We start from the raw sequence: 67,804 nt of genomic DNA on the forward strand, positions 1-67,804 counted from the left end.
CCCAGGAGCCCCAAATTGGGGTCAAACCCACAAAACGTGACGGGCTTTTGGGGTGGCAGCTGGCACGGATGGAGCCCCCCAGATTTGGGGACCGAGGGACATCCCCCAGCCCCCCCCCCCCAAAACCCCACAGGAGGGGACGAGACCCTTCCTGGGACCCACCGGGGTTCACCCCAACCCCAACGCTCCCGCCTCGGCTCGGGGGGTCTCGCAGACCCCCCCAGCGCAGCCCCAAATCCAGGGAAAAAAAACCAAAACCGCCACGAGCGGGATGGGAAGAACACCGAGAGAAAACCCCCCCGCGCTCCACGGGCCTGGCTCAGCCGGGCACGGAACCTCCCAGGACATTTTTCCATGCGGGAATGATGACAAAAAAATCCCCGACGGGCCCCCCCCTCCCCCCCAGAGCGTCTTCCCTCCCTCCCTCCCTGGCGGGGCTCAGCGACGCTTTGGCCATTTCACCGCAGGGAAACTGAGGCAGCGGCGGCGGCTGAAGCGTCCCGTGAGTCACGGCCCGGCCCGGCCCCGGCTCCCGGCTCCGCCGGTGCCTCGCCCCGCGGCGGGGCCGGGCCGGGCGCCGCTGCCCCCGGAGCACCGGGAGCCCCGATGTGGGGGGAACCGGGATCGGTTTTTTTGGGGAGGGGGATGCTCTGAGTCGCCCCGGGGTCCGGGGGGGCTCAGTGGGGTCGGGATTGTCCCCACAGCCCCGAGCGCTCCCCGAGTCACAGCGGAGCCCCCCAGGGCTTTTTTGGGGAGGGGAGAGGGGTCGTGGTTTTTGGCAGGGAGGGGGGTCCAGCCTGCGCAGCCCCTCGCAGGACTCGGCCCCACCTCGGGAGGGGTCTCAGACCCACGGGAAGAGTTTGGCTCCCCAGGGGACGAGGGTCGCGCTGGGAACCCGGGGACACCGATTCCCCAGCGATGTCCCGGGAGGAGGTGGCAGGACCGGCGGAGCTCCGGGACTCGCCGGGACCGCGGCCGCATCGCAACCACGGTCGGTTTCACATCCTCGGGACCATCCCGGGGGGTCCCACCCCTCCCCGGGGGTCCCACCCCGTCCCCGTTCTCCCGGTCCCACCGACGGGGGTGGAGGGGGGTGTCACCTACGGCTCTAGCGGCGGCGGCAGCGGGGTCCCGGCGGGTCCGTCCTCATCGGGGAGCGGGCGCTGCTTTTTCGGCCGGGGCGGGGGGGGAGGTGGGGGAGGACCCTGCAGGGACCCGAGCGGCTCCCCCAAAAATAAAAAAAGGGACGGGGCAAGCCACCGGGCCGGCCGGGCGAGCAGGAATGGCCGGGTCCCAGCCCGGCGGCCGGTTCTTCCCTCCGCCCCGGCTCCACCCCCGGTGGCCCCGGTGATTTTAACCCTTGGAGGCAGAGCCGAGGCCCCGCCGCTTTTTGACACGCGAGGAGCTCTGGTCTCCCCTCCCCACGGTCTGAGGGATCCGGCGGATGAAAGAGGAGGGAGGGGACGGGAAGTTCGCAGCAGACACCGCAAAAAAAAAACAAAACGAGGGGGGGGTAATTAAAGAAGGAGAAGAAAGCAACAACCGCCCTCCCCTCCCTCCCCTCCCTCCCCGCGCCCGTGGCCGCCTCCTCCTGTCACCAACCCCCCCCTGGCCCCGTCGGGGACCCCAGGGTGTCACTGATGTCGCCACCCCTCGTCCAGGCATGGCAGCTGTCCCCTCCTCGCGTGTTGGGGACACGCAGGTGGCGTGTCACCCCTTCCGGAGACCCCCGGAGATGGCCCCAAGTCTGTCGGTGACATTCAGGGGGTGGCCGCCCTCCTCCTGCCACCCCCGCGGGGTCTGTGTGCCCCCCTCCCCCCCCGGGGGTGGCACCTGCTGCTCCTGCCCCGCAGGGATGTCACCTGTCCCCCCCCACCCTCGTGAGGAGCTCGGTGCCCCCCAGCGCCCCTCGGTTCTGTGCCGTGGGATAAATGGGACAATTTTAGGGTCAGTTTTGGGGACGATTTTGGGGTCAATTTTAGGGTCGGTTTTGGGGACGATTTTGGGGTCAATTTCGGGGACAATTTTGGGGCCAGACCTGCACCCGCGGGCAGGAGAGGGTGACAGGACCCACAATGACCCCGATGAATTTGGGACAACCTCCAAAAATAATAATAATAATAATAATAAAAATAATCCCGGGAGGTGCTGGCCGAGCCTGTCCCCGCTCGGCCGGGGGTGTCCAACCCTCCCGTGTCCCGTGTCCCCCCCCCGAGGCCGCCGGGTGACAACACCACGGCCACTGGAGCCACTTAATCACCGCCGCGTCGTGTCCCCATTTCAAACCCTTGCGGCCACCACAACCCCGCGGGGACCTCGGTGGCAGCCCGGCTGTCCCCAAATCCCCCCCCAAAACCCCCCCAAACCCCCCCGAATCCCACGGGAAAAGACCGGCACGGGGGGCTGGCGGAGCCGGGATCGCGGCGGGCGCGCGTGGGAAGCCCGCATCGCCCCGGCGAGCCTGCCAAGCGCCCGGCCGGGCGGAGGGTGCAGGGAAACAACAACAACAAAAAAAAAAACTCCTCCTTGGCCTCGGGGAAAACTCTCCTTGGTTTTCATCATCCCGGCAGGGACGGCTCCGCCGCCGCCGCCGCCGCCGCCGCCGCCACCGAAACGCGGCTGCTGCCCCCGTGGGCTGAGCGCGGCCCCGCGAGGCCGGGAGCCCGCGGGGGACACCGGGGTGGGGACACGGGGGTGGGGGGCCTGGGATGGGGGGGAGGGGGTCTGGGATGGGGAGGGGGGGTCTGGGATGGGGAGAGGGGGTCTGGGATGGGGAGGGGGGGTCTGGGATGGGGAGAGGGGGTCTGGGATGGGGAGGGGGGGTCTGGGATGGGGAGAGGGGGTCTGGGATGGGGAGGGGGGGTCTGGGATGGGGAGAGGGGGTCTGGGATGGGAAGGGGGGGTCTGGGATGGGGAGAGGGGGTCTGGGATGGGGAGGGGGGGTCTGGGATGGGGAGAGGGGGTCTGGGATGGGGAGGGGGGGTCTGGGATGGGGAGAGGGGGTCTGGGATGGGGAGGGGGGGTCTGGGATGGGGAGAGGGGGTCTGGGATGGGAAGGGGGGGTCTGGGATGGGGAGAGGGGGTCTGGGATGGGGAGGGGGGGTCTGGGATGGGGAGAGGGGGTCTGGGATGGGGAGAGGGGCCTGGGATGGGGAGAGGGGGTCTGGGATGGGGAGAGGGGGCCTGGGATGGGGAGAGGGGGTCTGGGATGGGGAGGGGGGGTCTGAGATGGGGAGAGGGGGTCTGGGATGGGGAGGGGGGCCTGGGATGGGGAGAGGGGGTCTGGGATGGGGTGGGGGGCCTGGAATGGGGAGGGGGGTCCTGGGATGGGGAGAGGGGGTCTGGGATGGGGTGGGGGGTCTGGGATGGGGAGGGGGGGTCTGGGATGGGGTGGGGAGCCTGGGATGGGGAGAGGGGGTCTGGGATGGGGAGAGGGGGTCTGGGATGGGGAGGGGGGGTCTGGGATGGGGAGGGGGGGTCTGGGATGGGGAGGGGGGTCTGAAATGGGGTGGGGGGCCTGGGATGGGGAGAGGGGGTCTGGGATGGGGTGGGGGGCCTGGGATGGGGAGGGGGGTCCTGGGATGGGGAGGGGGGGTCTGGGATGGGGAGGGGGGGTCTGGGATGGGGTGGGGGGTCTGGGATGGGGGGGGGGGTCTGGGATGGGGAGGGGGATCCTGGGATGGGGAAGGGGGTTCTGGGATGGGGAGGGGTAGTGGAATGGCGAGGGGGGTTCTGGAATGGGGAGGGGGGTTCTGGGATGGGGTGGGGGGTTCTGGGATGGGGAGGGGGGTTCTGGGATGGGATGGGGGGTTCTGGGATGGGGTGGAGGGTCCTGGAATGGGGTGGGGGGTCCTAGGATGGGGAGCGGGGTCCTGAAATGGGAATGGGAGTTCTGAAGTGGGCAGGGGGGTTCTGCAATAAGGATGGGGGTCCTGAAATGAGGAGGGGGATTCTGAAATGGGGAGGGGGGTCCTGAAATGGGGATCCCGGGGTGGGAAGGGGCCGGACAAGCAGCTGACGGGAGTTGTTTGTGCAGAAATGGGGTGAGGTCACACGTGGGGCTCTGTAGGGCACATCTGGGGGATTTCGGTGCGCACCTGGGGGATTCGGGTGCACACGTGGGGGATTCGGATGCACATCTGGAGGATTTGGGTGCACACCTGGGGGATTTGGGTGCACACCTGGGGGATTCAGGTGCACACCTGGGGGATTCAGGTGCACACCTGGGGAATTCGGGTGCACACCTGGGGGTTCGGGTGCACACCTGGGGAATTCCGGTGCACACCTGGGGGTTCGGGTGCACACCTGGGGGATTCAGGTGCACACCTGGGGAATTCGGGTGCACACCTGGGGGTTCGGGTGCACACCTGGGGAATTCCGGTGCACACCTGGGGGTTCGGGTGCACACCTGGGGGATTCGGATGCACATCTGGAGGATTTGGGTGCACACCTGGGGGATTCAGGTGCACACCTGGGGGATTCGGGCTCACCCCAACCCAGGCTCTCGCTGCGTTTCCTCTCCTCTGCCTGGAGCAGGATCCAGGGCTGTTCCTGTGGCTGCTCCAGCCTGGGGACCCCCGGGTGTGGTTGGGGTCGGGGTGGTGGCCTTGGGCTCCCTGGCTGGCCCTGACGTGGCCACCAACAGCTCTGAGGGGCAGACGTGGCCTGGCAGCTCCGGCCATCCCAATCCCCATCCTCATCCCCATTCCCAATTCCCCTTCCCCTCCCCAGTCCCAATTCCCATCCCAGTCCCAGTTCCCGTCCCCTCCGTGCCACCACAGGGGACAGGGACCGTGTCTCCTGGTCCCCAAGTGCCACGCGTGGCCTATCCCACGTCCCTTGGCTCTGGGGGCTTCTCCCAGTGCCCCCAGTGCCCCCAGTGCCCCCAGTGCCCCCAGTGCTCCCAGTGCTCCCAGTGCTCCCAGTGCCCCCAGTGCCCCCAGTGCCCCCAGTGCCCCCAGTGCTCCCAGTGCTCCCAGTGCCCCCAGTGCCCCCAGTGCTCCCAGTGCCCCCAGTGCCCCCAGTGCTCCCAGTGCTCCCAGTGCTCCCAGTGCCCCCAGTGCTCCCAGTGCTCCCAGTGCCCCCAGTGCCCCCAGTGCTCCCAATGCCCCCAGTGCCCCCAGTGCCCCCAGTGCTCCCAGTGCCTCCAGTGCTCCCAGTGCCTCCAGTGCTCCCAGTGCCCCCAGTGCTCCCAACGCCCCCAGTGCTCCCAGTGCTCCCAGTGCCCCCAGTGCTCCCAGTGCCCCCAGTGCTCCCAATGCCCCCAGTGCTCCCAGTGCTCCCAGTGCTCCCAGTGTCCCCAGTGCCCCCAGTGCCCCCAGTGCTCCCAATGCCCCCAGTGCTCCCAGTGTTCCCAGTGCCCCCAGTGCAGGATGATCCCAGTGCTCCCAGTGCTCCCAGTGCTCCAGGAATGTGGGGGACACCGTGGGGACAGGGATGAGGATCCGGGAGGGCCGGGCCCACCTCACCCCCCCCCCCCAGCGCCGCACCCCAAAACCCGGCTGGGACCCTCTGGGCCCATCCCAAAACACAGACCCCGGCCCGGGGTGAGGCTGCGGCACGGGGCTGGGGGGAACTGGGAGAACTGGGGGGAACTGGGAGGAACTGGGAGCCGGATTTGGGATCTGGGGGCTCCTGGAGCCCCCTCAAGCAGCGCTGGGACCACCCACGGGCGCATTCCGGGGGGGATCCCTCCAAGTGTCTGAACCCCAACCCCCCCGCCTCGAGCCGTGCCTTGAAATTACAGCTAATTACACAGCTCATTTGCATAAATTATAAGGCAAGAGGCAAACGCCTCCGATCCCTGCGAGTGATCAGGGAGCGCCGGGGGGGGACCGGGGGGGACCGAAGGGGACCGAGGGGGACCGGGGGGGACCGGAGGGGACCGGAGGGGACCGGGGGGGTCCCGCCCGGAGCCGGCGTGGGGACAGGAGGGGTCGGTGCTCCCCAAAACTGCAGCGGGAACGACCCCGGAGTGTCCCCAGAGGTGTCCCCAGAGCCTGCGGTGGGGGGGACACGGCCCTGGCTGTGCCCCGGTGGGTGACAGGGAGGGGGACAAGGACAGGGTGGCACGGGGGGCAGCACTGGGGTGGGTTGGGGACAGCGCTGTCCCCAGGGGACGAAGGGTGGGAGGGACAGAGGGACAAAGGGACGGAGCGGGACTGTCACCTCCCGGTGTCCCCACGTGGGTGGAGGCACAGCGATGTCCCCCCCAGGCCCCTGGAGGATGTTGGGGGACAAAGGGACATCCCCAAGTCCCCTCTCCCAAACCTGGGACGGCGATTTTCCTCTTGGGCCATCAAAGAAATGGGCGAGGGGAGCGCGACAGCGGCGCGCCCCTGTCCCTGTCCCCTGTCACTGTCCCCTGTCCACGCATGTCACTCCGTGTCTCTGAGCTCACCCCGTCCCCCCACAGCACGTCGATCACGCAGCCCGGGTGTCCCGGGGGTGTCCCCGAGGGGGTGGCTGTGTCTCCGGTGCCACAGGGCTGCGCCGTCTGGGTCGCCCCATGCCCGAGGGGACACCCCGAGGGGACAGACGGGGACAGACGGGACTCCCCGGATCCTCCCTGCGGGTGGTTTATTTTTTTTGGGGGGGGGGAGCCCCACGCCCAGACGGTCCCCGGGGGGGTGACGCTGCGGTGACGTTGGAGCTGCTGCGGGGGGTGGCGGGAGCCTGGGGGGGGGGGGACACCGAGACTGCTGGAGGTGACACGGTGGGGACGGTGCCAGGTGAGGGAGGGACGGTGGTGGCATCGCGTGGCGCTGGGTGGTCACAGCTCTGGGGGGTGGTCGCAGTCCTATGGGGGGGATCACTGTCCCCACGGGGGTGTCACGGTCCCCACGAGGGTGTCACAGCCCCCACGAGGGTGTCAGAGCCACCGTGGGGGTGTCACAGCCACTGTGGGGGTGTCACGGTCCCCACGAGGGTGTCACAGTCCCCACGAGGGTGTCACAGCCACCCGTGGGGGTGCCACAGCCACTGTGGGGGTGTCACGGTCCCCACGAGGGTGTCACAGTCCCCACGAGGGTGTCACAGCCACCGTGGGGGTGTCACAGCCACTGTGGGGGTGTCACGGTCCCCACGAGGGTGTCACAGTCCCCACGGGGGTGTCACAGCCACCCGTGGGGGTGCCACAGCCACTGTGGGGGTGTCACGGTCCCCACGAGGGTGTCACAGTCCCCACGAGGGTGTCACAGCCACCCGTGGGGGTGTCACAGCCACTGTGGGGGTGTCACGGTCCCCACGAGGGTGTCACAGCCACCGTGGGGGTGTCACAGCCACTGTGGGGGTGTCACGGTCCCCACGAGGGTGTCACAGCCCCCATGGAGGTGTCACAGCCACTGTGGGGGTGTCACAGTCCCCAGGAGGGTGTCACAGCCCCCACGGGGGTGTCACAGTCCCCACGAGGGTGTCACAGCCCCCACGGGGGTGTCACAGCCCCCAAGGAGGTGTCACAGCCCCCATGGAGGTGTCACAGCCCCCACGAGGGTGTCACAGTCCCCACGAGGTGGCCACAGTCCCTTTGGGGGTGTCACAGCCACTGTGGGGGTGTCACAGACCCCACAGGGATGTCACGATAACCCGTAACACACCCCCCCCCCCGCCGTCCCCAAGCCGCGCCACCACCACGGCGACAAAGCACCGCGCCCCAGTGCCACGCGCCGCGCCCGGGGCGGGGGGACAGCTGGCACACGGGGCCGCTCCCCGAGGACAGGGCCACCTGGCAGGCTGGCAGAGAGAGATCTCTATCGCGATTATCGCGAGCGGGATTCCCCTGGCCGGGTCACGGCGTGCCCGGAGGCGGCGTTTCCTCGGCGGGAGTCACTGTCGGGACTCGATCTCGCTCTCCGCGACTCGGCGACGGAGTTGGCGGCTCGGCGGAGGGTGAAATGCCGAGTTTAATTGGGGGTTTAATTAGTCCCGTGCTAATCTCGCTGCCGGATCTGCGCCCAACCGGCCCCGGCTGTCAGTCACCGCCCCGGGAAACCGGCCCGGCACGGGGACAGCGGCGGCGGGGACGGGGATGGGGACAGGGACGGGGACAGGAACAGGGACAGCGGGAATGGGGACAGGGACAGGGATGGGGACAGGACAGGGATGGCGACAGGGACAGCGGGGACGGGGACAGGGACAGGGACAGGACAGGGACAGGGATGGGGACAGGGACAGCGGGGACGGGGACAGGGACAGGACAGGGACAGGGTTGGGGACAGGACAGGGACAGCGAGAATGGGGACAGGGACAGGGATGGGGATGGGGACAGGGACAGCGGGGACGGGGACAGGGATGGGGACAGGACAGGGACAGCAAGAATGGGGACAGGGACAGGGATGGGGACAGTGACAGCGACAGGGATAGAGACAGAGCCGGGGACAGGGACATCGGGCTGAACTGGGGTTGTGGGGACAGGCCGGGGATAAGGACAGGGACACACGATGGCAGTGGGGACAGGGCCGCGGGGCTGCACCAGGGATGGGACACACGGCGGTGGGGACACGGGGACGTGTCAGGGATGGGGACACGGGGCTGGCACCGGGCAGGGACCGGGCGGGGCAGGAGCCGCAGTTCCCGGAACCGAGCGCGGGTTTGGGCGCGTCCCGCTGGCACGGGGAGGGGACAGCGGGCTTGGGGACAGGGACAGCGGGCACAGGGACTGCGGGCGTGGCGTGTCCTCGCTCCGTGTCACTGCTCCGGGACCTCCCGGTGCGGCCCGAGCGTGCTGGGTGTCCCCGTGTCCCCATCCTGGCCTCGCTGTGCCAGTCTTGTGTCCCTGTCCCCTGTCACTGCACACTGTCCCCGTGTCCCCGTGTCCCCGTGTCCCCGTGTCCCCATCCCGGCCTCGCTGAGCCAGCCTGTGCGTCCCTGTCCCCTGTCACTGCACACTGTCCCCGTGTCCCCGTGTCCCCGTGTCCCCGTGTCCCCATCCCGGTCTCGCTGTGCCAGCCTTGTGTCCCTGTCCCCTGCCACTGCACACTGCCCCTGTGTCCCCGTGTCCCCGTGTCCCCGTGTCCCCGTGTCCCCGTGTCCCCATGTCCCCGTGTCCCCGTGTCCCCGTGTCCCCCTGTCAGCTCCGTGCCCCGTGTCCCCGTGGGCTGATGTCGCAGACTCCTCTCCCTGGGGGGGGGGGGGGGGTGTGACAATGCCATTGGGGGTGTCCCCTGGCAGCCCTGGCTGATGTCCCCACCCCGGGAGGTGACAATGCCATTGAGCACGTCCCCCGTGATCCCTCTCAACCCGGGGTCCTCCTCAGGTGTCCCCAAGCCACCACCACGACCCACACGCTGCTGTCCCCGTGTCCCCAGCACCGTCACCGCATCCGCGCTGCCTCTTCCGAGCTCCCACGTCCCCGGGGCTGTCCCCGAACGTCCCCAACCCCACCCTTCCCCTTCCACCTGCATCTCCCTTAGGGCGGGAGGATGAACTCGGGGGGACACCGGGGGCACCTGTGACCCCCCCCCTCCCCTCCCAGCCGGGCCGGGGGGACCCCCGGGTGTGTGTTTTGGGGTGTCGGTGCCAGGCGGGTGAGTAAGCGGGGCGGTAATTAAAGGGGAGGGCAGCTTTCCCACAAAGGGGAGGCCCCGCGGCCACAGACACGGCACAACAAAGCACCGAGCAATTATTTGGCTCCAGCGGGAGCGGCCGGGCCCGTGGGGGGCGGGGGGGACCGGAGACAGCTGGGAACCCCCCCCCGCCACCCTCGGCATGGCACCGCCAAAGGGGGGGGTCCCCGGGAGGGAGAGGGAGACCCCCGAGGTGGGGATGGGGTGGTGGGGGTGAGCCCCGCCGGGGGGATTGGATGTCCCACCCCGAGAACCCCGATTTTGGGGAGGGGTTGAGGGGTCCGCATCGCCTTGGGGTGCCCCGAAATCTGCGAGGGGATTGGGGACCCCCGGCCCTTCTCGGGCTTTCAACACCCTAAACCACTCCGAGCACCCTGAAACCCCCAAAACTTCCCAAAAACCCTGAGCCCCCAAACTTCTGTGAGGGGAATGAGGACCCCCGGCCCTTTTAGGGCTTTCAACACCCTAAAACCCGCCGAGCACCCTGAAACCCCCAAAACTTCCCCAAAACCCTAAGCCCCCAAACTTCTGTGAGGGGATTGGGGACCCCCGGCCCTTTTAGGGCTTTCAACATCCTAAACCACTCCGAGCACCCTGAAACCCCCAAAACTTCCCCAAAACCCTGAGCCCCCAAACTTCTGTGAGGAGAATGAGGACCCCCGGCCCTTTTAGGGCTTTCAACACCCTAAAACCCGCCGAGCACCCTGAAACCCCCAAAACTTCCCAAAAACCCTGAGCCCCCAAACTTCTGTGAGGGGACTGGGGACCCCCGGCCCTTCTGGCAGCTTGAAGACCCCAAAACTCTCTGAGCACCCTGAAACCCCCAAAACTTCCCAAAAACCCTGAGCCCCCAAACTTCTGTGAGGGGATTGGGGACCCCCGTCCCTTCTGGGGTCTTCAGCACCCCGAAACCCTCTGAGCGCCCTGAACCCCCAAAACTCTGCGAGGGGACTGGGGAGCCCCGGCCCTTTTAGGATCTTCAACACCCCAAAGCACCCTGAACCCCCCTCAAACTCTCCAAATTTCTGCAGAGGGATTGGGGACCCCCATCCTCTCAGGGAACCCCGATCCCCTCTGGGACACTGAACACCCCACCCCGATTTTGGGGAGGGATTGGGGGGTCCGCATCGCCTTTGGGTGCCCCGAAATCTGTGAGGGGATTGGGGACCCTCGTTCCTTCTGGCAGCCTGAACACCCCAAAACCTTCCGAGCACCCTGAACCCCCAAACTTCTGCAAATACCCTAAGCCCCCAAACTTCTGCGAGGGGATTGGGGACCCCAATTCTCTCAGATAACCCCGGCCCCCCCCTCAGCAGAGAACTGGGGACCCCCCAAGAATCCTGAACCCCCTGAACGCCCCGATCTTTGCGAACCCGAGCCCTCCTGAGCACTCCAAAGTCTGCACGGGGTCCCTAAATTCCCCCCCAGATCCCCCTGGACTCCCCAAACCTCTCTGAGGGACTGGGGAACCCCTTGAGGGCTGGGGGGAGATGGGGCACCCCAAACTCTGCAGGGGGAGGGGACACCCCAAATCCCGCTGCGTCCCCTCTCCAGAGGGGTTGGGGTCCCTCACACCCCCAAAATCCTCCTCGCTGAGCACCCCGGGGTGTCCCGAGGGGTCTTTGGGGGATGGGGGCGAGGGGGATCCCCGGGACTCCCCAACGGCGGGGGGACCCCGCTGACGTCATCCGGCCTCTGCCGCTCACGCTCCGCCTCCCATTAGTTCAGCAATCTGTCAATCAACTTATTACCACCAATCAGCGCTGTGCTTTGGGCGGGTCCCGCCCACGAGGGAGCCCGCCCTTTCCTCGGGCCTGTCAATCAAACAGCGGATGGCCGCTGGCTGGGCTGGCGCCCATTAGCTGGCCACGCTGTCAATCACTGATCTGCCCTGCCATTGGCTCTCCGCTGCCGTCAGTCACCTCAGAACTCCGCGCCCATTGGCGGAGCCGTCCCTCCATCACGAGCCTCATTGCTCCGCTCAGCTGCCCATCAACTCTTAGCCCGCCGCGGATTGGCCGTCTCTCCACCACCTCGCCTTCCATTGGCCAGATATCAGCCGAGCCGAGCCGCGATTGGTCCAAACCAGCTCAGAAGGCGGGCGTTCCAGGGCGGTGCCCCGCCGAGGAAGATGGCGCCGTGAGCGGGTCGCAGCCGCCGCCGCCCCCGGGGCCGGTCAGTGCGGGGGGAGCGGGGCCGGGCCGAGGCCGCTCCGGGGCCGCCGGGGCCGGGAAACGATCCGCGGCCATCCCGGCACCGCCGCCTCCCTCAGCGCACGGCGGGCCGCCCGCGCTTCCGCTGCTCGGGGAGGGGCGGGCCCGGCCTGTGGGACCCGCCTCCCCCGGGCTGTGGGGTCGGGCTGTGGGGTCGGGGTTTGGGGTCGGGGGTCTCCCCTCATCCCGCTCCGGGGTCCCGGGGATGTCCCCGGGGTCAGGGAGAGCCCCGGGTTTCCTCACACTGGGGCAGGGTCGGGGGATGTGTGAGGCCGCCCCCGGTTTTGGGGATTTTGGGGGGATTTTGGGGGGGTTGGAGGAGGATTCGGACTGGTTCTCCTTGGGGGATCGGGGTTGGGTGCTGGGGGATTAATTTCAGTGAGGTGGGTCCTGATTTTCCCGGCTGGGATTCGGGATGGATCCCGAATTTCCTCGATGGGATTAATTTCCTTGGTGGGATTCAGGATGGTTCCCGAATTTCCCTCCTGGGATTCATTCCTCTGGTGGGATTTGGGCTGTTTTCCCTGGTGGGATTCATTCCCCTGGTGGGATTCGGGATGGATCCCAAATTTCCCTGGCTGGATTCACTTCCCTGGTGGGATTTGGGATCTTTTCCCTCATGGAATTCATTTCCCTGATGGGATTTGGGTTTTTTTTTCCTGGCAGGATTCATTTCCTTGGCAGGATTTGGGATGTTTCCCAAATTCCCCTGCTGGGATTTGGGATGGTTCCCGAATTTCCCTGATAGGATTCACTTCCCTGCTGGGATTTGGGATCTTTTCCCTCATGGAATTCATTTCCTTGCTGGGATTTGGGCTGTTTTTCCTCCTAGGATCCATTCCCCTGGTGGAATCTGTGACAATTCCCAAATTTCCCTGATGGGATTCATTTCCCTGATGGGATTTGGGCACTTCCAGGTCCCATCCCTCCTCCAAAACCCCCAAAACATCCCAGGAATTCCCAAAAAAAACCCACCCCAAAGTCAAACCCAAACTGATCCTGCCCCATCCCGTGGCTTTAAGCCCTCCCCAAATCCTGGAAAATTTTCCCAATTTTTTACCCATTTCCTGCCGTTGATATGGAAATCCCCGGGTGCTCCAGCTCCTTTGGGTTTGGGATTTTTTTTTCCCTGGAAAAACGAAAGGAGCTGCTCCTCCCAGGGAGGGATTAAGGATCCTGAGAGGTTTGTGGTTTTTTTGGGAATCTGAGTTTTCCATGGATTTTACCGCAAGGGAAACACAGGGAGGGATCACACCGGGTGTCCCTGCTTTAATATCCTGATTTATTTTTCTGGGGAAAATGGGATTTCTCCAGGGAAAATGGGATCTCTCCCAGGAAAATAGGATTTTTTCCCAGGAAAATGGGATTTCTTCAGGGAAAATGGTTGGGGATGGGAAGATTTTGGGCTGGAAACTGGGAAGATTTTGGACTGGCAATGGGAATATTTTGGGTTGGAATGGGAAGATTTGGAGTTGTAACTGGGAGGATTTCAGGTTGGGAACGGGAAGATTTTGGGATGCTCATTGGGATTTCCCTCGGGAAATAAACAAAGTCCAAGCCATGGGACGGAGACGAGGTGGACACCCCATAGTGTGAGGTGGGATAATTCTGGGGGACACCAGGAAAATCCTTTGGGAAGATTTGGGGCTGGAAACAAGAAGATTTTAGGCAGGAATTGGGGGAAGATTTGGGGCTGGAACTGGGAAGATTTCAGGCTGGGAATGGGAAGATTTGGGGCTGGAACTGGGAAGATTTTGAGTCAGAACTGGGAAGATTTGGGGCTGGGAATGAGATTTTGGGTCGAGACTGCGGAGATTTCAGACTGGAAACGGGAAGATTTTGGGGATGGAACTGAGAAGTTTTTGGGCTGCTCACTGGGGTGTTTCCCTCGGGAAACAAACAAAGTGCAAGCCGTGGGACGGAGACAGGGTGGGATAATTCTGGGAAAACCCTTTGGGATCCGAGCGTGGGGCTGATGCCTGTGTGCTCTGTGTGTCCCCACAGCTGGAGGGACACAGCATGGCTGCCACTGCTGCCGTCAGCCCCAGCGAGTACCTGCAGCCCGCCGCTGCCTCGGCCGCACAGGTGAGTCCAAAACTCCTCTGGCCTTTACCGAGGAGCGCCAAAGCAGTGCGACAATATATATATATATATATTTTTAATATATATAAAAGAATTTTTTTATTTATTTTTATTTTGCGTTCTTAGTGTTATATCTGTGTTTATTCGTTTTCGAGAGAGGAGAATGCTGTTTGTTTCTATACTGATTTTTGTTTTTACGAAGAAAAGGATTTTATTTAGTTAGTTTATTATTTTTTTATTTTCGTTTTGCATGTATTTGTTTATTTTAGAGATAAAAGCGTTTTGTTTGTTTATTTTATTTATTTCTTATTTTTTATTTATATACGTATTTATTTTAGAAAGAAAAGAATTTTAATTTATTTATTATTATTTGTTATTTATTATTATTTTTATTTATTAAAGAAATGAACTTACTTGGTTTATTTATTTTTGTTTTATGAATAATTTTTTTGAAATTTATTTAATTTTTTTTTAAATTTTACAAATAAAATAATTTTTTATCGATGTATTTATATGTTAAGTATCTGTAGGCCAGTTACTGCCTTTAACCCCCCTCCCTCCCTGTCTGGAACTGGGAAGATTTAGGGCTGGAACTGGGAAGATTTGAGGCTGGAACTGGGAAGATTTAGGGCTGGAACTGGGAAGATTTGGGGCTGGAACTGGGAAGATTTAGGGCTGGAACTGGGAAGATTTAGGGCTGGAACTGGGAAGATTTAGGGCTGGAACTGGGAAGATTTAGGGCTGGAACTGGGAAGATTTGGGGCTGGAACTGGGAAGATTTGGGGCTGGAACTGGGAAGGTTTGAGGCTGGAACTGGGAAGATTTGGGGCTGGAACTGGGAAGATTTGAGGCTGGAACTGGGAAGATTTGGGGCTGGAACTGGGAAGGTTTGAGGCTGGAACTGGGAAGATTTGAGGCTGGAACTGGGAAGATTTGAGGCTGGAACTGGGAAGACTTGAGGCTGGAACTGGGAAGATTTGAGGCTGGAACTGGGAAGATTTGGGGCTGGAACTGGGAAGATTTAGGGCTGGAACTGGGAAGATTTGAGGCTGGAACTGGGAAGATTTGAGGCTGGAACTGGGAAGACTTGAGGCTGGAACTGGGAAGATTTAGGGCTGGAACTGGGAAGATTTGGGGCTGGGAATGGGAAAATTTGGGGCTGTAAACAAGATTTCGTACTGGGAATGGGAAGATTTCCTGCTGGAAATGCGAGCATTATTAAAAATTAATCCCTCCCTTAACCAGAGCTGCCTCATTAAGCCCTCAGGATGCTCAGCACTAATGACCCTGCTCTCCCCAGGACTCGCAGCCCTCTCCCCTGGCCCTGCTGGCGGCCACATGCAGCAAGATCGGTCCCCCGGCCGTGGAAGCCGCCGCCGCGCCCCCGGCCCCTCCCCAGCCCGCCCCGCGCAAACTGGTGCCCATCAAACCCGCGCCTCTGCCCCTGGGCTCGGCCAAGGGCGGCAGCATCGGCATCCTGTCCTCCAAAGGGAACCTCTTCCAGATCCAGGGGTCCCAAGTCGGAGCTTCCTACCCCGGCGGGCAGCTGGTGTTCGCCATCCAGAACGCGGCCGTGCTCAACAAAACCTCGCGCTCTTCTTCATCCTCCTCGTCTTCCTCCTCGTCCTCCTCGTCCTCCTCCAACATCCAGTACCAGGCCGTGCCTCAGCTGCAGCCCGCGGGGGCTCAGACCATCCAGGTGCAGCCCAACCAGATCCAGATCATCCCAGGCACCAACCAAGCCATCCTGGCTCCTTCCTCTTCTTCACACAACAAACCCGTGCCCATCAAACCGGCGCCGGCGCAGAAAACCTCGCCGGGCTCGGGCGGTGTGGTCAAACTCCCCGGGGCCGGCGGCAACGTCACCTTGACCTTACCCGTCAACAACTTGGTGACCCCTGAGGGGGCCGGCCAGACCCAGCTGCTCACGGACAGCCCGTCCAAACCGGGCAAAAAACCTCGGAAAAAAACCGTGTCGCCGTCCCAAGCGGCCGCCGTGGCCGTGGCCGAGCAGGTGGAGACGGTGCTGATCGAAACCACGGCCGAGAACATCATCCAGGCTGGGAACAACCTGCTGATCGTGCAGAGCCCCGGCTCGGGGCAGCCCGCCGTGGTGCAGCAGGTGCAGGTGGTGCAGCCCAAGCAGGAGTCGCAGGTGGTGCAGATCCCGCCGCAGGCGCTGCGCGTGGTGCAGGCGGCCTCGGCCACGCTGCCCACCGTGCCCCAGAAATCCTCGCACAGCTTCCAGATCCAGGCGGCCGCCGAGCCCACCCCCACGCAGGTGAGGCTAAAATGGGGGCATTTCCCTCCTCGGGGGGTTGGTTTTTTCTCCTCTTGGTCCTTTTGTCTGGGTTTGGAGAGATCAGGGATGTCCTTTTTTCCCCTCTTGATTCCCTTGTCTGCGTTTGGAAAGATCAGGGGTGTCCTTTCTCCCCTTGTCTGGGTTTGGAAAGATCAGGGGTGTCCTTTCTCCCCTTGTCTGCGTTTGGAAAGATCAGGGGTGTCCTTTCTCCCCTTGTCTGCATTTGGAAAGATCAGGAGTGTCTTTTTTTCCCCCTTGTCTGGGTTTGGAAGGAGCAAGTGTGTCCTTTTTTCCCCTCTTGATCTCCTTGTCTGGGTTTGGAAAGATATGGGGTGTCCTTTTTTCCCCTTGTCTGCGTTTGGAAAGATCAGGGGTGTCTTTTTTCCCCCTGTTGATCCCCTTGCCTGGGTTTGGAAAGATCAGGCGTGTCTTCTTTTATGAAATATATATATTTTTATTATTTATTCTAAAGACTTAAACTCTTAAGTTTTCCGCCCTGTGATGTCACACACTTCTATTCAAACCACACGTCCATAATCCCAGGGCTGTCACTCAGTTTTGGGAGCCTGTTCCAAGACCTCAGGTCGAATTCAGTCTTCTCTTCAGGGCCAGCACAGGAAAGCCTAAAATTCTCAGCTTCCAGGGTTCCAAATCCATCCCTCTCCCCTTCCTCCCCTCCAGATCTACTTCAGGACCCCTTCTGGCGACCTGCAGACCGTTCTGAAAAGTTTCCCTTGGGAAGAGCTCAGAAAATGTTGGATCCACATAATCCCAGTGTTCTCTTGAGGGTCACCCTAAAATCCTCAGGCTTCCAACCCCACCCATCCCTTTCCTCCCCTCCAGATCTACTTCAAGACCCCTTCTGGCGACCTGCAGACCATTCTGAAAAGTTTCCCTTGGGAAGAGCTCAGCAATTCTCAGGCTCAGGAAATACCGGGTCCACATAATCCCGGTGCTGTCACTCAATTTCCAAGACCTCAGGTCAAATTCACTCAATTCCAAGACCTCAGGTCAAATTCAGCGTTCTCTTGAGGGTCAGCACAAGAAACCCTAAAATCCTCAGGCTTCCAACCCCACCCCTTATCCCCTTCCTCCCCTCCAGATCGACTTCAAGATTGCTCTGCAGATTGCCCGAAGGGTTCTGAAAAGTTTCCCCTGGGAAGAGCTCAGAAATTGTTGGGTCCACGTAATCCCAGTGTTCTCTTGAGGGTCAGCACAAGAAACCCTGAAATCCTCAGGCTTCCAACCCCACCCCTTATCCCCTTCCTCCCCTCCAGATCTACTTCAAGACCCCCTCCGGCGACCTTCAGACCGTCCTGCTGCAGGAGACGCCGCCGTCGCTGCCGGTGGCTCCGTCCTCGGGGCCGGCAGGGGGAACACCGTGCGGCAGCCCGGCGTCCCGCAGCCCCGGCGGCCCCTCGCGCCGGCCGGCCCCGCCGCGCAAGGAGCGGCCGCTGCCCAAGATCGCCCCGGCCGGCGGCATCCTGGGCCTGAACGCGGCGCAGCTGGCGGCCGCCGCCCAGGCCGTGCAGACCATCAACATCAACGGCGTGCAGGTGCAGGGCGTGCCCGTCACCATCACCAACTCCGCAGGTGGGTGGTGGGGACTGGGGGGGATTGGGGGGTGTGGGAGGGGGAGCGTGCCAAGGAGGGGATGGTCCTGGAGCGGGTTAAATCGGATCTTTGGTGCTCCTGAGGGAGTGGGCAGCTCCCTGAGATTCCCCAGGATGGGAATGTGGAGTGAAATCCTCTCCTGAGCAGATCCCTCATACTCCTGAGAGAGTGGGCAGCTCCTTGAGCTTCCTGAGGAAGGGATGGCGCTGGAGCGGGTTAAATCGGATCTTTGGTGCTCCTGAGGGAATGGGCAGCTCGCTGAGATTCCCGAGGATGGGAATGTGGAATGAAATCCTCTCCTGGATCAGATTAAATCAGATCCTTCGTGCTTCTGAGAGAGTGGGGAGCTCCCTGAGCTTCCCAAAGATGGAATGTCCCTGGAGCAGATCCCTCGTGCTCCTGAGGGGGCACAGGGACAGTGGGCGGCTCCCTGAGCTTCCTGGGGATGGGAATGTGAAATGGAATCCTTTTCTGATCAGACTAAATCAGATCCCTCGTGCTCCTGAGAGAGTGGGCAGCTCCCTGAGGACGGGAATGTGGGCTGGAATCCTCCCCGGATCAGATCCCTGGTGGCCCCGAGGGGCTCTGCAGTGTCAGCACCACCCTCTGCAGTCACTCCAGCAATCCAGGAGTGTTTCCCAGAGTGTCCTTGGGGTGATTCCCAGCACATCCCGGGGAGCTGTGGATAACTGGCCTGGCTGCCTGTCCACCCAAGCTGCAGGGAGCACCTGAGCTCTCCTGGGAGCCCAGCCCAGCTCTGTCCACATCCTTGGGATGCCTTTTTTCCAGGGAACTGGAACCCAGCCAGGCACAGGGACACGACTGTCCCTCCTGCAGCCACCCTGGCCCGGATCCCATTCCAGATCCTCATCCCAGGGCTGAACATTTCCTTTGGATCCCGTTCCAGATCCTCATCCCGGGGCTGAACATTTCCTTTGGATCCCGTTCCAGATCCTCATCCCAGGGCTGAACATTTCCTTTGGATCCCGTTCCAGATCCTCATCCCAGGGCTGAACATTTCCTTTGGATCCCACTCCAGATCCTCATCCCAGGGCTGAACATTTCCTTTGGATCCCGTTCCAGATCCCCATCCTGGGGCTGGACACATTTCCTTCGGATCCCATTCCAGATCCTCATCCCAGGGCTGAACATTTCCTTTGGATCCCGTTCCAGATCCTCATCCCAGGGCTGAACATTTCCTTTGGATCCCATTCCAGATCCTCATTCTCTTGGATCCCATTCCAGATCCCCATCCTGGGGCTGGAACATTTCCTTTGGATCCCATTCCAGATCCTCATCCCAGGGCTGGAACATTTCCTTCGGATCCCATTCCAGATCCTCATCCCAGGGCTGAACATTTCCTTTGGATCCCATTCCAGATCCTCATTCTCTTGGATCCCATTCCAGATCCCCGTCCTGGGGCTGGAACATTTCCTTTGGATCCCATTCCAGATCCTCATCCCAGGGCTGGAACATTTCCTTTGGATCCCATTCCAGATCCTCATCCCAGGGCTGGAACATTTCCCTTGGATCCCATTCCAGATCCCCATCCTGGGGAACATCTCCTGCATCCTCTGGGAACGAGGAACTCTCCCAAATTCCCAGACCGAGGAGAGGCACATTCCCAGCTCCGTTTTCCCAGCTCCATGGCCAGGAATCACCATTCCATGGAGTGACCCCCTGACTCCGGGGATCTCCCTAAACCCCCAAACCAGCCCGCCACAGCCCTGCTTCTCCCAATCCCAGGAATGTCACGTCCCTGTGGTTGCCCTGTCCCCATTCCGTGGCCCAGCCCTTCCCGAGGAGCCGAGGGCAGGGAGCTGTGACTGTGGGGAGTTTTATCTCCCTCCGGAGCCAGCCAGACCTGCCGCCTGCCGCGGTTTCTGCTCCAGCGGCCGGGTTTGGCACCGGCAATTCCAGGTTTGGGGAGCCGCTCCTCCTTCGCCAGGCGCCGGCACAAATCCCACCGCGGTTTCCCCCTTTCTCCCGGGATTGGCTTTTGTGGAGGAAGGGGGGTTTAATTAGAGATTCTAATTAATGTTGTGGAGGGGACCGGCAGGAGCTGCTGCCCACAGGGCTCTGTGTGTGTGTGTGTGTGTGTGTGTGCCAGGGCTCAGCCACGACATTCCCACCTCCTCCCAAATCCCCTCGGCTTGGTGCTGCCGGCGGATCCCTCGCTCTGCCTGCGCTTCCCTCCCTCCCTGCTGGCCTCTGCTCCTCCGCTGCCAAATCCCATCGTTCTTCCCTTCCTCCTCCTCCTCCTCCTCCTGCTGCTGCTGCTGCCCTGGGAGCAGCGATCCCAATCCTAATCCCAACCCCGACCCCGCTTGCTGACGCTGACCCCGTCTTCTTCTTTCCAGCCCCCGTCACGGCTGCCAGGGACGCCCGAGCCTGGAGCGGCCCTTAGGCTGCGGGGTAAGTCCCTTTTTTTTTGCTCAATATATTGCACGTTTTTTCAAAGTTTCTTTTTTTTTTTTTTTTCCTTTTTTTTTTTTTTTTTTTTTCCCCCCCTCTCTTCGAGCCTCTTTTTTTTTTTTTTCCCCGCCCTCCCTTAAAAAAAGGGGTAAAAAAAAAAAAACCCAAAAAAAAAAAAAAAAACAAACCAAACCCACCCACAAATTTTTTGAAAACTTTGAAAAACCGCACAGTATATTCAGAAAAAAGGGACTTACCGGGAACGGCGCGTGGCGAAAGGGGGCCGTGCTGCATGCGGGGCTGGGCAAAGGGATAAATCCGGGATAATCCCTGCTCCGGAGGGCCCGGCAGGAGGAGCGTGGATGGATCCTGACCGCCCCTTTCCCCTCTCCCCCAGGCCAGCAGCAGCTGACGGTGCAGAACGTGTCCGGCAACAACGTGACCATCAGCGGGCTGAGCCCCACCCAGATCCAGCTGCAGATGGAGCAGGCGCTGTCCGGGGACGTCCAGCCCGGCGAGAAGAGGAGGAGGATGGCCTGCACCTGCCCCAACTGCAAGGACGGCGACAAGCGGTGAGTGCAGCACGTGGGAAGGGCCCGTCCCGCTTGGATCCGCCTCTCCTGGGGAGGTTTGTCCCGCTTGGATCCACCCATGCTGCTGGATCAGCCTCTCCCGGGGAGGTTTGTCCCGCTTGGATCCACCCATGCTGCTGGATCAGCCTCTCCCGGGGAGGTTTATCCAGCTTGGATCTGCCTCTCCCGGAATAACTCAGGGCGGTTCAATCCACTTGGATCCGCCTCTCCTGGAGAGGTTTATCCTGCTGGATCTGCCTCTCCCAGTGAGGTTTATCCCGCTTGGATCCGCCTCTCCTGGAGAGGTTTATCCTGCTGGATCTGCCTCTCCCAGTGAGGTTTATCCCGCTTGGATCCGCCTCTCCTGGAGAGGTTTATCCCGCTTGGATCCGCCTCTCCTGGGGAGGTTTATCCTGTTTGGATATGGCGCTCCCAGAGCGGCTCCGCCCATTTGAATCCGCCCATCCCTCTGGATCCGCCTCTCCCGGGTTAACTCAGAGTGGTTCATCCCTCTGGATCCTCCTCTCCCGGGATAACTCAGAGTGGTTCATCCCTCTGGATCCTCCTCTCCTGGGATAACTCAGAGTGGTTCATCCCTCTGGATCCACCTCTCCCGGGATAACTCAGAGTGGTTCATCCCTCTGGATCCTCCTCTCCCGGGATAACTCAGAGTGGTTCATCCCTCTGGATCCTCCTCTCCCGGGATAACTCAGAGTGGTTCATCCCTCTGGATCCACCTCTCCCGGGATAACTCAGAGTGGTTCATCCCTCTGGATCCGCCTCTGGCAGAGAGGTTTATCCCTGCCCGCCGGGCTAACCCCGCCACTCGCGGCAGGCCGGGCGATCCGGGCAAGAAGAAGCACATCTGCCACATCCCCGAGTGCGGGCGGACGTTCCGCAAGACGTCGCTGCTGCGGGCCCACGTGCGGCTGCACACGGGCGAGCGCCCCTTCGTCTGCAACTGGGTCTTCTGCGGGAAACGCTTCACCCGCTCCGACGAGCTGCAGCGGCACGCCCGCACCCACACAGGTCTGCGGGGCCACGGAGGGGTCTGCGGTGTCCCCGGAGGGTCCTTTATTCACAGGGCAGGGCTCCCAAATGGGTCTGGGGTGTCCCTGCAGGGTCCTTGTTCCCAGGGCTGAACCCCCAAAAGGGTCTGGGGTCCTTGTGTCTGGGGCAGGGCCCCCAAATGGGTCTGGGGTGTCCCTGCAGGGTCCTTGTTCCCAGGGCTGAACCCCCAAATGGGTCTGGGGTGTCCCTGGAGGGTCCTTGTCTCTGGGGCAGGGCCCCCAAATGAGTCTGGGGTGTCCTAGGGTATCCCTTGTTCAGAGGGCAGAACTCCCAAATGGGTCTGGGGTGTCCCTGGAGTGTCCCTGTTTCCAGGGCAGAACCCCCAAAAGGGTCTGGGGTCCTTGTCTCTGGGGCAGGGCCCCCAAATGGGTCTGGGGTGTCCTAGGGTATCCCTTGTTCACAGGCCAGGACCCCCAAATGGGTCTGGGATATCCTAAAATATCCCTCGTTCACAGGGCAGGGCTCCCAAACGGGTCTGGGGTATCCTAAATATCCCTCGTTCACAGGGCAGCCTTCCCCACACAGGTCTGCGGGACCACAAAGGGTCTGGGGTGTCCCAGGGTGTCCCTCATTCCCAGGGGAGAACTTCCAAATGGGTCTGAGGTGTCCCAGGGTGTCCCTCATTCACAGGGCAGCCTCCCCACACAGATCTGGGGTGTCCCTGGAGGGTCCTTGTCTCTGGGGCAGGGCCCCCAAATGGGTCTGGGGTATCCCAAGATATTCCCTGTTCCCTTGGTAGAACCCCCTAAGGGGTCTGGGGTGTCCCAGGGTGTCCCTCATTCCCAGGGGAGAACTTCCAAATGGGTCTGAGGTGTCCCTGGAGTGTCCCTATTCCCAGGGCAGAACCCCCAGACTGGAGGATTCTGGGGGGTCTCTGGTGCTTTTGGGTTGTCCCAGAGACAGAGGTCATGGGAAGGGGGATGAGGGGGATTAACAGGGACGTGTCCTGGGGGTGTCACCACCTTGGGATCCTGGGGACGCTGGAGGGTTTTTTGGGGGCATCTCTGGTGACAGAGCTGTCACGGGAATGGGATGGGGACATCAAGGGGACATGTCCCAGGGGTGTCACCACCTTGGGATCCTGGGGACGCTGGAGGGTTTTTTGGGGGGGGTCTCTGGTGACAGAGCTGTCACGGGAATGGGATGTGGGCGGTTAATGGGGACACATTCTGTGCAATTGTCACCACCTCCGTTCAAACTCCAGGCTGGCACTTCGGGGCTTGCTTTGGGCTGTCCCCAAACCCCCACAGGTGCCACCCCCTGAAGTGTCCCCTCTCCCCGTTCGCAGGTGACAAACGCTTCGAGTGCGCGCAGTGCCAGAAACGCTTCATGCGCTCCGACCACCTGACCAAGCACTACAAAACCCACCTGGTCACCAAGAACTTGTAGGGCTTGGGGGGAAACATCCTGCCCCCCCCCGACCTCCCACCCCCCAAAAAAATCCCAAATCCCCAAATCCTGGAGCACCTCAGCACTCCCAGGAGGGACCTTGGGGACGTCCCCAAGCCTCCCAGCAAAAGGGACAAGGGGGTTGTCCCTGTGACCCCACAGGGTTGGGGGGTGTCCCTGTGACCCCACAAGTTCAGGGGGTTGTCCCTGTGACCCCACAGGTTTTGAGGAGATGTCCATGTGACCCCACAGGTTTGGGGGGTGTTCCTTGTGACCCCACAAGTTCAGGGGGGTGTCCCTGTAACCCCACAGGGTTTGGGTGGTGTCCCTGTGACCCCACAAGTTCAGAGGGGTGACCCAGGTTTGGGGGATGTCCCTGTGACCCCACAGGTTTGGGGGGGTGTTCCTTGTGACTCCAAAAGTTCAGGGAGTTGTCCCTGTGACCCTACAGGTTTGAGAGGGTGTCCCTGTGACCCCACAAGTTCAGGGGGGTGTCCCTGTGAGCCCACAGGGTTTGGGTGGTGTCCCTGTGACCCCACAAGTTCAGAAGGGTGACCCAGGTTTGGGGGATGTCCCTGTGACCCCACAGGGTTGGGGGATGTCCCCGTGACCCCACAAGTTCAGAGGGGTGACCCAGGTTTGGGGGGGATGTCCCTGTGACCCCACAGGGTTTGGGTGGTGTCCCTGTGACCCCACAAGTTCAGAGGGGTGACCCAGGTTTGGGGGGGATGTCCCTGTGACCCCACAGGGTTTGGGTGGTGTCCCTGTGACCCCACAAGTTCAGAGGGGTGACCCAAGTTTGGGGGGATGTCCCTGTGACCCCACAAGTTCAGAGGGGTGACCCAGGTTTGGGGGATGTCCCCGTGACCCCACAAGTTCAGAGGGGTGACCCAGGTTTGGGGGATGTCCCCGTGACCCCACAGGGTTGGGTGGTGTCCCTGTGACCCCACAAGTTCAGAGGGGTGACCCAGGTTTGGGGGATGTCCCTGTGACCCCACAGGTTTGAAGAGATGTCCCTATGACCCCAAAAATCTCAATGGGGTGACCCCAAACCCCCCCCCCAAGCTATGGGGCAGGAGCCAGGCGCGACGGGAGAGGCTCCACAGCACATTCCTACTTTGTATTTAAAGTCTATAAATAGCTATAAATATCTATATGACCCCCCCCCCGACTTTGGAAAACCAGAAATTCCCTTTTTTTCTATGGAGATCGTTGCCTTACACTCCCACTCTCCTCCCGGATCCCTGTGGATCATGAGTGCTTTTTTATTCTATTTAATCCCTTGGATTTCTCTCCCAAAAACTCGATTTTCTTCCCCCCTCCCTCGTGGCCTCTCTCCCAGTTTTTATTTCTTAGCGACGTTGGCGTTTGCCCCTTTTTTGTTTCTTTTTTTGTTTGTTTGTTTGTTATTTTTATGTTTTGTTCTGTGTTTTGGGGGATTTTATTTGTTTGGGGGTTTTTTTGTTTCTTTTTTAATGTTTTGTTTTGTGTTTTGGGGTTTTTTGGGGTTTTATTTGTTTGGGTTTGGGTTTTGTTTTTTTTTCTTTGTTGTTGTTTTTTGGGGTTTTTTTGTTTGTTTTTTGGGGTTTTTTTGCTGGAATTTCAGGACTTCATCCCAGTATTTTATTTTGGTTTTATTTTATTTTGGTTTTATTTTATTTTATTTTATTTTATTTTACTTTACTTTATTTTCCCCCTTTTTCCCTGTGGATCCCCCCTCCCTTCCCCTTGTGTACAGTGTACATTGTATCATAGATTATATTGCTTTGGAGCTTTTAAATTAAAAAAAAAAAAAAAAAGACAAAAAAAAAATTTAAAAATCCACTTTATTTTTTAGTTGTTGTGCCCTAAACCCCGAGGGCGGTTTGTTTTTTTTTTTCCCCTGGATTATGTGATGGATTTGTTCCCGGTTTTTTTCCTGAGCTGTACCCGGAGGCAGCCGGGAGCTTTTCCTTGCTAAAAATAAATTTAGTCGCCAGAGGCAAATCCAGGCTCCCTTTTTTTTTTTGTTTTTGTTTTTTTTTTGTTTTGTTTATCCCTCTTTTTTTTTTTTTTCCCCCCTGGGAAAAGTGGGATTGGTGGATGGGAATGCCCGTAAAAAAAAAAAAAAATGGATGAAATTTGAGTTGTTTGCAGGAAATTTCGCTGCTGGTTCCGCTGTCCCTTGTCCTGAATGTCCCATTCCCAAATGTCCCATCCCAAATATTCCATTCCCCAATGTCCCATCCTAAATATCCTATCCTGAATATCCCATTCCCAAATGTCCCATCCCGAATATCCCATTCCCAAATGTCCCATCCCAAATATCCCATTCCCAAATGTCCCATCCTAAATATCCTATCCCGTATATCCCATTCCCAAATGTCCCATCCCAAATATCCCATCTTAAATGTCCCATCCCAAATATCCCATTCCCAGCTTCCCTATGATGTCCCCAAATCCCCGTCCCTTGTCACGGCATCCCAAATGTCCCATCCCCCAAAATCCCATTCCAAATATCCCGTTCCCAACTTCCCTGTGCCCTGTGTCCCCAAGTCCCTGTCCCTTGTCACATCGTCCCAAATCTCCCATCCACGCCTTCCTTGGGATGTCCCCAGATCCCTGTCCCTTGTCACAGCGTCCCGAACATCCCATTCACACATTCCCTGTCCCCAGTGTCCCCAAATCCCTGTCCCCACCGTGTCCCAGCCCTTTGTCACCATCTCCCCCAGGCCCAAATGTCCCGTCCCCAAATCCCTGTCCTGCCATGTCCCTGTCCCTTGTCACCACCTGGCCCAAAAATCCCATTAACATTGTCCCCACTGTCCCCAAATCCCTGTCCCCCACATGTCCCAGCCCCTGCCCCTTGTCACCAGCAGGTCCAAATGTCCCATCCCCACCTTCCCTGTCCCAAACGTCCCCAAGTCCCTGTCCCCACCATCCCCCCTGTCCCTTGTCACCTGCAAGTCCAAATACCCCATTGTCCCCACTGTCCCCGGATCCCTGTCCCCACATCTCCCTGTCCCTCTCCCTTGTCCCAAATGTCCCGCCCCCGCCTCCCCTGGCCCCGATGTCCCCAAACCCGTGTCCCCTTGTCCCAATCCCCCCACCCAGGCGCACCTACCCCATCCCCACCCTATGCCCCCTGTCCCCAAGCTCGGCTGTCCCTGCCTGTCCCCATTTACTGTCCCCGACGTCCCCAAGTCCCCGTGTCCCCGCCACGAGGTCGCTGCCCCTTTAACACCACCTGCTCAGCCTCGACACTCCTTCCGGGTCTTTCCACCACGCCCCTCCCTCCTCCACCAATGAACTGCCAGCTTTTCCCGCCCCGCCGCTCCCTATTGGCAGTCGAGGAGGAGGCGTGGCCATGCTTGGCCCCGCCCCCGGCGCGGTGAGGGTTCTGCGGGGCCGCCATGGAGCTCGGGGAGCTGCGGAAGGGCTACCGGGGGGACACCGAGGTGGGACCGCGGGGACACGGCGACACCGGGGGCTGCTGGCACCGGGGGGGACCCCCGGGCTGTCCCCAAGGCTCCGGGAACCCCCCAGTCCTGCCCCCGGCCAGGGGAACCTCCCGCGCGGCCACTTCGCAGCATTGTCACCAAGGGTTGGGGACACCCCCGGCATGTCGCCAAGGCTCGGGGACACCCCCACAGTCAGGGTGACCCCCCGGGATGTCCCCAAGTAGGGGTGGCCCCCCCAGGATGTCCCCAAGGCTCGGGGACCTCCCCCCAAAGCCAGGATGACCCCCCGGGATGTCGCCCAGACCTGGGGTGACCCCCCCCCCAGGTTGTCCCCAAGACCTGGGGGTGGCCTGCCTTGCTGTCCCCAAGACCAGGTGTGACCCCCCCCGACTGTCCCCAAACCTCCCCTGTCAGTGTCCCCGTGTCCCCAACCCTCCCGACAGTGTCCCCAGACCCCCCAGACAGTGTCCCCCATGTCCCCAGGCGTTTAAAGAGTGTCACTTGGTGTCCCCAAACCCCCCCGACAGTGTCCCCGTGTCCCCAAAGCCCCGCCCGACAGTGTCCCCGTGTCCCCAGGCGTTCGAGGAATGTCACCTGGTGTCCCTTGACCCCCTGGAGCAGTTCCGGGCCTGGTTCCAGGAGGCGCTGGAGTGTCCCGACATCGGCGAGGTCAACGCCATGTGCCTGGCCACCTGCACCAGGTGACACCGGCGACACTGGGGTGACACCGGGGACACGGGGGTGACAGGGGTGACACTGAGGGGTGACACAGGGTGACACTGGAGTGTCCCGACATCGGCGAGGTCAACGCCATGTGCCTGGCCGCCTGCACCAGGTGACACCGGCGACACTGGGGTGACACCGGGGACACGGGGGTGACAGGGGTGACACTGAGGGGTGACACAGGGTGACACTGGAGTGTCCCGACATCGGCGAGGTCAACGCCATGTGCCTGGCCACCTGCACCAGGTGACACCGGCGACACTGGGGTGACACCGGGGACACGGGAGTGACAGGGGTGACACTGAGGGGTGACACAGGGTGACACTGGAGTGTCCCGACATCGGCGAGGTCAACGCCATGTGCCTGGCCGCCTGCACCAGGTGACACCGGCGACACTGGGGTGACACCGGGGACACGGGGGGTGACAGGGGTGACACTGAGGGGTGACACAGGGTGACACTGGAGTGTCTGGACATCGGCGAGGTCAACGCCATGTGCCTGGCCACCTGCACCAGGTGACACCGGCGACACTGGGGTGGCACTGGGGGTGACACTGAGTGACATGGGGGTGACACGGGCGTGGCACTGGGGTGGCACTGGAGGGTGACACAGGGGGGTGACACTGAGGTGACAAAGGTGTGATACAGGGTGACGCTGGGGCGGCACTGGGGGGTGACACTGGGGAATGACAGGGGTGACATGGGGAATGGCACAGAGGTGACCCGGGGAGGTGACAATGTCCCCTGGCGGTGTCCCTGCTGTCCCCGCAGGGACAGGAAGACCCTCGGCGCGGGGGAATGGCACAGGGAGGTGACAGGGGTGACACAGGTGACGGGTGGCACAGGGATGTGGCAGGGAGGTGACAATGTCCCCGCAGGGACGGGAAGCCCTCGGCGCGGATGGTGGCACAGGGGGGTGGCACAGGGAGGTGACACAGGTGACAATGGCCCCGCAGGGACGGGAAGCCCTCGGCGCGGATGGTGGCACAGGGGGGTGGCACAGGGAGGTGACACAGGTGACAATGTCCCCGCAGGGACGGGAAGCTCTCGGCGCGGATGGTGGCACAGGGGGGTGGCACAGGGAGGTGACAGAGGTGACAATGTCCCCGCAGGGACGGGAAGCCCTCGGCGCGGATGGTGGCACAGGGGGGTGGCACAGGGGGGTGGCACAGGGAGGTGACACAGGTGACAATGTCCCCGCAGGGACGGGAAGCCCTCGGCGCGGATGGTGGCACAGGGGGGTGGCACAGGGAGGTGACACAGGTGACAATGTCCCCGCAGGGACGGGAAGCCCTCGGCGCGGATGGTGACACAGGGGGGTGGCACAGGGAGGTGACAGAGGTGACAATGTCCCCGCAGGGACGGGAAGCCCTCGGCGCGGATGGTGACACAGGGGGGTGGCACAGGGGGGTGGCACAGGGAGGTGACAGAGGTGACAATGTCCCCGCAGGGACGGGAAGCCCTCGGCGCGGATGGTGGCACAGGGGGGTGGCACAGGGAGGTGACAGAGGTGACAATGTCCCCGCAGGGACGGGAAGCCCTCGGCGCGGATGGTGCTGCTCAAGGGCTTCGGGCAGGACGGCTTCCGCTTCTTCACCAACTACGAGAGCAGGAAGGGCCGGGAGCTGGTGAGGGAAAAAATCCCGGATTTCTGGAGCTGAGAGTTGGAATTTGGGGGGGAAATCCCGGAAAATCCCAAACTCCTGGAGCTGGGGGTTGCATTCAGGGGGGAAATCCCGGTAACTCCCGGATTTCTGGAGCTGAGGGATGGAATCTTGGGGGGGAAATCCTGATAAATCCCAAATTCCTGAAGCTGGTGAGGGCCGTGGAGGGAATTCTGGGGCAAATCCCAATAAATCCCGGATTCCTGGAGCCGGTGAGGGCTGTGGGTGAAATCTGGGGGGGAAATCCTGATAAATCCCAGATTCCTGAAGCTGAGGGATGGAATTCGGGGGGGAAATCCCAATAAATCTCAAATGCCTGGAGCTGGTGAAGGCCGGGGGATGAATTTAGGGGGAAAATCCCAATAAATCCCAGATTTCTGAAGCTGGGGAGGGAATTTGAAGGGGGGGGGGAGATCCTGATAAATCCCAGATTTCTGGAGCTGGTGAGGGAATTTTGGGGCAAATCCTGATAAATCCCAAATTCCTGGAGCTGGAGGATTAATTTGAGGGGCGAATCCCGATAAATCCCGAATTCCTGGATCCGGGATCAGCGCGGTTGTGACGACAGCTCCCTCCTCCTCCTCCTCCTCTTCCTGCCAGGATTCCAATCCCTTCGCTTCCCTGGTTTTCTACTGGGAGCCGCTCTGCCGGCAGGTGAGGAGCATCCCGGGAATCCCGGGAATCAATCCCGGGAATGGGGTCGGGGGTGGGAATTTGGGTCTGGGCTCACACCCGGGTGGACTCTGGGGTGGGACAGGGTGAGGGGTGGGCTGTGGTTTTTTGGGGTGGAAAAATCGGGGAATGGGGTTTTTGTGTGTGCTCGGGGAAAACTTTGGGGGAAAAAACAAACAAACAAACAAAAAAAAACCCACCAACCAAAAAAAAAACCAACACTCACATCCCTGTGTGATCCCTGCGGGTTTTGGGTGGAAAAATCAGGGAATGAAGTTTTTCCACGTTTTGGAGCACCTTTGGAACCGCTGGTCAGATCCCAGGAGATGCTGGACCTCAGCAGGGATGTGATCCCTGAATTTTTTGGGTGGAAAAGTGAGGAAATGAGGTTTTTTGTGTGCTCAGGGGCACCTTTGGAGCCGCTGGCCAGATCTCAGGGGATGCTGGACCCCACCAGGGATGCAATCCTTGCATTTTTTTGGGTGGAAAAGTCCAGGAATGAGGTTTTTCCATGCTCAGGGGGCACCTTTGGCACCACTGGCCAGATCCCAGGGGATGGTGGTTCCCAGCAGGAAAAGTGTTCCCTGCATTTTTTGGGTGGAAAATCCGGGATTTGGGGCAGTCCCATCCCCGGGAGCCCTCGGGAGCCGCTGGCCAGATCCCAGGGGATGTGATCCCTGAGTTTTGGGGTGGAAAATCCGGGATTTGGGGCAGTCCCGTGCTCGGGGGCACCTTTGGAGCCGCTGGCCGGATCCCAGGGGATGTGATCCCTGAGTTTTGGGTGGAAAAGTCGGGATTTGGGGCAGTCCCGTCCCCGGGAGCCCTCGGGAGCCGCTGGCCGGATCCCAGGGGATGTGATCCCTGAGTTTTGGGTGGAAAATCCGGGATTTGGGGCAGTCCCGTGCTCGGGGGCACCTTTGGAGCCGCTGGCCGGATCCCAGGGGATGTGATCCCTGAGTTTTGGGTGGAAAATCCGGGATTTGGGGCAGTCCCATCCCCGGGAGCCCTCGGGAGCCGCTGGCCGGATCCCAGGAGATGTGATCCCTGTGGTGTTTGGGTGGAAAATCCGGGATTTGAGGCCGTCCCATCCCCGGGAGCCCTCGGGAGCCGCTGGCCGGATCCCAGGAGATGTGATCCCTGTGGTTTTTGGGTGGAAAATCCGGGATTTGGGGCTGTCCCATGCCGCGGCTGCCCCGCCCAGGTGCGCATCGAGGGCTCGGTGCGGCGGCTGCCGGAGGAGGAGTCCGAGCGCTACTTCCAGTCCCGCCCCAGGGGCAGCCAGATCGGCGCCCTGGTCAGCCGGCAGAGCTCCGTCATCCCCGACAGGGAGGTCAGCGGGCACCGGGATCGGGATCCTCGGTCATCCATCCTCCTGTTCCCTTTGGGATCCCCGCTCATCCTCCTGTTCCCTTTGGGGTCGCCCACGGGATCCCCGGTCACCTTCCCCGTTCCCTTTGGAATTCCCGGTCACCCTCCTGTTCCCTTTCCCTTTGGGATCGGCCACGGGATCCCTGATCACTCTCCTGTTCCCTTTGGGATCAGCCCCTGGAATTCCCAGTCACCGTCCCCGTTCCCTTTGGGATCCCCGCTCAGGCTCCCACTTCTATTCCCTTAGGGATCCCCCCATGGAATTCCTGTTCCCTTTGGGATCTCCTCATGGAGTTCCCGTCCCTTTGGGATCCCGCTGACATTCCCGTTCCCATTCCCGCAGTTCCTGCGGAAGAAGAGCGCGGAGCTGGAGGAGCAGTACCGGGACAGGCCCGTGCCCAGGCCGGAATACTGGTGAGTCTGGGGGGCTGAGACCCCCCCTACTCCCCCAGATCCCACCTCAGCCCCTGCTGACCCTCCCAAAGCCCCCCCAAATCCCCCAGATCCCCCTTCATCCCTTCAGAGCTCCTCCAGGGCCCCCCTCAACCCCCCCAGCCCCTCCTGACCCTCCCAAAGCCCCCCCAAATCCCCCAGATCCCCCTTCAGCCCCCCACAGCCCTTCGAGGACCCCCCTCAGCCCACCCAGACCCTCCCCAGCCCCTCCTGACCCTCCCAAAGCCCCCCAAATTCCCCCTCAGATCCCCCCAGAGCCCTTCCAGGACTCCCTAGAGCCCCCACAGATCCCACTTCAGCCCCACCTGACCCTCCCACAGCCCCCCCAAATCCCCCGAGAGCCCCCCCAAAGGCCCCCCCGAGACCCTCCTGACCCTCCCAAATCCTCCAGAACCCCCTTTCAGCCCCCCAGAGCCCCGCCAGGACCCCCCTCAGCCCACCCAGAGCCCCCCCAACCCCTCCTGACCCTCCCAAATCCCCCCAGAGCCCCTCCAGGACCCCCCAGACCCCCCTTCAGCCCCACCAGACCCCCTCCAAAGCCCCCCCCGAGCCCCTCCTGACCCTCCCAAAGCCCCCCAGATCCCCCCCAGCCCCTCGTGCGACCCCTTGCAGGGGCGCGTACGCGGTGGAGCCGGAGGTGGTGGAGTTCTGGCAGGGCCAGACCAACCGTCTGCACGACCGGATCGTGTTCCGGCGGCTGCGGGACCGCGGGGCGCCGCTGGGGGCCATGACCCACCGCGCCCACGGCGACTGGGTCTACGAGCGCTTCTCCCCCTGAGCCCGCCGCGTGTCCCCGGTGTCCCCCGGGGTGTCCCCGGTGTCCCCATTGTCCCTCGGTGTCGCGGCCGCCCCGCCCTGTCCTTTGTGGTGTGATGGGGAGCGGGATGGGAGCTGCCCTCACCTCGGTGTGTCCCCGGATCTGTCTGCAGCCGCTCCCGGTGGGTAATTAATCGTGTTAATGATCGTGCAGGGTCCAGCTGTGACCCCAGTGATGTCCCTTACCTGTCCCCATCCCTGTCCATGTCTCTGTCCCGTCCCTGTCCCATCCCTCTCCGTGTCCCCTGTCGCTGTAATTAATCCTGTTAATGATCGTGCAGGGTCCGGCTGTGACCCCAGTGATGTCCCATACCTGTCCCCATCCCTGTCCATGTCCCCTGTCCCTGTAATTAATCCTGTTAATGATGTGCAGGGTCCGGCTGTGACCCCAGTGACCCCCCTGTCCCCATCCCTGTCCTTGTCCCAGTCCCCGTCCCATCCCTGTCCCCATCCCTGTAATTAATCATGTTAATGATCGTGCAGGGTCTGGCTGTGACCCCAGTGATGTCCCTGTCCCTGTCCGTGTGTCTGTCCCTGGTCGCGTGCTGGGGAATGGGTTCGGAGCTGCCCTCACCCCAGTGTGTCCCTAAATCCATGTCCAATCATTCCTGGTGGTTAATTAATCGTGTTAATTAATCGTGTTACCTGGTGGGTAATTAATCGTGCAGGGTCTGGCTGTGACCCCAGTGACCCCCCTGTCCCTGTCCCATCCCATCCCTGTCCCTGTAATTAACTTTTAATAAGTTACTTTACCCTGTGAAGTAATTTTTTTAAAAAATCGTGTTAATGATTGTGCAGGGTCTGGCTGTGACCTCAGTGACCCCCCCCCCCCCCGTCCCTGTAATTAACTTGTGTTAATGATGTGAAGGGTCCTCCTGTGACCCCAGTGACCCCTTGTCCTGTCCCTGTCACCTCTCCCCCTCTCCACGTTTCACCTGGAATCCTGGAATGTTCTCAATTCCCAATCAATTCCTGCTGTTCTTTAATTAACTTCAGTCGTGTCCTGGCCTCTCCCAGGGCCGTGAGACCCCCAACCCTCACCCCGTCCCCTCCTCCTCCAAAAAAAAAAAAAATTTAAAAAAAAATATATATTGGAATGCTCGGGGAAAAAAAAAAATAAAAATAAATCGGGATTTCTGCAGAGACCCGAAGGCTCCGGGGTAACATCGGGTTAATTTCGGGTTCAAACCGGGTTAATGTTTACCCGGCAGCTGCCGGGAATCCCGGCCCTGCCTCAAACCGATCCCTGAAAACAAAAAAAAAAACCCGCCCCCGGTTCCGTGTTTGCTGTCCCGGGGGGGGGTGACAGGGCAGGGACGGTGACAAGGGAGCTGTCACAGCCTTTGTGACACTGTCACAGCCCCCCCCGAGCGGCTCCGTCCCCTCCCTTGGCAGGGCGATGGCGCGGGAAGGCTCGGCTTTATTAACCGCGGTTAATTAATTAATAATTAGCAGCGGGCGCCAGGGCTTCCAGCAGCATCCCGGGGGGGGGGGGGGGGCGGGGGGGAACTCCGCGCTTCCAGCAGCGGGGAACTGGAATTCTGGAATTCCCTGGAATTCCCTGGAGTTCTGGGATTCCCTGGGGAATGCGGCTCCTCCTGGGAGCGCGGGGAAGGGGGGAAGGGTGGGGGATTTGTCCCTCAGGGTCGCTCCCTGGGGACAGGGAAGTGTCGCATCCCCTCTGGGGGGTGACTCGGCCCCAAAAAGTGACGGGAGGAGGGGATCGGGAATGGGATTGATTGGGAATGGGAATGGGAATGGGATTGGGAATGGGGGGAGTGTCCTCATCCCAGTCCGGACCAGTCAGCGCTGGCGAGCTCCGCTCTGCCCCCGGGGGTACAGATTTGACCCCCAAACCCTGCACGCTCGCGGTTTATCCCGGGATAAATTCCATCCGGAGTCCTCTCGGTGTCCCCAGGGTGGCGGGGAGGTGACATCGGCCGCCGGGGTCACTTCTCCTCGCGTTCCCCGCACAGCTGCGGGTGCTCGGCCAGCGTGGCCCTGACTTTCTTCTTCTCCTTGAAGCGCCCGGAGTGCGAGACTTTGACGTGTTTGCCTTTGGTGCTTTTGTCCACCAGCTTCTCCAGGCGGGCGGCGAAGCCCGGGGTCCCCTCCGGGCTCGTCCCCTCGGCGTTGTCACCTCCCGCTGTCGCCTGTCCCTCGGGGCTCTCGTACAGCACGGCGGGCGCTGCCTGCCGCTTCCTCAGGAACGTCAGCTTCCACCAGCCGTGCCCATCCGCCATCCTGGAACGGGATGGTTTTTGGGGGGGGGTCCTGGAATTCCCTGGGGTCTCCCGGAATTCCCTGGGGTCTCCCGGAATTCCCTGGGGTCTCCTCCCCGGGGCTGGGTGAGGGATGCGGTGTCTCCTTCCCATGGGATCCCACCTGGGAATGGAGGGAGGGAGGGAGGGAGGGATGGATGGATGGATGGATGGATGGATGGATGGATGGATGGATGGATGGATGGATGGAGGGATGGATGTTCCAAGGGCTCGGGAATTCCCGAAAAAAACCGGGAAAAAAAAAAAAGCAGCGCCGGGAGCGGCGCTTATCAGCCACGTGTAGCGGCCAGGGAGGGAGGGAGGGAGGGAAGGAGGGAGGTGAGCAAACAGGAACAGGAACTGGGGCGCAGGTGGCAGCGGGGCGGTGCCGGGGGGTCTCCACCTGTCCCCCCCCGCCGGGCTCGGGGCTCTCCTGACCCCCGGGAAAGCTCCGGGAAGGATCCAGAGCCGAGCGTGGCTGCGGGGCAGGAAGGGAGGGAAGGCGGCTCCCGATACTCCCGCGGGCACCCAGGGGATTCCCGGCGCCGCTCCCGGAACTCCCGGGCTCCGTGTCCCCATGGCTGTCCCCAGCCGTGTCCCCGTGGCCGCTCAGCCACCAGCGACCCCTCCCCGATGTCGCCTCCGGCATCGTTTGGAGGGGGGATAAAAATTCCCTTTTTGCCTCGGGGACGTGGGGACAAGGGCACAGGGACCGCGGCCGCCGCCCCGCTGGTGGCACCTGTGTCGCCAACGTCGCCTCCCCGTGCCAGGGACAGGTGGGACCATCCCCAGGAGTGTCCTCAGAGTGTCCCCCCCGGGGGTTCCCGTGTCCCCGAGTGTCCCCGGGGCGTCCCACACCCCCGGCCTTGTCCCCAGAGTGTCCCCGAGGGGGTCCCACACCCCCGACCCGCGTCCCTAGCGTGTCCCCCGGGGTTTCTCGTGTCCCCAGAGTGTCCCCCCGGGGGTTCCCGTGTCCCCAGAGTGTCACCTGGGGGGTCCCCATACCCCCGGCCTTGTCCCCAGAGTGTCACCTGGGGGTCCCACGTGCCATCCCCAGCACGGACACCACATCCCGGTACCTGCTCCTGTCGTCTCCGGGGGTCCTGGGGGGGTCCCGGGGCGACCCGGGAATCTCCTGGGGTGTCCCGAGGATGTCCTGGGGTGTCCCGAGGATGTCCTGGGGTGTCCTGAGAATGTCCCGGCGTGTCCTGGGAATGTCCGGGGGTGTCCAGAGGCGTCCCGAAGATCTCCGGGAATGTCCCAGGGGTGTCCCGGGGGTGACCCGGGAATGTCCCGGGGGTGTCCCGGGGGGAGCAGCGCGGGCAGGTGCCGCTCACCTGCGGCCGTCCCGGTGTTCCCGTCAAGGTGAACCCGCTCCCAAACCCCTCCCGCCGGAGCAAACAGCGGGGCCGGGCCGGGCACGGCTGAATATTCATGACGGGGAGCGGTGCCAGCCCCGGGAGGGTGGCCCTGGGTGGCTCTGGGTGGCTTTAGGTGGCTTTGGGTGGCCCTGGGTGGCTTTGCGTGGCTGTCACCGCCGCGGGCCGGTGGCTCCGTGGCACCGGGAGCGGAGGGATCGCGGCTGCCGGGCCCATTTCTGTCCCCGTTGTCCCCTCCCGGTCCCCGGGACACTCGAGGGGAGGGGGGGTCCCCAACCCCGCCGGGACACGGGGACACCGCGGGATCCTCCCGGGGGGACTGGAGCTGCTCCTCCCGAGTGGATCCGGGGGAATGATCCGAGAGATTCCCGAGGGATCCCGGCTCCGCAGGGGATGGTCGGTCCCTGAGGGATCCGGGATCTGCTCCGGGACCCCCTCCCAGGGGTCCCCAAGGGACTGGGGTTCCTTTTGGGGCGGCTGATGGGGGTCCCAGGGGGGGGTCCTGGCTCTGTCCTGGGGCACCCAGTGGTTCCCAAGGGATTCCAGGGGATCTGGGATCTGCTCTGAGATCCCTGAGCCCCTCTCTCCAGGGATGGCCCAGAAAACCGGGATCCCCTCTGGGGTTCCCAGGGGAATTCGGACTCTCCCAGAAGCCCACGATGGATCCGGGATCTGCTCCGGGGGCACCTGGAGACCCCTGAGGGGCTGGGGGGATCTGGGATCCCCGCAGGAATTGGGATCTGCCCGGGAGCCCCCTGGGGAGTCCGGCTGGGGGGAATCCCGGGGATCCCGGTGCTGGGGAGGATCGGGAGCGGGACTGGGCAAAGGCCGGAATTGGGATCGGGACCGGGATTGGTACCAGCCTTGGAACCGGGACCGGCACCGGGATCGAGATCGGGATTGGGATCGGGACCGGGAGCCGGACCCCTAAACTCCCACCGCCCGCTCCGATTGGTCCGAGCCGCCACCGCCCCTTTCCCCTCTAGCCAATGGAAACTCCGGCACGTGGCGCTTCCTTCGCGCCGCCGCCATTTGATTGGTTGGCGGGAGGGACCTCTGTGCGGAGCGCGCTTTGATTGGCTGAGGCGCTGGCGCTGAGGCAGGCGATTGGCTGGAGTGGGGATAAGCGGAAGTGGAGAGGCGGCGACGGCAAAGATGCAGGTACGGGCTGGGACCGGGACCGGGACCGGGAACGGGATTGGGACCGGGAGCGGGGTCGGGGAAGGGGCCGGGATCGGGATTAGGGTCGGGATCGGGACCGGGAGCGGATCCAGGCCCAGGGGAGCGAGGACAGCCGCGGTGCCGGTGTCGCTCCCGGTGCCGCTCCCGGTTCCGGTCTCCGCAGCCCCGGCGCTCCCCGCAGGTCTCTCCGCAGGACTATCAGCATGTGCCCATCGACATCCAGACCGGCAAACTGCTGGGTACGGAACCGATCCCGGCTCCTGGCTCCCGGTCCTGCCTCTCCCCGCTCCTCCGTCCCGCCAAACCGGGGAGGGATCGGGGATTTATCGCGGTTATCCCAAACCATTCCCTCCTTTCCCGCCAAATCATGTCCCCGTGTCCCCGGGCCCTGGGGGGTGTCCCCACCTTGTGCCCCTCGAGTGATGCCGCTGTCCCCGTGTCCCTCATGTCCCCGTGTCCCCTGGGTGTCCCCGTGTCCCTCACCGCGTGTCCCCTGGGTGTCCCCGTGTCCCTCATGTCCCCGTGTCCCCAGACTGGCTGCAGGACCGGCGGCACTGCGGTCGGCGCTGGCCCCGCTGTCCCCGTGTCCCCTGGGTGTCCCGTGTCCCTCACCCCGTGTCCCCTGGGTGTCCCCGTGTCCCTCATGTCCCCGTGTCCCCTGGGTGTCCCCGTGTCCCCAGACTGGCTGCAGGACCGGCGGCACTGCGGGCGGCGCTGGCAGGCGCAGGTGCAGCGGGTGCGGGAGCGGATCCAGGCGGCGCTGCGGGACATGCCCGAGCACCCCGAGATCACCGAGCTGCTGCGGGGCTCCTGTGGGTGCGGGATTGGGGGTTTGGGGTGTGGGGTTTGGGGTCACCGAGCTGCTGCGGGGCTCCTGTGGGTGCGGGATTGGGGGTTTGGGGTGCGGGGTGCGGGGTTTGGGGTCACCGAGCTGCTGCGGGGCTCCTGTGGGTGCGGGATTGGGGGTTTGGGGTTTGGGGTTTGGGGTCACCGAGCTGCTGCGGGGCTCCTGTGGGTGCGGGATTGGGGGTTTGGGGTGCGGGGTTTGGGGTCACCGAGCTGCTGCGGGGCTCCTGTGGGTGCGGGATTGGGGGTTTGGGGTGCGGGGTTTGGGGTCACCGAGCTGCTGCGGGGCTCCTGTGGGTGCGGGATTGGGGTGCGGGGTTTGGGGTTTGGGGTCACCGAGCTGCTGCGGGGCTCCTGTGGGTGCGGGATTGGGGGTTTGGGGTGCGGGGTTTGGGGTCACCGAGCTGCTGCGGGGCTCCTGTGGGTGCGGGATTGGGGTGCGGGGTGCGGGGTTTGGGGTCACCGAGCTGCTGCGGGGCTCCTGTGGGTGCGGGATTGGGGTGCGGGGTTTGGGGTTTGGGGTCACCGAGCTGCTGCGGGGCTCCTGTGGGTGCGGGATTGGGGTGCGGGGTGCGGGGTTTGGGGTCACCGAGCTGCTGCGGGGCTCCTGTGGGTGCGGGATTGGGGGTTTGGGGTTTGGGGTCACCGAGCTGCTGCGGGGCTCCTGTGGGTGCGGGATTGGGGGTTTGGGATTTGGGGTTTGGGGTCACCGAGCTGCTGCGGGGCTCCTGTGGGTGCGGGATTGGGGGTTTGGGGTGCGGGGTTTGGGGTCACCGAGCTGCTGCGGGGCTCCTGTGGGTGCGGGATTGGGGTGCGGGGTTTGGGGTTTGGGGTCACCGAGCTGCTGCGGGGCTCCTGTGGGTGCGGGATTGGGGGTTTGGGGTTTGGGGTTTGGGGTCACCGAGCTGCTGCGGGGCTCCTGTGGGTGCGGGATTGGGGTGCGGGGTGCGGGGTTTGGGGTCACCGAGCTGCTGCGGGGCTCCTGTGGGTGCGGGATTGGGGTGCGGGGTGCGGGGTTTGGGGTCACCGAGCTGCTGCGGGGCTCCTGTGGGTGCGGGATTGGGGGTTTGGGGTGTGGGGTTTGGGGTCACCGAGCTGCTGCGGGGCTCCTGTGGGTGCGGGATTGGGGGTTTGGGGTGCGGGGTTTGGGGTCACCGAGCTGCTGCGGGGCTCCTGTGGGTGCGGGATTGGGGGTTTGGGGTTTGGGGTCACCGAGCTGCTGCGGGGCTCCTGTGGGTGCGGGGTTTGGGGTTTGGGGTCACCGAGCTGCTGCGGGGCTCCTGTGGGTGCGGGATTGGAGTGCGGGGTGCGGGGTTTGGGGTCACCGAGCTGCTGCGGGGCTCCTGTGGGTGCGGGATTGGGGGTTTGGGGTGTTGGGTTTGGGGTTTGGGAATGGATCCCTCCTTGGAGAGCCAGGAGTTGGGGTTTGGGAGTTGGGATTTGGGGTTCGGGAGTTGGGGTTTGGGGTGTGGGATTTGGGGTCTGGGGATGGATCCCCCCTTGGAGAGCCGGGGTTTGGTGTTTGGGGATTTGGGAAACTTCCTGGGGATCGCCCAAAACCTCCCAGGGACCCCCCAAAACCTCCTGGAGATGCCCCAGAACCTCTCGGGGACCCCCCAAAGCCCCCCCGGGCCCCCCTGACCCCGCTGCTGCCCCCAGACCTGCACTACTTCCACTGCCTGCGCATCGTGGAGATCCTGCGGGGCACCGAGGCCAACACCAAGAACCTCTTCGGGCGCTACTCATCCCAGAGGATGAAGGTGGGAGCGCCCTCCTCTTCCTCCTCCTCCTCCTCTTCTTCCTCCTCCTCCTCTTCCTCTTCCTTCTCTTCCATCTCCATCCTCCTTTTCCTCCTCCTTCTCTTCATTCTTCTTGTCCTCCTCTGCCTCCTTGTCGTCTTCTTCCTCCTTTGCCTCCTTCTCTTCTCCCTCCTATTCTTCATCCTCCTCATCTTCCTCGTTCTTCTCTTCTCCCTCCATCCCCCTCTTCCTCTTCATCCTCCTTTCCTTCCTTCTCCTCCTCTTCCTTCTCCTCCTCTTCTTCCTGTTCCTCCTCATTCTTCTCTTTTTCCTTCATCCCCCTCTTCCTCCTTTTTCTCTTCTTCCTCATCCTCCACCTCCTCCTCCTCCTCCTCCTACTGACCCTCGTGTCCATCCCCAGGACTGGCAGGAGATCGTGTCCCTGTATGAGAAGGAGAACGCCTACCTGGGTGAGGGATGGGAATGGGAACGGGAACGGGAATGGGAATGGGGTTGGAATGGGATTGGGAGTGGGAGTAGGAATCCCCCGAGGTGTCCCAAAGAACCCTGTGGGTGAGTGGAATTCAGCGCCCAAACCAGGATGGGATGAGATTTAAATCCCAGGATTTCTGGGCACCCCAAACCCTGGGCTGGATGATCCCCCCGGGCTGTGTGTGACCCCTCGGGGTGTCCCCAATGTCCCCCAGCTGAGCTGAGCAGCCTGCTGTGGCGCGGGGTGAGCTACGAGGTGCCGGCGCTGCGGCGGCAGCTGTCCCGGTGCCAGCAGGCGCAGCAGGAGCTGGCCCGCAGGGAGGACGAGACCCAGCTCGGGGCCAACGAGCTCCGGGAGAGATTCCTGGCGTCCTGCCGCCAGTACGGGATCGCCGTGAGTGCCAGGGGATGGGCTGACCCCAAACGGGGCTGAGGGAACCCCAGACAGGGTGAAAATAACCCCGAATGGGGATGGGGTAACCCCAAATGGGGATGGGATAACCCAGATGGGGGTGAAAATAACCCCAAATAGGGATGGGGTAAACCCAAATGGGGATGGGGTAACCCTAAATTGGGATGGGATAACCTGAAACGGGCCAGAAATAACCCAAAATGTGGCTGGGATAACCCCAAATGGGGCTGGGGTAACCTGAAATGAATAACCCCTGAACAGACCCTAAAACAGGCCTGAAATAACCCGAAACGGGCCCCAAAATAGCCCCAAACAGACCCCAAAATAATCCCTGAACAGACCCTACAACAGCCCCCCCGAGGGGTCACGTGGGGACCAGAGTGTCCCCAGGGTGTCCCCAAGTGTCCCCAGGGTGTCCCCAAGTGTCCCCTGGTGTCCCCAGGGCCAGGACGTGCGCCGGGAGCTGCTGGCCCAGGTGCAGGCGCTGCCGTCGCTGCTGTCCCGCGTTGGGGACGGTGCCAGCGCCCTCGGGGACGCCATCGAGCTGTACCAGGCCTGCGTGGCCTTCGTGTGTGACAGGTGGGGACAGGCCCAGACAGCCCCAAAACGGCCCCAAAACAGCCCCTGTCCCCCCAAAATAGCCCCAAAACATCCCCCAGACCCCAAACCAGCCCCAAACCGGCTCCTGGTCCCTCCAAAACCCTGGTGCTCGGGGATGCTGAGGTGTCCCCATCCCCAATGTCCCCATGTCCCCATATCCCCATGTCCCTGATGTCCCCAATATCCCCAGTGTCCCTATGACTGATGTCCCCGTGTCCCCATGACTGATGCCCCTAATGTCCCCATGTCCCCATGTCCCAGTGACCCCATGACTGATGTCCCCATGACCCATGTCCCCAGTGTCCCCGTGTTCCTGTGTCCCCATGACTGATGTCCCTGTGTCCCCATGACCAATGTCCCCATGTCCCAGTGACCCCATGACTGATGTCCCCATGACCCATGTCCCCAATGTCCCCGTGTTCCTGTGTCCCCATGACTGATGTCCCTGTGTCCCCATGACCAATGTCCCCATGTCCCAGTGACCCCATGACTGATGTCCCCATGACCCATGTCCCCAGTGTCCCCAATGTCCCCGTGTTCCTGTGTCCCCATGACCAATGTCCTCGATGTCCCCATGTCCCAGTGACCCCATGACTGATGTCCCCGATGTCCCAGTGTCCCCATGTCCCCATATCCCTGATATCACCGATGTCCCCATCCCCAATATCCTCGATGTCCCCATGTCTCAGTGTCCCCATGACCGATGTCCCCGATATTCCCATCCCCAATATCCCCGATGTCCCCATATCCCCAATGTCCCCGATGTCCCGATGTCCCCATGACCGATGTCCCCAATATCCCCACGTCCCCATATCCCCATGTACCCACATTCCCGATATCCCCAATGTCCCTGATGTCCCCAATGTCCCCATGACCGATGTCCCCAATGCCCTGATGTCCCCATGACCGATGTCCCCAATATCCCCACGTCTCCATATCCCCATGTACCCACATTCCCGATATCCCCAATGTCCCCGATGTCCCCATGACCGATGTCCCCAATGTCCCCGATGTCCCGGTGTCCCCAGCCCCGGGGCCGAGGTGCTGCCGCTGCTGCGGTTCGTGGCGTCTCATGGGAACTGCTCCGTGTTCCGCTGGCGGACGGGCCGGGACCCACGGAGCCTGGAGCGCCCCGAGCTGCGGGCGGAGCCCGACCCGCCCCAGGAGGACACGGTGGGTCCTGGGGGGACGTTTGGGGACATCTGGGGACGTTTGGGGACATGGGGATGTGGAGACATAGGTGGTTTTGGGGTCGGGTCGGGGCTGGACCCGTGGAGCCTGGAGCGCCCCGAGCTGCGGGCGGAGCCCGACCCGCCCCAGGAGGACACGGTGGGTCCTGGGGGGATGTTTGGGGACATCTGGGGACGTTTGGGGACATGGGGATGTGGGGACACAGGTGGTTTTAGGGTCAGGCTGACGCTAGAGTCGCCCTGTGAAGACACGGTGGGTCCCGGAGGGGACAGGAGGGGACATTTGGGGACCCCAAGTGTCTCTGCCGGGGGGTTTTGGGGTCGGGCCGTGGCTGGAGCTGCCCCAGGAGGACACGGAGGGGACATTTGGGGACACGGAAGGGACATTTGGGGACATGGAGAGGACATCTGGGGACCCCAAGTGTCTCTGCCTGGGAGTTTTGGGGTCGGGCCGTGGCTGGAACTGCCCCAGGAGGACACAGAGTGGACATTTGGGGACACGGAGGGGACATTTGGGGACCCCAAGCGTCTCCTCCGGGGTGTTTTGGGGCCGGACGGGGCTCAGGGCTCTTTCCCCGCAGATCGATTGGGGCGATTTCCCCGTGGAGCCGCCCCAGGGTGGGGACATCGACTGGGGCATCACGGTGGAGGCCAGCGCCCAGGTGGGTGACGTCCCTGTGTCCCCAGACCCGCTCTGTGCCACCCTTGATCACCTTCTGTTCCTCAGGGGGATGGTGGCATGGGCTGGGGCGATGTCCCTGTGTCCCCAAACCGCCCCGCCCCCCCCGATGTCACCTTTTGTTCCTCAGGGGGACGATGGCGGCATCGATTGTGGCGGTGGACAGAAGGGACAGGAGGGGACAATCCCAGCAGAGCCCAGTGCCCAGGTTTGTGACACCGCCGGGGGTGTCCCTGTGTCCCCAAAACCCCGATGTCACCATTTGTCACCTTTTGCTCCTCAGGGTGATGATGGCATCGACTGGGGCGATGGAGAGAAGGGACAGGAGGGGACAATCCCAGCAGAGCCCAGTGCCCAGGTTTGTGACACCGCCGGGGGTGTCCCTGTGTCCCCAAAACCCCCCTGATGTCACCTTTTGTTCCCCAGGGTGACGATGGCATCGACTGGGGCGATGGAGAGAAGGGACAGGAGGGGACAATCACGGTGCTGGAGGCTGGAACTGAGGGTGAGCAGGGCTGGGCAGGGGGTTTTTGGGTGCCCCCATCATTTGGGGTGATGCTGAGCTGGATTTGGGGTCCCATCCTGGCCCCCCTCATTCCCCTGGACAACCCAGAGGGATTTGGGATGGGGCAGAGGGTGGGATGTGGGTGCTGTGCAGGGGTTTTTAGGTGCCCTGGGGTGACACTGAGCCCGATTTGGGCTCCTTTCCCTGTCCCCTCATCCCTGGACACCCCAGAGGGATTTGGGAATGGGACAGGAATTTTGGGGTGCTGGGCAGGGTTTTTTTTGGGTGGGATTTGTGCGCCCTGTGGTGACACTTTGGGGGTCACCTCCCTGTCCCCACCCGCAGCCCCCGAGGATGTGGCGCGGGGCTCGGACGCGCTGACCCTGCTGGAGAACGCCGAGACTCGGAACCAGTTCATCGACGAGCTGATGGAGGTCAGGGGGACACCCAGGGGACACCCAGGGGACAGCGGTGACGCCAGCCCTGCCCCCTGGGGGATGTGACCCGTGTCGCCTGTCCCCGCAGCTGGAGCTGTTCCTGGCGCAGCGGCTGCTGGAGCTGGAGGACGAGGCCGACGTGGTGGCCATGAGCCAGCTGCAGGTGGCCCCGGCGCTGCTGCAGGGCCAGAGCGGCCACCGGGTGCGGGCACAGCTGGCCACGGCCCGGGAGCTGCTGGCCCAGCTCTGCTCCCGCAGCGTGCAGCACCTCTGCATGATCCTGGCCTCGCCCAGGTGAGGGGAGGTGCCTCAGACGGCCCCAAAAGTGTCCTGAAAATGATCCCTGAAACAGGTCTAAAATAGATTCAAAACAGGCCCCGAACAGCCCCAAAAGTGCCCCTGAAACGGGCCTAAAACAACCCCTAAAATCGCCGTGAAATAGAATCAAAACAGCCCCCGAACTGCCCCGAAAATAACCCTAAAATAGCCCCAAAATAGACCCTGAAACAGCCCCGAAAATAACACCCAAAGGTGGCCAAGGTGACCCCCGCTGTCCCAAACCGTGCAGGGGACACTGCGGTGACCCAGGGGTGACCAAGGTGATCCCGGGGATGGCCGGGGTGACCCCAGGGATGGCCGGGGTGACCCAGGGGTGGGCTGGCCAAGGTGACCCTGCTGTCCCCAAAGTGACCCTGCTATCCCCCCAGTGACCCCACTGTCCCCCCAGTGACCCCGCTGTCCCCCCAGTGACCCCGCTGTCCCCTCGGTGACCCCACCGTCCCCCCAGTGACCCTGCTGTCCCCCCAGTGACCCTGCTGTCCCCCCGGTGACCCTGCTGTCCCCCCAGTGACCCCACCGTCCCCTCGATGACCCCACCGTCCCCTCGATGACCCCGCCGTCCCCTCGATGACCCCGCTGTCCCCTTGGTGTCCCCGCTGTCCCCTCGATGACCCCGCCGTCCCCTCGATGACCCCGCTGTCCCCTCGATGACCCCGCTGTCCCCTCGGTGTCCCCGCTGTCCCCTCGATGACCCCGCCGTCCCCTCGATGACCCCGCCGTCCCCTCGATGACCCCGCTGTCCCCCCGGTGACCCCGCCGTCCCCAGGTACGTGGAGCGGGTGACGGCGCTGCTGCGGCAGAAGCTGCTGCAGGCCGAGCTGCTGCTGGCCAAGAGGGACGCGCTGGCCCAGAGACGTCACCGGGCGCTGGCCGAGCAGGCGGCCCTGGAGCCCAAACTGCAGCAGCTGCACCTCAGGATCAAGGAGCTCCAGAAGCTGGTGAGGGACAACCCCCCCAAACCCCCCCTCCCCAAAAAAAAACACCCCCAACCCCCCCCAAAAAAAAACCCCAAAAAACCCCCCAAAGAAACCCCCCCAAAAACCCAAAAAACTCTCCAAAAACTCCCCCAAAAACCTCCAAAACCCCCCCAGAAAGACCCCAAAATCTCCCCCCAAAAAAACCTCAAAACCCCCCCAAAAAGCCCCCCAACCGCCCCCCAGAAAAAAACCCCCAAAACCCCCAGAAAAACCCCAAAGCCGCTCAAAAACCCCTCCCTCGTCCTGGCCCCCCTGAGTCCCTCCTGGTGTCGTTGCAGATCGAGGCCGACATCTCCAAACGCTACGGGGGGCGCCCGGTGAACCTGATGGGGATCAACGTGTGACCCCCCGCCCCCCCCGAGGGGGGTCCCCAAAGGGGTCCTGCCCCTCCTGTCACCCCTCCCAAAGGGACAGGGGTGTCCCCGAGGGGGTCCTGGCCCTCGCAGCCCCCCCTGGGCACCCCGCGGGGGTTTGGGGGTGTCGGTGAATAAAGCCCGAATTGTGTCTGAGATGGAGCTGGGGATGGGGCGGGAGGGGACAGGGACACGGGGATGGGGACACGGGGACGGGGATGGGGATACGGGGACGGGGACACGGAGACAGGGACAGGGACACGGGGACAGGGATGGAGACAGGGATGGGGACACGGGGACAGGGATGGGGACACAGGGACGGGGACACGAGGACAGGGACACGGGGACGAGGACACAGGGACACGGGGACAGGGATGGGGACACGGGGACAGGGACACGGGGGCAGGGATGGGGACACAGGGACGGGGACACGAGGACAGGGACACGGGGACGAGGACACAGGGACACGGGGACAGGGATGGGGACACGGGGACGGGGACAGGGACACGGGGACAGGGATGGGGACACGGGGACGGGGACACGGGGACACGGACACGGACACGGGGACAGGGATGGGGACACAGGGACGGGGACACGAGGACAGGGACACGGGGACAAGGACACAGGGACACGGGGACAGGGATGGGGACACGGGGACGGGGACACAGGGACACGGACACAGGGACATGGGGACACAGGGACGGGGACACGAGGACAGGGACACGGGGACAGGGATGGGGACACGGGGACAAGGACACGGACACGGGGACAGGGACGCGGACAAAGGGACACGGGGACAGGGATGGGGACACAGGGACGCCACGCCCTGTGACGTAATTCAACGACCACACCCACTCTTGCAAGCTATTGGTTGATGTCGCGATTTGGCTCCACCCCCTCGTGCATCACAGGCGCTCATTGGTCCGGCTCTGCTGCCGGACCGCCCCCACATCGGGCTGGGGGGTCCCCAATGGGGCACGGAGACCCCAGCCGGGATTAGGGATGGGGGGAAACTGGGATTGGGGATGGGGGGAATTGGGATCAGGGGATGGGGGGGACATGGAAAGAGGGGACACGGACCAAAGGGACACGTGGGCGGACGGGACAAAGACCGGGGGGGACGAGGCCAGGAGGGACAGAAGGGACAGGAGGGACCCGCAGTCCCAGCCCTCCCAAAAAGCCGGACCCCCTCCTGGGTCCCTGTCCCTGCCGCGCGGTGACTGTCACCAGCCCGGGCCGGGCAGACAAAGGGATGGGACAGGACCCGCAATGGGGACCCTGGCGGTGTCACCTCCCCCTGTCAGCGGTGTCACCTCCCCCCTGCCAGGGAGAGATTTAATGACCAATTAATGTCCCTCCATCTGTCCCCAGCCCTGTGCCCGTGTCCCCGCTGCTGTCGCATCCCTCCCGGAGCCGCTGCGGGGTCACCCCCGCCAGCTGCGGGCCGGCTCCCGCTGTCCCCAAGTGTCCCCGCGGCCACCCCCGCGCCACCCGGCGCCGCCTGTGCGCTCCCTGTCCGTCTGTCCGTCCGTCCGTTCGTCCCTGGGTCCCTCCAGCTCTCTCCTCTTTCTCGCGTCTCTTTGTCCGTGCTTCCGTCCATCCCTCCGTCCATCCCTCCGTCCATCCCTCCGTCCGTCCCTCCGTCCGTCCCTCCGTCCATCCCTCCGTCCATCCCTCCGTCCATTCCTCCGTCCATCCCTCCGTCCGTCCCTCCGTCCGTCCCTCCGTCCATCCCTCCGTCCATCCCTCCGTCCATCCCTCCGTCCATCCGTCCATCCTTCCGTCCATCCCTCTGTCCATCCCTCCCCCTCAGTGTGGGACGGGAGGATAAAGGAGGTGAGAGGGAGTGAGAAATGGAGTTCTGAGGGAGTAAAAGGGGATTTGGGGGGGATTAATGGGGGACCTGAGGGGTTAAATTTGGGATCTGAGGGAGTGAAGGGGATCTGAGGGGAAAAACGGGGAGTTCTGAAAGGACAAAGGAGGTGTGAGAGGGTAAAGAGGGATCGATTTGGGATCTGAGGGGGTAAATTTGGGATCTGAGGGGATCAATTTGGATCTGAGGGGCTCAGAGGGGGCTCCGCCCCCCGCCTCATTAATTCCCAGCATGGTGGGTCAGAAGGGCACCCCTGGGTATCCCGGGATATCCCATCAATAACGGGGCTTCCTGGGATCCCCGGGAGCGCCGTGAACCCGCGCAGCCCCTCCCGTGTTCCCGTGTTCCTTCCCTCATTTCCATCACAATTCCCTGGCTTCCCTCACGGGCCAGGAAAAACAGCTGGGAATGGGGATGGGAATGGGGATTGGGAATTGGGAATGGGAATGGGAATGGGAATGGGAATGGGGATGGGGATGGGAATGGGGATTGGGAATTGGGAATGGGAATGGGGGAATGGGAATTAGAATGGAGATGGGAATGGGAATGGGGGACTGGGAATGGGGATTGGGAATTGGGAATGGGAATAGGAATAGAAATGGGAATGGGGATGGGAATGGGAATGGGGATTGGGAATTGGGAATGGGAACTGGGGGCTGGGACTGGGAATGGGGGACTGGGAATATGAATGTGAAGGGAGGGCTGGGAATGGCTGGGAATGGGAATGGAAATGGGGGACTGGGAATGGCAACTGCTGGGAATGGGAATGGGAGACCAGGGAATGCAGGGAGAGCAGGGAATGCTGGGACTGCGGGAGCAGCTGTGGGGCGGGAGCGCCGGGCAAACCCATCCCGGCCCCAAATCCATCCCAGATCCATCCCGAGCCCATCCAGGATGGATCCGGAGGGGATGGATGATTCCCTGCAGGCTCCGTGGAATTTTGAACCCTTCCCGAGGTTTTCCCAGCCTGCCCCGCGGATCCATCGGGAATTCTCCAGCGGGGATGCAGCAGCTGCTCCCGAGAATTCCAGCCCCGGGGCTCCGGGATGAGCCTGGAATATTGCCGGGGTTTTATGACCCCAGTTCCCAAGGGAATCCCAAACGCCACCTGTCACGGGAGGGACAATGGGAAAGGTCCGACCCTCCCTCGGCCTGGACATTCCCAATTATTTTTTACCCTAAATTGGGGGTGATTTAATTTTAAAAATTCCCCATTTTCTCAGCCATACACTGAATTTAATCCATTTTTAAAATCACATTCATAATAAATATAATATTTATTATATTTATTTGGGGAGCAGCTGCCGCCCGGTTCTGCCGCGCAGCTGTGGGAACAGATGGAATTTTAATTCCTGGGAATTCTGGCCGGGTTGGAGTCGTTTGGGGCCCAGTGGAGCCATCAGGGGCTGACAACCCTTCCCTAAAAAGGGTTTTTGTTGGGAAAAAGGCTGATCCCGAACCTGGAGGAGGGTTGGGAAGGGGTGGGCTGGGCTGATCCTTACGGGAGACAGGGATGTTTTTATTTTATTTTATTTATTTTATTTTATTTTATTTTATTTTTTTTTTTTTATTTTATTTTTATTTTATTTTATTTTATTTTATTTTATGTTATTATTTTTATTTTATTTTATTTTATTTTATTTTATTTTATTTTATTTTATTTTATTTTATTTTATTTTATTTTATTTTATTTTATTTTATTTTATTTTATTTTATTTTATTTTATTTTATTTTATTTTATTTGAATTTAAATTAAAACCCCCCCAAATCCTGCCATGAATCCCCCAAAATCCCGCTTGGAAACCCCCAAATTCCAACCGGGAACCCCCAAATCCCTCCTCGGGGACCCGCCCCTCATGAATATTCAAATCATCGCTCTGTGATTGGCTGTAGCGTTGTCCTAAGGCCACGCCCAGTCTATCCAGAGCGTCCTTGGTTACCATAGCGACATTTCCCCTCTTTTGTTTTACCCAATCAGCGGCCGTCCCGTGGCTCCGCGAGCCAATCAGAATGCGGCATGCTAATGAGGGGCATGACCTTGGCTGGCCCGGTCCGGCTTCTTCTCCATAAATTGGGATTTTTTTCCCCAAAAATTGGGGGTTTAATCCTGAATTTGCGGGGTTTTTTAAATCCCTAAATTGGGCTTTTGATCCATAAATTGTGTCTTTAATCCACAAATTTGGGGTTTTATCCCCAAAGTGGGGGGATTTTAGCCCTAATTTGGGCTTTTTTTATCCCCTAATTGATCTTTCTCTCCACAAACCGGGCTTCTCACCCACAAACGGAGCTTTTAATTACCAACTTGGCCTTTTTATCCCTAAACCAAACTCTTTCCTTCTCCGAATCCCAGAGGGACGTCAAACCCAGCCAGGAGCTGCTGTGCCACCTCCGAATTCCAAGGCCAATCCCATTTTTTTTCCCTTCCCAAATTTTCCAGCCCTGTCACCCAGGCTCCTTCAGCCTTGCCCTGGGTGAGCCGTAAATGGAATTTCCCCGGTCATTTCCCTGGAAATCCATCAGTGCCGGGGGAAGGACAAAAGATCCTTTCCCGGGTAATTCCAGAGATTTTTTTTTTTTTTTTTCCACCTTGACGGGAATTCATGGATCTCGGGATGGGAATTTTTCTCCCCTCATCGGGCACTGAGAAAAAAGAGAATTTTCCGCCGTCCTTTCCCCAGCGGGTTTTGAATCGGCGTTTGAAGTCGTGCCCCCTTAATGAAGTTTGCCTGAAGAGTTTAATTAATTCGCTAATGAAGCCCCGCTGGTTTGGATTTGGAATCGTTCGAGGGGGAAATTTTGCCTTTAATTTGGTTTCTTGTGGGGTTTTTTTTTTTTTTTGGGAGGGGGTTTGGTGGGCTCCGGGCTGAGCTTTGGGGTGGGGTTTTTAAGGGATTTTCCAAGGAGAGCGTGAATTCTTATTCCTATTAAATGTTGTTGTTGGTATTATTATTATTATTACTATAATTATTTATTAGTATTAAATGGTTTTTTAAATTTTATTATTTTATTTTATTCCTATCTTTCTTATTTTTGTTGTATATATTATTATTATATATTATTATTGTTGTTTTTTTAATTTAATTTAATTTTAATTTTATTTTTATTTTATTTTATTTTATTTTATTTTATTTTATTTTATTTTATTTTATTTTATTTTATTTTATTTTATTTTATTTTCCAGCCCGCTGCTCGCTCTCATCCTCCTTCCCCCTTTACTTTTTCCTGGGAATGTTTTGGGAGTTCTCGGCCGGCAGAGGGGGACAGAGTCCAGCGAATCTCCGGGAATTCGGGAATGCTCATCCCTAAAAATCCCTGGATTTTTTGGGGGGATGGAAGGGCCGGAATGAGGCAAAATCCCAATTCCTGCCCCTCTCCCGAGCCTGAAATCGGCTCTGTCCAAGCTGGAATTCCAAATTATTTATTTATTTATTTCACATTTTTAAATATTATTTTGAAAAAATCACTTTGCAGGGGACAGAGTGGATAAAAGGAGGACTTTTTTTCCCACTTTAAATGGAATAAAAGTGGTTCAAAACCAAGGATTTGTGTCTTGTTGAAGCCGAAATTCCTGAATTTCTGTCACTTATGACCTCAAGGACAAAAAAGAGGGTTTTTTTCCCACTTTAAATGGAATAAAAGCTGTTCAAAAGAAGGATTTGTGGGTGGTTGAACCCCAAAATTCCTGAATTTCTGTCACCTCAAGGATCCAGTTTGGATCATCCCTGACCTGGATCCTGAGAAAGCCACGAATTTCCCAAAATCTCATTAAATAGCAAAGAAATCCTGATTTTCGTGGAGTTTGGGGCAGGAGGGTGAGGGATCCCTCAGGAAGGGCTGGAAATCCACACCAGGAGATCCCAGAGCCAAATCCAGAGGGGAAAAACACCTTCGGAATTCCAATTCCAGCCCCTAAAATCTGGAATTTTTTCCCGAATTCCAAGCCTTCAAAATCTTTATTTCTTTCCCAATTCCAGGCCCCCAGAATTTTAATTTCCTCTCGAATTCCAGGCCTCTGAAATCTTGATTTCTTTTAATTCTGGACCTTTAAAGCATCAACTTCTTTCCCTAATTCCAGACCTCTAAAACCTTGATTTCTTCTCGAATTCCAGGCCTCTAAATCCTTATTTCCTTCCTAATTCCAGGCCTTAAAACCTCAAACTCTTTCCTAATTCCAGGTCTCTAAAATCCTGATTTCTTTCCTAATTCCAGCCCTCTAAATCTTCATTTCCTTTCCTTTTTCCAGGCCCTAAAACCTCACATTCTTTCCTAATTCCAAGCCTCTAAAATCCTGATTTTTTTTCCTAATTCCAGCCCTCTAAAACCTTCATTTCCTTCCTATTTCCAGACCTTTAAACTTTGATTTCTTTCCTATTTTCAGGCCTCCGAAACCTTCATTTCTTTCCTAACCCCACACCTCTAAATCCTCGCTTTCCTCTCAAATTCCTCTAAATCCCTTTCCTAATTCCAAGGATTCGTGCATTTCCAGGTCTCTTTGCTCAGGACGATAATGTGAATAATTCCCATTTTTTTTTTCCCTCCCTCTCTGACTCAGCATTCCTGATTTATTATCCAGAAAGGGGAAAAAAAAAAAAAAGAAAAGAAAAGCCTCAAAAATCGCTGATTTTTCATTTTCCAGCCTCTCCGGGGGTGAAGGATTTGCTCCTGCGAGTTTTGATGACGGATGGGCTCAAAGGAAATTTATTTTTTTGTCAGGAAAAGAACCTTGACAAGGAGGTGCTGCCTTCCATCCCTGGCAGCTCAGGATAAATCTCCTGCCAGAAATGAGGAATTTTTTTGGGGGAGATGTTTTCTGAATTATTCAGCGCCTGGAGGAGGAAAAATGGGATTTATTCCATCCCGGGGTTCGGGGTTGTTCGAGGCCGGTGCAGGAGCGCGGAAAGTGCTGGAAACGGCGCCGAAATAATGGGATTTATCTTGGGGTTGGGGTTTGCAGCGTGAGGGAAAAGGAAAATGAAGGGAATGAGGAGTGAAGGAAATGACTGAAAAATGAGGGGAGAGGAGCGAAAAAATGAAGGAAAAATAATGAGAAATGAAAGAAAAATAATGAAAAATGGAGGGGAATGAATGAAAAATAAAGGAAAATGAGTGAAAAATGAGGGGAAATTAATGAAAGACGAACATTTAAAATATCTTTAATTGATTTCTTCCCTGAGGACTGGCAATCGGTGAACGTCTCCGCCTGAAATATCCCAAACTCCAGAGCAGTGTTGGCTTGGTTCAATTCCAGCCCGAAATCTCAGCGTTAACCTGGGAATTCTTGGGAATCGGGCAATTCCTTCCATTTCTTGGCAGTTCTTTCCAATTTTTGGGCAATTCCTTCCGATTTCTGGCAATTCCTTCGATTTCTTGCCATTTCCTTCCATTTTTTTGGCAATTCCATCTGAATTCTGGCAATTCCTTCCATTTTTGCGGCAATTCCTTCTATTTCTTGGCCATTCCTTCCATTTCTTGGCAATTCCTTCCAATTTTTTAGCAATTCCTTCCATTTTTGAGGCAGTTCCTTCCCATTTTTTGGGAAGTTCCTTCCAGTTCTTGACAGGATCCACCCCGAAGCTCATTTTCCATTGGATTTCTATCTCAGGATCCATCCAAAAGCTGATTTTCCGTCAAAATCCATCCCAGGATCCCCCCTAAAGCTGATTTTCCATTGGATTTCCATCCCAGAGCTGATTTTCTGTCAGAATTTCCATCAGGATCCACTCCAAAGCTGATTTTTCCATCAGAATCCATCTCAGGATCCACTCCAAAGCTGATTTTCTGTTGGATTTCCATCAGGATCCACCCAAGAGCTGCTTTTCCATCAGGATTTCCGTCCCAGGATCCACCCAAACCCCAAATTTTTAGTTTTCCACCCCTTTTCCATCCCAGGATCCACCCAAAAACTGATTTTCCATCAGGATTTCCATCCCAGGATCCACCCAAACTCCAAATTTCTCATTTTGCACCCATTTTCCATCCCACTCCTTGCCCACAAAACCTCGGATTTATCCCGGTGTCCCTTCCCTGCCGTGCTGAATTCCCAGAATCCAAACTCCCGGCGGGAATCTCTTCCCCTTTCATTAATTTAATTGATTTTCGGTGTTTTTTTTTAATTTTCCACCCCTTGGAAATGAGAGCTGGGAAAGAGGAGCGATGAGAAAAACAGGGGAAAAGGGATTTTATTTGTGGAGGTTTATTCTGATCCCTTTCTCAACCCTAAAATCTGAAATTTTTTTTCTCCTTTAAGGCCCCGATTCCACGGCAGAGGAGCCTCAACTCTGCAGCGCTGGCAGAACTTCATTAAAAATCTGTTAATTAATGCTCCTTTGGAGGCGCTGACCTTTGGCATCGATTGAGTTATTCATTTATTCATCTCTTCATTCATTTATTTATCCATTTATTCATCTATTTACCTCTTTATTCATTAATTCTGTTTATTCATTTCTTCGTCCATTTATTAATTTATTCAACCATTTATTAATTTATTAACCCGTTTATTCAGTCATCTATTTAATCACTTATTAATCCATTAATTCCTTTATTCGTCCATTTGTTCATTTATTCATCAGCTTTTTCGTTCCATTGGAAAATTAGGGAAAATTAGGGAAAATTAGGGAAAATAAAAGGGAAAAGAACGACAAATTAATGAAAAACGAAGGAAAGTGAAGGAAAAATGAAGGAAAAATTAGTGACGAACGAAACGTGAAGGAGAATTAAGGAGGAAGAAGGAAAATGAGTGAAAAGTAAGAAAATGACGGAAAACTCAGTGGAAAATGATTGAAATTGAAGGGGAAAGGAGAAATTAAAGAAATTGAAAGAGGAAAGGAAAGAAAATGCAGGAAAAATGAAGAAAAACGAGGGAAAATCGAGGGAATTAATCGGAAAACACGAAGGCACCGGCTCAGGGTCACTGCCTGCATTTCCGCAGAAAATTCCAATAAATATTGGGAATATTTTGGGGATATTTGGGGAATATTGGGGGATTGTTTGGGGATTTTTTTTTTTTTTTTTTGGAATTTTGGGGGATTGTTTTGGGAACATTTTGTGAATATCTGGGGATTCTTTTGGAAATATTTCGGGAATGTTTGGGGAATATTTTGAGAATATTTTGGGTCTAATTTGGGATTATTTGGGGAATATTTTGGCAATCTTTTGGGTATGGGGGGCCAGGTGCGCTCTGAGTGTGCCAGGATCAATTTTGGCCCCAAGGAATCTCCTCCGGGGAATCTTGGGAAGATTTTTCCCACTGGAAATGGCTGAAAACGGGGTTGGAAAGATTTTTTTTTTTAAAATGTGAATTTTTTTTGTTCCTCGACATTTTGGGAATTGGAGCTGAAATCGATCAGCGGCGAGAATTGGTCTGAAAAATGAGGAAAATGGGATTTGAGAGCAGCGAAATTCCCAGGAGAGGTGAGGAACAGCTCAGGTGCTCCCGGAGAATTCCCAGAAAAATCCCAAAAAATCCCAGAAAATTCTGGGAGCTGCGGCATTCAATATCTGGCATTTTAACAAGCTACAAAACGAACGGAATTCTCTAAAAATGGAAATTTTTTGGAGTGGAAACCGTGATCTGTGAGCCCCAACCTGCCCAAAAAACCACCGGGCACAAAACACAGGGAGAGATCTCTGAGGGTGAGAAAAATTCCTGCCAATGGGAATTTCCTCTGGAATTCCTGCCAGAGAGAAATCCTAGGGAATAAAAACTAAAAAAAAAAATTAAAAAGAGTTTATTTAATTTATTCACAGCTTTCCTGCAGCGAGTGTTATAATTCAATTTTAATTTTTCGTTTTTCATTTTTAATTATTTTAAATTTTTTATTTTATTTTTTAAATTTTTATTTTTAATTTTATTTTTATTTTTATTTTTAATTTATCACCGCCCTGTAATTTTGGTCGTTTTTCATATCTCGATTTTTTTTTTTTATAATTAACAATAAAAGATAGGATTCTCCTCTCTGAAGGAACTGAAAATTGGGATGGGAAAAGGTGTCTGGAAGCTGGAATTCCATCCCAGGGCTGATTCCAGAAGGAAAATTTGGAGTTTTTCCCGTTTCCCCCTCCACGGATCCCCACGGGATAAATTTGTCGGGAAGAAGGGGAAAAAAAAATAAAATAAGGAAGCGAAATAATCCAAAATTCAGGCGTGGGGGTGGCACCAGCTTTGTTCCCCAAAACCCTGAAATCCTTGGAGAAATTGGCCCCTTTTGGGGGCATTTTTTGGGCACTTTGGGTTGATTGATTTTTTAATTCGTTTTATTCATTTCTTAATCCATTTATTCGTTTTTAATCTATTTATTCGTTTGTTTATTCATTTATTCATCTATTTATCCGTCTACCCGTTTATTCATTAACGCGTGGGAGCAAAAAAAGAGAGGGGGGGGGAAAAAACAGCCACACCCGTTTTCTCGGGATGGATTTAAAAAAAATTCAGATTATTCCAGAGAAGGAGGGAGGAAAAACTTCGGGATTTTGGGGAATTCGGGCAACGCAGGGGTTGAGTGGAAAAGGGGGGAAAAAACCTTAAAATTTTGATAATTTTATAATTATTTCTCTTTTTTTATCGTGTTTTCTCAGTGGGGTTTGCGGTGGGTTTGTTGTTGATTTTGGGATTTTTTTGGGGGGGGGAGTTTTGAGGGTTTTTTGCGGTTTGGCACAGAATAAACTGAGGGTAAGGATGGGAATAAACTTTTCCTATCCCTGCAAGACAGAAAATGTAAATTTATGATTTTATCCCCATTTTTTTTCCCCACAACTTCTTTTTTTATATATTCCTAAACAGATATTTAATAAGAACATCACGGGGATGCCATTTTTGGTAATTATTACGATTATAATAAATCCAACGCCTTAATATTATATTAATGAATACAGTTATTACTCTATCAATATTAACAATAACAGCTTAATGATTATATTAATATTTATTCGTACATTTAATAGAATATATTGATAAAAACACTTTCTTTAAACCTCTCGGGCAAGAGGGATGTTGGGTTTTAATAAGAATTTTAATTATAATTGTGATTTCTCCGTGGTCTTCCCGGCTCGGGAAGGATAAAAGCAGCAAGTTCAGGGAGAGGAATCCGAGGCTCTGGAATGCTGAGAACCGACTCTGCAGCAAAAAATACAGAAAATTAAAATATTCGGAGACGTGGCCGCGGTGATTTTTGCACCACAAATTCCCCCCCTGAGGAGCAGCAGAACAGAGAAAAACGCGAGGAAATTCCAGGGATTTTTTTAAGGGAAAAATTCAGCTTTAAAACCAGATTTTAAACCAGATTTTAAATCCAATCCTTTCTCCTCCGCGGAAATGGAATTCCTGCGCCCCTGACTCCCTGGATTTATTTATTTGAATCCACCTGCAGCTGCATGAATTATTCACACGCGATTTCTCCGGCCGTAAATCAATTTTTTTTTTTTTTTCCTGCGTTGACAAGAATTCCTTCTGCAGTCCCCACCCTGGCTCCTGGTGCAGGAGCGAAACCTGTGGGATTTTGACCCAAAAAAAAGGTCCGAGAACCAAAAGGTCACTGGGACAGAACCCAAATTTTCCCTTTTTGGGGTGGGAAGGAGGGGAGGGGAACGGCGGGGTCGGGGGGTGTGTTGCCTGTGGGGAGAACCTTTGGAAAATGGGGGGAAAGGAGGGAAAAAGGGGAGAAAAGGAGGAAAAAAAGGGGTGAAAAAGAGGGGGAAAGGGAGAAAAGGGAGAAAAAGGGAAAAAATGGAAAAAGAGGGGAAAAAGAGGGGGGGGAGGGGGAAAAAGGAAAAGGGGGAAAAGGGGGAAAAGGGAAAGGAAATGGAAAAGGAGAAAAGGGAAAGGGAAGGGAAAAGGGAAAATTAAAAGGGAGGGGGGAAAGGAAAAAAAGGGGGAAAGGGGGAAAGAGGAAAAGGAAAAAGGGAAAGAAAAAAGGAAAAGATAAAAAAGCCAAAGGGAAAGGTAGAAAAGGAAAAGAAAAAAGGGGAAAAGGAAAAGGAAAAGGATGGGATCGTGCCCTTGGGAAGCTGAACGAGGAGCGGCCGGTCCCGCTGGCTCCGCGACAATCGCGACATTGTCCCCGCGCGGGGATTTGATGGAGCTTCGGCTCTCGGGGCCGACAAAGGGCTCGGGGTTTCATCCTCCGAACCCCGGCGCGGTTTTCCCGAGCTGGCAGGAATCCTGTCCCAGGAACGCGGTCCGGGGAGGGGAGAAATCCCTGGATTTGGGGTTGGGGTGGAATTTATGGGGGAAAACTGCTCAGGAACTCCTGGAGCCCCCGGAATCCTCAGAACCCCTGGAGCTTCTGGAGCCCCCCGAGTCCTTGGAGCCCCTGGAGCCCCTGGAATTCCTGGAGCTCCTGGGACCACCAGAACCCTGGAACACCTGGAGCTCCTGGAGCCTCTGGAACCCCCGAAGCCCCTGGAGCTCCTGGAGCCTCTGAAGCCCCCAAAACCCCTGGAGTCTCTGGAACTCCTGGAGCTTCCCGAGCCCCCCAAAATCCCTGAAGCTCCCAAAGCCCTGGAGCCCCCAAAGCTCCCACAGTCCCTGGAGTCTCTGGAATCTCCTGGAGCCTCTGGAGCCCCCAAAACCCCTGGAGTCTCTGGAATCTCCTGGAGCCTCCAGAGCCCCCCAGAGCTCCCAAAGCCTCTGGAGCCCTCAGGACCCTGGAGGACCCCAAGCTTCTGGAGCCCCTGGAACCTCGGGAACCCCTGGAGCCCGTGGAGCCCCCGGAGTCTTTGGAACTCCTGGAGTCCCCGAAGGCTCTGGAGCCCCCGGAGCACCGGAATGGGGAGACTCCCGAGCGTCCCTCCCTCCTCGCCCTCCTCCCTGCGATAAGGAAAGGCACAAAGGGAAGGGGAAGGGCGGACTTTGACACCCCCGCCCCGCGCTCCTGGGCCGGGCAGGGCGGGGGTGGCACCCAGGGTCACCCCGGGAGGGGACACGGCCCGGGGACACCGCCAGGGCCACCCACGGGATCCGCGGGGAGCGGCGAGAGAGGCTCGGCTGGAAAAATCCCGTCCCATTTCCAGCTCCGGGGTGCTCCAGGGAAAAATCCCGTCCCATTTCCAGCTCCGGGGCGCTCCAGGGAAAAATCCCGTCCCATTTCCAGCTCCGGGGCGCTCCAGGGAAAAAATCCCATCCCAGGGAAAAATCCCATCCCATTTCCAGCTCCCTGGCGAGGCAGGAGAAGGGAGCAGAGGGAATCCAGGAGCTCTGCAGCCAGTTTGCCCCCAGAGCATTCCCAGTTCCCCGGGAATCACATTTTGGGTTGGATTTCCGATCTTTGGGTATTGCTGTTCCCGCCTCACTCTGGGATCACCTCGATCCGGCTTGGAGCGCTGAGGAGGGGGAAGTCAGGAGATCCTGGAATTAGGGAGGAATCGGGATTTTGGAAACTCAAGCCCCTCAGGACAGGGCTGTGTCCCTCTGTCCCCAGCCCAGGGGTGACACTCGGGGCCTTTTCCAGGCTGAATCCATCTCTCCTCACTGGGAATCACCCTGAGGAATGGGGCAGGGGAGGTGGGAGAGACCCCCCAGCCCTGAGCTGCGTCAGTTAATTTAATTTTAATTTAAAAATTACAAGACACGGATCAATTTCCCAGGAATTGGAGAAACGTCCAGGCCATCGGTGGTGAATCACCGACTCTTCCAGTCTCCCAGCACTTTTGTGGTGGTTTCTGCTCGGTAATCGTCATTCCTGTGGGGGGTTTTCCAGCCTGGATCCCTCGGCAGGTTGTGGAAGGCAGGAAAAGCCAAAGAAAAAGTGGATGGATGGAGGGGTGGAGGGATGGATGGATGGATGGAGGGAGGGATGGATGGATGGATGGATGGATGGATGGATGGATGGAGGGATGGAGGGATGGAGGGATAGAGGGATGGAGGGATGGAGGGATGGATGGAGGGATGGATGGATGGATGGATGGATGGAGGGATGGAGGGATGGAGGGATGGAGGGATGGAGGGATGGAGGGATAGAGGGATAGAGGGATGGAGGGATGGAGGGATGGATGGAGGGATGGATGGATGGATGGATGGAGGGATGGAGGGATAGAGGGATAGAGGGATGGAGGGATGGAGGGATGGATGGAGGGATGGATGGATGGATGGATGGATGGAGGGATGGAGGGATGGAGGGATGGAGGGATGGAGGGATGGAGGGATAGAGGGATAGAGGGATGGAGGGGTGGAGGGATGGATGGAGGGATGGATGGATGGATGGATGGATGGATGGAGGGATGGAGGGATAGAGGGATAGAGGGATGGAGGGATGGAGGGATGGATGGAGGGATGGATGGATGGAGGGAGGGATGGATGGATGGATGGATGGATGGATGGAGGGATGGATGGATGGAGGGAGGGATGGATGGATGGATGGATGGATGGAGGGATGGATGGATGGATGGATGGATGGATGGAGGGATGGAGGGATGGATGGATGGATGGGTGGATGGATGGATGGATGGAGGGAGGGATGGATGGATGGATGGATGGATGGATGGATGGATGGATGGAGGGATGGAGGGATGGATGATGGATGGATGGATGGATGATGGATGGATGGATGGAGGCATGGATTAATGAATCCATGGCTCCATGGATGGTGGATGGATTAATGGATGGATGAATGGATCCATGGATGGAGGGATGGATGGATGGAGGGATGGATTAATGAATCCATGGAAGGATGACTGATGGATCCATGGTTCCATGGATGATGGATTGATGATGGATGGAGGGATGGAAGGGTGGATGGACGGATCCATGGATGGATGGATGATGGATGAATTCATGGATGGAGGGATGGATCCATGGATGATGGATGGATGGATGAAGGTTGGAGGGAGGAATGACGGATAGATCCATGGATGATGGATGGATGGATGGATGGATGAATGGATCCATGGATTGATGGGTGGATGAGGGGTCGGGGTTGGTCCCTTTGGGGTTTCAGCCTCGCCGGGCTGTGGGGAGGGGGCTCAGCCGGGCATTTTCAGGCCCTGGGAGCCGCAGCCTTTGGGAATCCCTCAGGGGCTCCAGTTCTGTTCGGGGGGTGAGGAACAGCCCCAAATGGGGCTTCAGGTGGGGCAGCCCAGGAGAAAAACCCCAGAGCCACCCGCACTGCTCAAAAAGGGGGGGAAAAAGGAGTGGAGGCGAGGCTAGGGAGGGGACGAAAAACCTGGGAGGTGCAGGAATGACAAAAACAGACCAAACAAACCCCCCCCGGATCTGGAATCATCCCAAAAATGGATCCAATAAACCCCTCCCGGGTCTGGAATCACCCCAAAAATTGACCCAACGAAACCCTCGGGTGTGGAATCCAACAAAAACAGATCCTACCGAACACCCCAAAATCTCTCCCCAAAAAGTGAACCAATAAAACCCCCCCGGGTCTCGAATCCCCTCACATCCCATCCCAAAACCCGATTCAACAAAACCCCAAAATCTTTCCCCCAAAAACGGATCCAACAAACTCCCCTCCCTCCCCGGGGTCTGGAATCCCCCCCAGATCCACCCCAAAAAGGGGGAGCGGGCTCCGGGAATGCCGGCGGCGCCGGGGCTGCAGCGGGGAGGGGGTGAGAGGAGCCAAGAGCGGCCGGGCCGGGCTCTCTGTTCCCCTGCCAGCGATTTCTTCAAAGCATCCACCCCAAAAAATATATAAAAAAAAATTTTCTCTGTAAAGTCCAAATTCGGCTCCTCCCGGCACTCCCGAGAGAAAAACATTCGCACCTATAACCCCCGAAACTTCCGGGGCTGCCCGTGAGGTGGGGAAGGAGGAGCCGCAGCTGAGGGGAGAAGTGAAAAACAAAAAGAAAAATTAAAAATAAAAAAAAAAGGATAAAAATGATCAAAAAACATTCGCCTTGATTTTTTTTTTTTTCCCCTCCCCGAAAATATTTGCCAGAATCAGCAAGCCAAGAGCCGGGCTCCCCTCCAGACCCAGGATCCAATTTTCCAGCCATTGATTATTTCCAAACGTGAAGCCTTTGAGTAGTTCCAATTTCATTTTTTCTTTTTTTCCCCTTCCTCCTCTTCAAACTGCTTTGGGGTTTGGGTTGGGTTTGGTTTTCTTTGTTTCTTTTGTGTTTTGTAATGACGGTTCGGGTTCAATTGCTTAAAAAAAAAAAAATGAAAACATAGGCTCTTAAAAAGTTGTTCCAGAGATTTTTTTTTTTTCCAGGCTCCAGATGGGATGAATATTAAATAAATCCTATGGAGAATTTAATAAAAGAACGGCTGCAAACCGATAAGAGATTTGATAATTTCCATGAGAGAAACGGGGGAAGAATTCAGAGGGTTTTATTCCCCTTGAAGATAAACCCGCTGCTCTTGCTTTAAACACTGAATTTTCCCTCCGTAAAATCTCCCGAGAAGGAAAATCCGACGATAGGTTTGGAAATCGCTTTTTTTTTTTTTTTTTTTTCAAACGGCTCCCGCGGCAAAACCTGCTCGAAATTTTCCGCGGTCTTAAAAGCAATTTGGGGGAAAAAGAAACTGTAATAAATTAACCCAAAGGCATTTTTTTGAGGGGGTGAAAAAGGGAAATTTCTCCTCGGGGCGGCATCCGCGGGGCCGGGACAAAGCCCCGCTCGCCGGGGAAAAGGGAATAAAATCCAATTTAAATCCAATTTTGGCTCCTTCTCCTGATTTTTCGAGGTGTCCGTGCGCCGACGATCCCTTTCCTCCTTTCCTTCCTCTCCTTAAAAACCCAACCAAATCAAAGGGGAAAATTAAAGCGCTGAAAGAACCCGCAGGAAAAATAAATCCCCCCACCCCGAGGCACTGAAAACCCAACAAATCAAAGGGAAATTAAAGGGCAGGAAAATCCTCAGCCGATCCCGAAAAATTCCAAATTCAGCCTCAAAAATGCCCCAAATCCGGAGTTTTTCCTCCCTAAAAAAAAAAAAAAAACCACCTCGGGAAGCTCGGGAATCCTCAAAGGTTTTTAACTTTCAACTTGGCCTTGACCTCGGGGGCTCCTCCCGACCTTTTCCCGCCGGGAATGGGGCGAGACTTTGGGCAAACACCGAATTATGGGGCCGGGGGCGAGCGGGGAGGGGGGAAAGGGGCAGAAAACGGGGCGGGGGAAGGTTGAAAATTTGATTTTTGAAGAGATTGTTGTTGTTGTTGTTTTTCCCCCTGAGGGAATTGAAAATCAGTGAGTGGATTTTTTTTTTTTTTTAAGGGGTGGATTTGGGGCATTTGGGGATCTTTCCCTATTGGGGAAATAGGGGAAAATATGGGATTATATTCATTATTTCCTTATATTTCCTTAAATATTTGGAGTAGAAAAGAGATTGGGGACGGTTGAAACTGCTCGGATTTTTGGGGTTTTTTATTTGATTATTTTGGGGTTTTTCCCCCTCTGAGGGAATTGAAAATCAGCGAGTGCAGAGATTGTGGTGGAGTTTTTTTCGGGTTTTTTAGGAGTGGAATTGGGGTATTTGGGATCTTCCCCTATTGGGAAATATGGGAAATATAAGAATATATTCATTATTTCCTTATATTTCCTTAACACTGGGGGTATTTGGGATCTTTCCCTATTGAGGAATAGGGGAAAATATAGGAATATATTCCTTATTTCCCTGTATTTCCCTAATATTTGGGGTATTGGGGATCTTTTCCTATTGGATATAGGGGAAAATGTAGGAATATATTAATTATTTCCCTCTATTTCCCTAATATTGGGGATATTTCCCTGCTTGGGGTATTTGGGATCTTTCCCTATTGGGGAATAGGGGAAAATATGGGAATATATTCCTTATTTTCCTATATTTCCCTAATATTTGGGGTATTTGGGATCTTTCCCTATTGGGAAATGGGGGGAAACGTAGGAATATATTCATTATTTCCTTATATTTCCCTAATATTGGGGGCTTTTTCTCTGCTTCCAGCAGTGAAATTAGGAATTTCTTTTCCCGTCTGCCATCATCATTCCTAACCCTCATTCCCACCCGATTTCTGTCCCTGCGTTGTCGAGGTCCGGTGGCCCAAAACCCGGCAAAAACGGGATTTTTAAAAATTATTTAATTTTATTTTTGTTTGGTTTCGATTGTTTTTGGGGTCAGGAGGCAGAAATCTCCCGGTTCATTCACACGAAGGTAAAGATGAGCCGGAGCCTTTTGGGGGAAATCTCGGCGAAGATTTTCCCGAGCGAAGATTTCCCCAAGCAAGAAAACAGAGGGGGGAAAGGGGGAATAACCCCATAAAATCAAAGTAAATCCCACCGTGTGTCCGGACAATTAAAAATACCTGGATGGTTTCGAGCGGGCAGTGATCAATAATTCTTTTATTCACTCCCAAACCTTCCCAGCCCCAGGGGCTCCCTCATCTCCACATCCGTCTGTCCTTCCTCATCCTCTCCACCTGTCCTGGAGCCCCAAAAGGGATTTTCTGCTTAATTTTCCAACCTCTTTCCCTTTGGGATGTCCACAGGGCCTATTCTGGGGTATTCCAGCACCTCTGCAGGGTTTTTTTTTTTTGAGATTCCAGAGCTTGTTTTGACCTCTCCCCTGATTTTCAGGGTCCTGAGGGCATAGTGCTTTCCGCAGGGGGAAAGAATTGGGATTTTTTTTTGAGGGGGATAAAATCCCTGAGGATTTTGAGGAAAGGAAGAACGAGGCTGGGGAAGGTCCCGTTCCCAGGGGTCCAAAACTGGCCCATTTAGGGGTCCCGAGCTCTGTGGGGGCTCAGCAGAAACCCCCAGATCTTCGAGGGAATAATTTTTTTTTTTAAATTAAAAAATAATAAAAATAAAGGTTCTTTCAATCCGAGCCCTCATTTCCCCCCCCCCCAGGCTCCTGATCGTCCCATTCCTTGCCCTCCCTCTTTTCTTTTCCCCCCAATTCCCCCACCTCTAAATCCCCCCCAGAATTTTTCATTTTTCATTTCCAAGGCGCAGCAGCTCAAGGAGCCACATCCGCGTCCCTTCCTTTCACATGAGGGGGGAGTCCCCTCCTCCTCCTCCTCCTCCTCCTCCTCCTCCTCTTCTTCCTCCTCCTCCTCCTCCTCCTCCTCCTCGCCCCTCCCAATAAAACCATTTTCGCAATTTCTCCGGCGCTTTATTGAGGCCGAAGGAATTTTTTTTTTTTTTTTTTTTTGCCATACTGTGTTGGAATTTTTTTCTTTTCCTTTTCTTTTATCTTGGTGCCGGGCTGGATTTATTTCTTTTATTTTTTTTTTTTTTTCCTTGTCCCCCCCCTCCTTCCCCCTCCCCTCCTCTTCCCTCCAGCACCGTCCAATGAGCGAAACCTCCGCCCGTCGCGTCAGGCCGGCCGGGCAAAGGAGGGAGGGAAAAAAACCCGCTTTGGGGGCGGCTCGAAGCCCTTTTTAAAAAGCTGCGGGGCCCCCCCTCGGGCCGGGCAGTGCCCGGGGCTGCCCAGCAGCCGCTCCCCACCTCCCCATGCCCCGGCACACATGCAGCCCCCCGGCCTCGAGGGGCTCCTGCCTCCGGGGCTTCACCCCGGCCAAACCCGGGGGCTCCTTCCTCCTCCTCATCCTCCTCCTCATCCTCCTCCTCACCCCGCCCCGAGCCTGTCAGGCTCCTCGCCTCCCCCCGGGATGAACCCCGGCTATCCCCCGGAGGCTCCGGCCGAGCCCCCCAAAGCCGCGGCGGGTCCCTACGGTTACCTGGGCGGCGGCTTCTACTCGTGCCGCGTGTCCCGAGCCTCGCTCAAGCCCTGCCCGCCTCAGGGCACCTTCCCGGCCGAGAAATTCCTGGAGGGCGGCGGGGGAAGCGAGGATTTCCAAAGCCGCCCGGCCGAGTTCGCCTTTTACCCCGGGTACGGGGCTCCGTACCAGCCCGTGGCCGGTTACCTGGACGTGTCGGTGGTGCCGGCGCTGGGCGAGCCCCGGCATGAAGCCCTGGTGCCCGTGGATGGAGGTTATCACCAACCCTGGGCGCTCGGGGGAGGCTGGAGCGGCCAAATGTGCTGCCCCAAGGAGCAGGGCCAGGCTGGCTTCCTCCTGAAATCCGCGTTCGCAGGTAAAAAAATCTGGGGAGGAGGGTGGGGGGGGTGGCGGGGTGTAAAGGGTTAAAATTCGCCGGGGTTGCATGGGGGTTTATTGGGGATTTTTCAATAGTTTTAATGTTAATTTTAAAGTTCCATGTTCGTTTTAATTGTATTTTTAATTTATTTTTATTCTTATTCTTATTCCTGTTCCTGTTCTTATTCCTATTCCTATTCCTATTCCTATTCCTATTCCTATTCCTATTCCTATTCCTATTCCTATTCCTATTCCTATTCCTATTCCTATTCCTATTCGTCTTCCTATTCCTATTCCTCTTCCTATTCCTATTCCTGTTCCTATTCCTATTCCTATTCCCGTTCCTATATTTTTTATCATAGGGGGTCGTTGTCGCTGTGCTGGGGGGTTTGGTTGAGAGCTGGAGGGGATTAAGGTTCACAAAATAATAGTAATTATTATGAATTATAATAATTGGATTTATCGCGGCCGTTTCTAATTCCGGGCAGGGAGGCGGAAGGTGATTGATGGCGGTTTGGAGGATTCTCGGAATTCAAAGGATGATTTATCGGGGTTCAGACGAGCGTTTATGGGAATTCGAGGGATGTTTTCTCGGAATTCAAACCATCGTTTCTCGGGGTCCAAATCGTCTTTTATTTGGGGTTCAGATGATAATTTATCAGGACTCAAATGACCATTTATTGGGGTCCCAAGTGAGCGTTTATTTGGGTTCAGATGATCATTTATCGGGGTACAAATAATCATTTATCGGAGTATCGATGTCGATATCATGGAGGTTCAGAAGATGACATTACGGGGGTTCAGCCAGTGATCTTTTTCGGGGTCACACTGATATTTTTGGGGTTCAAACGACGATATTTTTGGGGTTCGCACACTGATATTTCAGGGTTCAGACACTGATATTTTGAAGGTTCATACGATTTCATTTTGGGGGTTCACACACTGATATTTCAGGGTTCAGACCCTGATATTTTGGATGTCCAGACACTGATATTTTGGAGGTTCAGACACTGATATTTTGAAGGTTCATACGATTTCATTTTTAGGGTTCAGACTATGATTTTTTAGGGTTCACACAAGGATATTTTGGGGGTTCACACACTCATATTTCAGGGTTCAGACCCTGACATTTTGGAGGTCCAGACATTGATATTTTGGAGGTCCAGACACTGATGTTTTGGGGGTTCAGACACTGATATTTTGAAGGTTCATACGATTTCATTTTTAGGGTTCAGACTATGATTTTTTAGGGTTCACACAAGGATATTTTGGGGGTTCACACACTCATATTTCAGGGTTCAGACCCTGACATTTTGGAGGTCCAGACATTGATATTTTGGAGGTCCAGACACTGATATTTTGGGGGTTCAGACACTGATATTTTGAAGGTTCATACGATTACATTTTTAGGGTTCAGACTATGATTTTTTAGGGTCCAGACCCTGATATTTTGGATGTCCAGACACTGGTATTTTGGATGTCCAGACACTGATATTTTGGGGGTTCAGACAATGATATTTTGAAGGTTCATACGATTTCATTTTTAGGGTTCAGACTATGATTTTTTAGGGTCCAGACCCTGATATTTTGGATGTCCAGACACTGATATTTTGGGGGTTCAGACAATGATATTTTGAAGGTTCATACGATTTCATTTTTAGGGCTCAGACTATGATTTTTTAGGGTTCACACACTGATATTTGGGGGGTTCACACACTGATATTTTGGGGTTCACACGGTGACATTTCCCTCCCCGGGGTGACCCCGCTCCAGGCCGGGGGGTTTTGGGGGGCTCCCAGGAGCTCGGGGTGGGGGGCGGCAGAGGAAGAGGAGGGGCCTTGAGGTTGCTGAAACAGCAGCGAACATTAATTAACGTGATTAATTAAAGTGATTAATTAAAGTGCGCTGGTCACGCCGCTGATCTGCCGGTACCTGCATTTCACCAGCACAAAAATAAAGTTTAAAAAAAACCAAAAACAAACAAACAAACAAAAAAAATCACCCCAGGGCATTAAAACCAAATCTTTAAATACCGAGAGGGGGAATACAGAACTGAAAAATCTTTACATTTCAATAGGGACAATATGGAACTTTAAAATCTTCTGTTACCAAGAGGGAAATATAAAAGTTAAAAAAATCTTTCAATATTTAGAGGGAGAATATAGAACTTTTAAATCTTTAAATACTGAGAGGGAGAATACAGAACTTCAAAATCTTTCAAT

At 57.6% G+C, this 67,804-nt stretch overlaps 5 protein-coding genes across 6 annotated transcripts in view; 4 read left to right on the top strand and 1 right to left on the bottom strand.

Annotated features, from left to right (window-relative positions):
- Nucleotides 1-11,676: 11,676 nt before the first annotated feature.
- On the top strand, nucleotides 11,677-25,207 carry SP2 (Sp2 transcription factor). 2 transcript variants are annotated; one of them, XR_010723947.1, is made up of 8 exons: nucleotides 11,677-11,738; nucleotides 13,781-13,861; nucleotides 15,159-16,139; nucleotides 17,438-17,753; nucleotides 20,587-20,761; nucleotides 21,597-21,790; nucleotides 23,121-24,115; nucleotides 24,193-25,207. XR_010723947.1 is itself a non-coding variant. In XM_066205086.1 (7 exons), the coding sequence occupies exons 2-7, from the start codon at nucleotides 13,796-13,798 to the stop codon at nucleotides 23,219-23,221; spliced, it is 1,833 nt and encodes a 610-aa protein (XP_066061183.1). In that variant the 5' UTR covers nucleotides 11,677-11,738; nucleotides 13,781-13,795; the 3' UTR covers nucleotides 23,222-25,207. The 2 variants fall into 2 exon arrangements, 1 of the variants encoding a protein (XP_066061183.1); XM_066205086.1 differs by having other exon boundaries at nucleotides 23,121-25,207.
- A 1,406-nt stretch (nucleotides 25,208-26,613) lies between these two features.
- PNPO (pyridoxamine 5'-phosphate oxidase) lies at nucleotides 26,614-32,992 on the top strand. Its single transcript, XM_066205162.1, has 7 exons — nucleotides 26,614-26,658; nucleotides 27,238-27,362; nucleotides 28,912-29,011; nucleotides 29,648-29,701; nucleotides 30,921-31,049; nucleotides 31,431-31,501; nucleotides 32,153-32,992. The coding sequence occupies exons 1-7, from the start codon at nucleotides 26,614-26,616 to the stop codon at nucleotides 32,316-32,318; spliced, it is 690 nt and encodes a 229-aa protein (XP_066061259.1). The 3' UTR covers nucleotides 32,319-32,992.
- Nucleotides 32,993-33,320: 328 nt separating this feature from the next.
- PRR15L (proline rich 15 like) lies at nucleotides 33,321-35,983 on the bottom strand. The gene is made up of 2 exons (XM_066205161.1): nucleotides 35,697-35,983; nucleotides 33,321-34,600 (listed from the first exon to the last, which is right to left on the bottom strand). Exon 2 carries the CDS (start codon nucleotides 34,597-34,599, stop codon nucleotides 34,306-34,308), a length of 294 nt encoding a protein of 97 aa, XP_066061258.1. The 5' UTR covers nucleotide 34,600; nucleotides 35,697-35,983; the 3' UTR covers nucleotides 33,321-34,305.
- Nucleotides 35,984-37,123: 1,140 nt separating this feature from the next.
- Nucleotides 37,124-45,903, top strand: CDK5RAP3 (CDK5 regulatory subunit associated protein 3). Its single transcript, XM_066205201.1, has 16 exons — nucleotides 37,124-37,157; nucleotides 37,360-37,417; nucleotides 37,859-37,990; nucleotides 39,684-39,784; nucleotides 40,185-40,233; nucleotides 40,471-40,649; nucleotides 41,110-41,246; nucleotides 42,296-42,440; nucleotides 43,039-43,119; nucleotides 43,267-43,344; nucleotides 43,420-43,494; nucleotides 43,563-43,641; nucleotides 43,987-44,075; nucleotides 44,167-44,372; nucleotides 45,184-45,355; nucleotides 45,673-45,903. The coding sequence occupies exons 1-16, from the start codon at nucleotides 37,152-37,154 to the stop codon at nucleotides 45,736-45,738; spliced, it is 1,653 nt and encodes a 550-aa protein (XP_066061298.1). The 5' UTR covers nucleotides 37,124-37,151; the 3' UTR covers nucleotides 45,739-45,903.
- A 19,253-nt stretch (nucleotides 45,904-65,156) lies between these two features.
- HOXB13 (homeobox B13) overlaps nucleotides 65,157-67,804 on the top strand; it is a 4,309-nt gene continuing 1,661 nt past the window's right edge. The window contains exon 1 of the mRNA XM_066204810.1: nucleotides 65,157-65,580. Within this exon, the coding sequence (XP_066060907.1) occupies nucleotides 65,157-65,580 (424 nt within the window). The remainder of the gene's footprint in view (nucleotides 65,581-67,804) is intronic.

This window comes from Chamaea fasciata, unplaced genomic scaffold (assembly GCF_029207755.1).
Source record: "Chamaea fasciata isolate MVZ Bird 193981 ecotype frontalis unplaced genomic scaffold, bChaFas1.0.hap1 SCAF_27, whole genome shotgun sequence".
NCBI lineage: Eukaryota > Metazoa > Chordata > Aves > Passeriformes > Sylviidae > Chamaea > Chamaea fasciata.

Excerpts from the sequence above, each read along its gene's own strand:
- PNPO (XM_066205162.1), top strand. The coding sequence starts at position 26,614 with ATGGAGCTCGGGGAGCTGCGGAAGGGCTACCGGGGGGACACCGAG. Across the intron at positions 29,012-29,647 it reads GCAGGAAGGGCCGGGAGCTG|GATTCCAATCCCTTCGCTTC; the intron begins GTGAGGGAAAAA and ends TCTTCCTGCCAG. Across the intron at positions 31,050-31,430 it reads CCGTCATCCCCGACAGGGAG|TTCCTGCGGAAGAAGAGCGC; the intron begins GTCAGCGGGCAC and ends CCATTCCCGCAG.
- SP2 (XM_066205086.1), top strand. The coding sequence starts at position 13,796 with ATGGCTGCCACTGCTGCCGTCAGCCCCAGCGAGTACCTGCAGCCCGCC. Across the intron at positions 13,862-15,158 it reads CCGCTGCCTCGGCCGCACAG|GACTCGCAGCCCTCTCCCCT; the intron begins GTGAGTCCAAAA and ends TGCTCTCCCCAG. Across the intron at positions 16,140-17,437 it reads CCGAGCCCACCCCCACGCAG|ATCTACTTCAAGACCCCCTC; the intron begins GTGAGGCTAAAA and ends CCTCCCCTCCAG.
- PRR15L (XM_066205161.1), bottom strand. The coding sequence starts at position 34,599 with ATGGCGGATGGGCACGGCTGGTGGAAGCTGACGTTCCTGAGGAAGCGG.
- CDK5RAP3 (XM_066205201.1), top strand. Across the intron at positions 37,991-39,683 it reads CGAGCTGCTGCGGGGCTCCT|ACCTGCACTACTTCCACTGC; the intron begins GTGGGTGCGGGA and ends TGCTGCCCCCAG. Across the intron at positions 40,234-40,470 it reads GAAGGAGAACGCCTACCTGG|CTGAGCTGAGCAGCCTGCTG; the intron begins GTGAGGGATGGG and ends AATGTCCCCCAG.